General features: G+C 43.3%; 1 protein-coding gene across 3 annotated transcripts; it reads left to right on the top strand.

The window, feature by feature from the left end:
- The first annotated feature begins 17,360 nt into the window (after positions 1-17,360).
- On the top strand, positions 17,361-70,550 carry SEPHS1 (selenophosphate synthetase 1). Of its 3 annotated transcripts, none has more exons than XM_075599510.1 (9): positions 17,361-17,419; positions 25,932-26,201; positions 42,080-42,183; positions 43,884-43,991; positions 45,896-46,050; positions 54,194-54,284; positions 56,356-56,455; positions 68,082-68,294; positions 68,959-70,550. In XM_075599510.1, exons 2-9 carry the CDS (start codon positions 26,009-26,011, stop codon positions 69,171-69,173), a joined length of 1,179 nt encoding a protein of 392 aa, XP_075455625.1. In that variant the 5' UTR covers positions 17,361-17,419; positions 25,932-26,008; the 3' UTR covers positions 69,174-70,550. The 3 variants fall into 3 exon arrangements, with proteins under 3 accessions (XP_075455625.1, XP_075455624.1, XP_075455626.1); XM_075599509.1 differs by lacking the exon at positions 17,361-17,419 and adding an exon at positions 17,432-17,520; XM_075599511.1 differs by lacking the exon at positions 17,361-17,419 and adding an exon at positions 17,543-17,569.
- Positions 70,551-72,089: the final 1,539 nt, after the last annotated feature.

The raw sequence follows: 72,089 nt of genomic DNA, 5'->3' as shown, positions 1-72,089 counted from the left end.
GTGAACTGTTATTTTGTTTGTTCAGGTTTCATTTGACAATGGTACCGAAAATTTAGGACCCAAGCGGGGTCGTTGGGAATCCTCCAGAGGGAGAGTGTAGCAGGGTCTTCCCTGACTACTATTCTGCCCTAGGGCTGGCAGTAAACCCCAGTACTATCAGGTTGCCAGTAGTTGCTATGGGGTTTTCCCCCTCACCTTTGGTACTGCACTCAAGTGACAGCAGGGGGTGGTACATCCTGTTGTAGCTGGGACAACGGGGTGCCCACCTTCTGGCTGTACTTAAGGGCAGGACCGCCCTAAAGTTAGTTGTTCCTTCCCTCTGAGGAAGGCAGGTCACACAACTGGGAGCCTGAGATTGGGGCCTTCCCATGTGCTCTTCCCTCAGGAGGAGAGTGAGTGTGGACCATACCTCTGCCTCCACTAGGGAGGTGGGGGAAGAGGTAAGACAGCTGGGGTGCCCTTGGCCTGTAGTGACGGTCCAGGAACCATCTTCAGGGATAGCTGATCTGACACACTGCAGTTTTCTGCAGGATAGTGTAACTGTTACTGCTGAGTGTAGTAATAAACCCGTTCCTGTTTTGCAATATACCTCATGCCTGGTGCGTGAGCTTACTGGGGGGAGAGGTAATAAGTTCTACCGTGGGAGATCACCTTCTGTTCCTGGAGCCTACGACAGATGGAGGCGCTGCACTGCCAAGGAGAAATGTGGGGTATGAACCCCAGAAGCCTGTTCCTGTGTCCCCACTACCATCGGCGGATGACTCAGCCCTCCTGTTGCCAGCAGGTATATGCACCATACACCCTGTAATGGCCGCTATCTGCGATTGGGTGGGGGAAACACCGTTACACGTATAATATGTATTTTCATTATATAAGAATGTGTTGCCAGTCGGTTATCAAGCGGGGCCGTTGAGGTCTCCACCAGGGGGAGTATGTAGCAGGGTCCCCTCCTATAAGGGGAAAACTGCTCCGCTGCTAGGGAGGATCGGGTTGATGGTGCGGCGGCCATGTTGGGTTTGGCGATGCCGGAAGGGGAGGGCCTTAGGAGCAGGAGTTCCTCCGCAGACAAGGAGCCTGCGAGTCAGTCGTGACGGAGCCAGCAAAGAGGATGGACATGTCCAGGGAGCGAGTAAGCCCCTGGACTAGGCCCGATTTTGCCCTTAGGCCCCAGTTAGGCCCGATCCCTACTGAGACCAGTATTGTAGGGAAGGCCCTAGATAGGGACCCTCCCTAGTAGAGACCGACGACCCACACCACTGCACAGTCAACCCACACCACGACTCGCGGCCTTTGGATGAGGCCGCACATGGCAACCAGTAGTAAGGCATGAGGGAAGTTTTGCAGACCCCGCATCGTGGGACCACTGATGCAACTCTGCAAATGGACAATCCCTCTAATTCCCTGGTGTTACCCAGGAAGGTACCAACCGTGCACCACCACACTTCAGGGAGGGTAGCGCTACCTTCACACACTTTGGGATGGGGTTTGCTCCTGGGACAGGAGGAGGGACACTGGGTTACCACACTGGTACTATTGCTATTTTATGTTCATTGTTTTGGGGTTTATGAGCAGGGAACTGCTGGTAAAAGATATTGTTATTACTATTACTGTGTGTGTTGTGGTAATTGCTTTGTATTGGTGCCAATGAGGAGTCATCCCGTTCTGCTGGGATCCTCATAGGTGGAGGCGCTGCACTGCTAGATATAGTACCCCAGGGTCCCCAAAAGCGGTGGAGGTGGAGCCTCACTGGTCACAGCAGCTCGCGTAATCGCTCCCGCGGTTTCCTTTAGGCATACGGAAAGGGGGCTACATACAGAAAAAACCTTTCCAGTAAAATGAGCCACCACTCTATTAGTATATTTGTGTAACCGCGGCAGCACCGTGACAACGCTCTGACGTCACTGCTCTTTGATGCAATCTCTCCCACTGCACCTCTCAATCCAACGCTTCTAGTTTTTTTTTGTAAACAAACACTTGCGGGATGGGAACCTGTACATAACGAAGACATGTCGAAACCCGCATCCCATGCCCCATTCCCAGCTACCCTTGTTAAATGCCCAGCAGAATCATTTTGCATTAGTTCCTGATTGCCCTCCTTTTTGAAACCCCCCCACCCAATGACCTACCAAAAGATGGCGTCTTTTGCTCAAACATTAACAGTAACCTAAGATCCATATCTTTTCGATCCCAATTATTGAAGTGAAACTTCTTTGCTGGCACCTACCTAAATTCTCATAGCAATAAAACTCATTCATGGAGACAAAGATGTGTCACGATCAGGCGCGCCCCTGATTGCTCAAAATTCTCACAGCGCTAAAAGTCCTCGATGGAGACGAAAAAGCGATCAGGCGCGTGCACGAGCCCCCGCTGGCTCAAAATTCACTCAGCACTAAAAGTCGTTCATGCAGACAAAATGCGATCAGGCAAGCAAACCTGCCACAGTACAAGTACTTTTATAAGCAAACCTGCCACGGTACCAGTACTTTTATAAGCAAACCTGCCACAGTACTAGTACTTTTATAAGCAAACCTGCCACGGTACCAGTACTTTTATAAGCACGCCTGCACGGTACCAGTACTTTTATAAGCAAAGCTGCCACAGAACCAGTACTTTTATAAGCAAACCTGCCACGGTACCAGTACTTTTATAAGCAAACCTGCCATAGTACCAGTACTTTTATAAGCAAACCTGCCACTTTACCAGTACTTTTATAAGCAAACCTGCCACAGTACCAGTACTTTTATAAGCAGACCTGCCATAGTACCAGTACTTTTATAAGCAAACCTGCCATAGTACCAGTACTTTTATAAGCAAACCTGCCATAGTACCAGTACTTTTATAAGCAAACCTGCCATAGTACCAGTACTTTTATAAGCAAACCTGCCATAGTACCAGTACTTTTATAAGCAAACCTGCCACAGTACCAGTACTTTTATAAGCAAACCTGCCATAGTACCAGCACTTATATAAGCAAACCTGCCATAGTACCAGTACTTTTATAAGCAAACCTGCCATAGTACCAGTACTTTTATAAGCAAACCTGCCACGGTACCAGTACTTTTATAAGCAAACCTGCCACTTTACCAGCACTTATATAAGCAAACCTGCCACAGTACCAGTACTTTTATAAGCAAACCTGCCACAGTACCAGTACTTTTATAAGCAAACCTGCCACAGTACCAGTACTTTTATAAGCAAACCTGCCACAGCACCAGTACTTTTATAAGCAAACCTGCCACTTTACCAGTACTTTTATAAGCAAACCTGCCACAGTACCAGTACTTTTATAAGCAAACCTGCCACTTTACAAGTACTTTTATAAGCAAACCTGCCACAGTACCAGTACTTTTAGAAGCAAACCTGCCACTTTACCAGCACTTATATAAGCAAACCTGCCACAGTACCAGTACTTTTATATCCAAACCTGCCACAGTACCAGTACTTTTATAAGCAAACCTGCCACAGTACCAGTACTTTTATAAGCAAACCTGCCACTTTACCAGTACTTTTATAAGCAAACCTGCCACAGTACTAGTACTTTTATAAGCAAACCTGCCACGGTACCAGTACTTTTATAAGCACGCCTGCCACGGTACCAGTACTTTTATAAGCAAACCTGCCACGGTACCAGTACTTTTATAAGCAAACCTGCCATAGTACCAGTACTTTTATAAGCAAACCTGCCACTTTACCAGTACTTTTATAAGCAAACCTGCCACAGTACCAGTACTTTTATAAGCAGACCTGCCATAGTACCAGTACTTTTATAAGCAAACCTGCCATAGTACCAGTACTTTTATAAGCAAACCTGCCATAGTACCAGTACTTTTATAAGCAAACCTGCCATAGTACCAGTACTTTTATAAGCAAACCTGCCATAGTACCAGTACTTTTATAAGCAAACCTGCCACAGTACCAGTACTTTTATAAGCAAACCTGCCATAGTACCAGCACTTATATAAGCAAACCTGCCATAGTACCAGTACTTTTATAAGCAAACCTGCCATAGTACCAGTACTTTTATAAGCAAACCTGCCACAGTACCAGTACTTTTATAAGCAAACCTGCCACTTTACCAGTACTTTTATAAGCAAACCTGCCACAGTACCAGTACTTTTATAAGCAAACCTGCCACTTTACCAGTACTTTTATAAGCAAACCTGCCACAGTACCAGTACTTTTATAAGCAAACCTGCCACAGTACCAGTACTTTTATAAGCAAACCTGCCATAGTACCAGTACTTTTATAAGCAAACCTGCCACAGTACCAGTACTTTTATAAGCAAACCTGCCACAGTACCAGTACTTTTATAAGCAAACCTGCCACTTTACCAGTACTTTTATAAGCAAACCTGCCACAGTACCAGTACTTTTATAAGCAAACCTGCCACTTTACCAGCACTTATATAAGCAAACCTGCCACAGTACCAGTACTTTTATAAGCAAACCTGCCACAGTACCAGTACTTTTATAAGCAAACCTGCCACAGTACCAGTACTTTTATAAGCAAACCTGCCACAGCACCAGTACTTTTATAAGCAAACCTGCCACAGTACCAGTACTTTTATACGCAAACCTGCCACAGTACCAGTACTTTTATAAGCAAACCTGCCACAGCACCAGTACTTTTATAAGCAAACCTGCCACTTTACCAGTACTTTTATATCCAAACCTGCCACAGTACCAGTACTTTTATAAGCAAACCTGCCCAATATCAGTACTTTGATATCTAAACCTGCCACAGTACCAGTACTTTTATATCTTTTATGTTAGATTAAACAATAAGTACTATTAATGTATAGTGTGCTCCTAGAGTGTAATATGACTTCATGGGAAACTATAACTTGTACATTCAATTAAACCAGTCATAAGGCCACTCCTTTGTACAAACACTTTAGGGATAATTGTTTAATCATTAACGTACTGTTTTCATTTATATGCATCACTCTTAAGTCAGTTAAATAATATTTTAAATGAATTTAATATATTTTCTAGATTCATAGTGTGTCCAAATTCATAACCAGTGAGTTAAGTAGATCCAGTTTTTTAGCCCACCTCTGACAGTGGAAGGGAAATGTACATATTTATCTGAGTGTGTATTGCATTTAGATAGTATTTATGATTAACATCATATGCATTCACCAAGAGACAGAGTTGTTTAATTTGATGCCACCTATGGATTCCATGTTGATTTAACTATTTATATTTTAGATTAAAGGTGTAGTAATGTTATGTTTTAGAGTATTTTAGGTGATTTTAATATAAAGTGATGTTTGTTATAAGTGTATATATTGGCACATATATTATGGGGCAATCAGCTGATTATTTACATGTGGGGACTTTGAACCAGCTGAAAATACTTTTTTTGCGATCAAGAACAGTATTTTAAACCACAATGCATTACCTTGAGCCATATCCCTGACAAAGCAGTTGCGAAACGCGTTGGATTGGACCTTACGAGCCACCATAGCTCCTGCAACACGTGGATCTCCCATGACTGTGATTGCCAGCTGACCACCCTGTGGTTTCCCTGTTTGTGGCTGCAAGCGGGACCCGGAGACACCGCTTAGCGAAATCTCCTTGTAAGAGACGTGTTCAGATGTACGCAATGGAGACTGTTTTAAGGTGAAATTAAAATAAGGCTTTATTGCGCCTGTTGCTTTAAACACAGCAAACATGTAAATCAGCAAACAAAATCCGCTCCACTCTGGAGTATATATACACTTGTGATCCAGTTCTCTTTAACTGCGTGGGTAGCGCAGCGATTCACCAGCCCAAATCATAGAGACATTTATATACGTAGATAGACATAGATAATAGTCTTATAAGAAAAGTCTTATCTGTTATCTGGGTTGCTGTAGGGGAAGCTTCTCTGCTCTCTTGGATCCGCACCCTTGTGTGCTAAGGCAATGTCAGGCTCCAAGTTTAGAATCTTGTCCCCTTTGTCTTGTTCTCAGCTTGCCGCTCAAGACATCTGTCCTTCTTTGGTTCAGCCCAGTTGTGGACTAAGGAATCTCCCTTCCTGTCTCAGAGGCAGGCTATTTCTAACACCTGTAATCAGCCAGGTGGTGTTAGTTAATTACCTACCAGTTGTTAACCACCACACTGCTGGATTAGAGGCACATTTGTGAACAGGGATAAGTCCCCTGTTACACTCCTCTTAGGGGAGTTTGGACTCTGTGGAGCCTGGAGTGTGAGCCGGACCACCATCAGAAGCTGAGAGTCCACTACTATACACACTGGGAAGCTATCCAAAAACGCTGTTTTTACCAAGTGCTGGCGGTCAGAGCAATATTGCACTTACAAAGTCTCTTGTAATAAATTTACTGTGCCATGATCTTTTCTCTCTCTCTTACTTATATCATATATTGTGGATCCATTGAAGTTCTAGCCTGTCCTGATTAACCTCTGCAATTCTAAATGGAAATGAATGCATAGAACAAGAACTGCAAGTAATTTATAAGTGCATGAATTTACTAGAAGTATTTTAATAGGTTGAAAACCATTATTATTACATTGTTGTCTTTCTGCATTTATATATATCAATTATACTGGAGTCAAGCGCCGGACATCTTTTCTTCTTTAATCTGATATCCAAACCTGCCACAGTACCACTACTTTTATAAGCAAACCTACCACAACTGATACTATCGAAATTTCTGCAGAAAAATAAATTATACTCTCAAAAGTCTTTAATTCAATCAAAAACATCAACATACAATTTCAGTGACAAAACACAAAGAAGTTTCACTTAGAACGCGCATACTTGCATACACCCCATCTTTATAATTTCTTCTTACTGCCATCTTCTGACACATTGCTTTGTCATACCTTACAATTCCAAAGTAATGGGAAACAGCCTCAGGCGAGGAGAATCCGGCTTGTGCAGCCAACACAACATAGACAAACAATTTCTTCAAAGTGCAGGTCTCCTCTAAGATAGAAATACAAAGTACAGCTCTACTCCCTTGTTCATAATGAAGTTCTCCATTTAATGAAACATCCAAGAATAGTGGAAAAAAGCTGTGTGTGCTGTGCACGTGCATAGTAAGTGAAACTTCTTTGTCTTTTGTCACAGAAATTGTATTTGTGATGGTGATGTTTTTAATTAAAAATCAAAACTCAATTTCAGTTCCAAAACACAAAGAAGTTTGACCGCGTGTTTTAGCTATTTGCACGTCTATATTTATAGTAACTGAAATTCTTGGGTGTGTGTGTCAGTCGTGTGTGTGTGTTTCTCTCTCTGTGTGTGGTGTGTATGTCTCTTTCTGTGTCCTGCCCCCCTCTCTCCTGACTCCCTCCACCTCGGCGGAGCTGCGGACACGGGGGCTCTGTCTGAGTCTCCCCCCTGGCCGAGCTGCGGGCTGTCCCCTGTGGCAGCCAGCCCCCCTGCGGAGGTATGTGTGTCAGTGTATGTGTGTGTCAGTGTATGTGTGTGTCAGTCAGTGTGTGTGTGTGTGTATGTGTCAGTCAGTGTGTGTGTGTGTGTCAGTCAGTGTGTGTGTGTGTGTCAGTCAGTGTGTGTGTGTGTGTGTCAGTTAGTGTGTGTGTGTGTGTGTGTGTGTCAGTCAGTGTGTGTGTCAGTCAGTGTGTGTGTGTCAGTCAGTGTGTGTCAGTCAGTGTGTTTGTCTTTCTCTCTGTGTGTGGTATGTCTTTGTCTGTGTCCTCCCCCCCCCCCTCCCTCTCCTGACTCCCATCACCCCCGGTGGAGCTGCAGACATGGGGGGCTCTGTTTGAGTCTCCTGAGCAGCTCCCCCCTCCCCCCCAGCAGAGGTACATGACCGGAGCAGCCCCCACTCTCTTCCCCCTGGCGGAGCTGCGGACACAGCTGCATGTCCTGCTGCAGCCAGCCCCCCGGCAGAGGTACAGGGCCATGGGGATGGGGTGGGTTCTGAAGGGCACGGTAATGCACATGGGGCGCTCTGCCCTCTTCCGCCCCACCCTCTGGTGGTGCTGCGGGGGACACAGTCTCCACTGTGTCTCTCACACACAGACCACACTCACCGCCGTCACCAGCACGCAGTACTGGAAGGAGCTCTGGCTCACGCAGCGGGCAGCTCACCACGAACAGAGCCTTCGGCTGGTTGGCAGCGCCGGCCTCATGAGAACTCCTGTGGAGGGCCCCCGCGGAGAGCAGGTGGTGGGGAGGGGGAAAGCTGTCCTCCTCATTCACCCGGCAGCAGAGGGAGATCTCCGACCCATGGCATCCGTGAGCGTCGCAATGACTACCACGCATTCGCAGCATGTCAGCGGGCGGGGAACGGTGGCGGACATGTGAGTGGAATGGCTGGAATGGCGGCCATTAGGAGCAGCGCCGGCGGCGATATGTCATCGGCCGTGTGGGGGAAGCGGCGCCTGTTCGGAGCAGCAGCCGCATGTGATTTGCCAGAACACAGCCCGGCCTCAACAGCCAGCACTTTGACGTCACATCCGTTTCATTTTCTGTCTCCACAATCCATTTTTGTCCCATTACGAAAGGAGGTGCCACTAAAAAAGTTTCACTTCAAAAACAACGTTTTCGGGTCCCATATGGACCTTTCATACCTTAACCATGCTATGTTTTACCAAAGGTGCGATCCGTCGAATGAACCGCCCCTGGTGGAGTACACCTACAGGTGCAGCAAGACTTACTGTCTGGAGGCGCTGCGGTTGAAGCAAAATGAAGGTATATACGTGGTACACCAATGCTTCAAGATATAAATAATAAAAAGTTTTTTTCCCCCTTGGTGCTCACTCTGTTGACCCCGGCGTCTCAAGGCGGGATCCACGTTAATGTAGTAGAAACTGGAGATAGAGGTAGCACACACAGTTACAGTTATACAGCAGTATTGCACACTTATACACTAGTATTACAGTTATACAGCAGTATTGCACACTTATACACTAGTATTACAGTCACAGCAGTATTGCACAGTTATACACTAGTGTTACAGTTATACAGCAGTATTGCACAGTTATACACTAGTATTACAGTTATACAACAGTATTGCAGTTATACACTAGTATTACAGTTATACAGCAGTATTGCACACTTATACACTAGTATTACAGTTATACAGCAGTATTGCACACTTATACACTAGTATTACAGTTATACAGCAGTATTGCACAGTTATACACTAGTATTACAGTCACAGCAGTATTGCACAGTTATACACTAGTATTACATTTATACAGCAGTATTGCACACTTATACACTAGTATTACAGTCACAGCAGTATTGCACAGTTATACACTAGTATTACAGCCACAGCAGTATTGCACACTTATACACTAGTATTACAGTCACAGCAGTATTGCACAGTTATACACTAGTATTACAGCCACAGCAGTATTGCACAGTTTTACACTAGTATTACAGTTATACAGCAGTATTGCACAGTTTTACACTAGTATTACAGTTATACAGCAGTATTGCACAGTTTTACACTAGTATTGCAGTTATACACTAGTATTTCAGTTATACAGCAGTATTGCACAGTTATACACTAGTATTACAGTTATACAGCAGTATTGCACAGTTATACACTAGTATTGCAGTTATACACTAATATTACAGTTATACACTAGTATTACAGTTATACAGCAGTATTGCACAGTTATACACTAGTATTACAGTTATACAGCAGTATTGCACAGTTATACACTAGTATTACAGTTAGGGCTGTAATATGCAGCATGCGGCCGTGTGTTCCTATGCGAACGCGCGTGCACCGCATGCTTTTCCTGTATATAGTGCCGGGAGCTGCAGGTAATGTATATGTGTGTGCATGTGTATGTATGTGTGCAAAAATAAAGGAAAGGAGGAGCACACAGGAGACTTGATTTGAGTTTTGAAAAACTTCAATAAGGTGTTCACAGCATCAGAGCTTTAGTACAGATAACGTTTCAGGACTAATGTGTCCCTTCCTCAGACCCTGAAACGTTATCTGTACTAAAGCTCTGATGCTGTGAACACCTTATTGAAGTTTTTCAAAACTCAAATCAAGTCTCCTGTGTGCTCCTCCTTTCCTTCATTTTCGTATTCGTATTACAGTCACAGCAGTATTGCACAGTTATACACTAGTATTACAGTTATACAGCAGTATTGCACAGTTATACACTAGTACTGTATTTCAGTTATACAGCAGTATTGCACAGTTATACAGCAGTATTGCACAGTTATACACTAGTATTACAGTTATACAGCAGTATTGCAGTTATACAGCAGTATTGCACAGTTATACACTAGTATTACAGTTATACAGCAGTATTGCAGTTATACGCTAGTATTACAGCCACAGCAGTATTGCACAGTTATACATTAGTATTACGCAGTCACACCGCAGTATTACACAGTTATACACTAGTATTACAAAGTCACACAGGTATACACTAGTATTACAATCACACAGCAGTATTACAGTCATACAGCATTATTACGGTTATACACTATTATTAGTCATACAGCAGTGTAACACAGTTATACACTAGTATTACAAAGTCACACAGCAGTATTGCACTACTATTACACACTTATATATTAGTATCAGTCACACCGCAATATTACACAGTTATACACTAGTATTACAAAGTCACACAGCAGTATTACACTACTTTTATACACTTGTAGCAGGGTCATCTACTGACTACTATTCTGCCCAATGGGCTGGCAGTAATCCCTGGTACTATCAGGTTGCCTGTAGTTGTAAAGAACAGAAAAAAATGGGAAGCGCAAATAATTGGGATAAGGCAAAAAAGCCACTTTATGTGGACGCTATAACCTCTGAGGCTCCCACTTTCCTTTGGAACTACACCTCTGCACTATAATTTGGGCCCGAGTCTGTTTAGACAAACAGGGGACCTGAGTGTTCTACACATATGCACTGCTCACCACCTGTACACCAATCTGCAGAGACTTTTTATTATTAATTTTGATGTAACTGTATTTATTATTTGTTTTAAATTAACATAAAGTGGCTTTTTTGCCTTATCCCAATTATTTGCGCTTCCCATTTTTTTCTGTTCCTTACTTCTCATATCTCAGCAAGGACTTGGGTCCCTTGCATTGGAAGCTGCATATTTATTTGGGTTTTTGGCACTATAGGCCGTTTTTGTATTACATTTTTTCATCGGAGTTAGAGCCAGACCCTACAGGTTCCTGAATGGTTAATGTCACATCACCATTTATTGTTTTAAAGTGTTTATATGTATAAGGTTTAATTTATATACTTCTTTAATTGCACTTTCAATTTATTATTCAATTTATTTTTCAGTCAGTTGAGTGTTTCACGGACCAATCAATAGGCGCACGTATTTTCTTTTCTTTTTATTTTTGCCTGTAGTTGGTATGGGGTTTTCCCCCTGACTTTTGGTACTGCACTTGAGTGACAGCAGTGGGTGGTACAAACTGTTGTAGCTGGTACAACAGGGTGCCGCCTCCTGGCTGTACTTAAGGGCAGGACCGCCCTAAAGTTAGTTGTTCCTCCCCCCACTTGAGGAAGGCAGGTCACACAATTGGGAGCCTGAGATTGGGGCCTTCCCATGTGCTCTTCCCTCCGGGGGAGAGTGCATGTAGACCATACTTCTGCCTCTGCAAGGGAGGTGGGGAAGAGCTAGGACGGCTGCGGGTGCCCTTGGCCTGTAGTGACAGTCCAGGGACTATCTTCAGTGATAGCTGACCTGACAGACTGTATCCGGCAGAAGACTGCATGTAACTATTACTGCAGAGTGTAGTAATAAACCCGTTCCTGTTTTGCAATATACCTCCTGCCTGGTGCGTGACCTTACTGGGGGGAGAGGTAATAAGTTCTACCATGGGAGATCACCTTCAGTTCCTGGAGCCTATGGCAGATGGAGGTACTGCACTCCTAAGGAGATATGTGGGGTATGAACCCCAGAAGCCTGTTCCTGTGTCCCCACTACCATTGGTGGACAACTCAGCCCTCCTGTTGCCAGCAGGTATATGCACCACACACCCTGTAATGGCCCCTATCTGTGATTGGGTGGGGGAAACACTGTTACATTTGGAGGCGCTGCTGAGATCTGTAACAGGACAGGCTTTCAGCTAAACAAAGCTGGAAGTTTATAGATACGCTTCCAGAACAAGTATCACAGAAAGAGGGAGACTAGGTGTAGTCAGGGGGATGGTGTACCTCGTACCCTCATAACCTTGCACAGACAACCTAGACGGCCATATCGGGTGAATGGTCTGGAGACAAAGGCTATTGCTGTTCTAAGTTGCCCTAAGGCAGGTAGTCGAGATGCCTAGAAGGGGGTGTACCTGAAAGCCCCAGGAGCCACTGACGGAAAGGTCTGCGATACCGGCAGCCATCAGGGTGACACTCTGTACTGCATAGGGAAGAACCCAGAGTACTACTAACCAGTAGCCAGACTATGGAACCACAGATTTCTTGTAATGGACTACAATCGTGTACAGCGTATAGAGATGGAGCTTTGCTAGCCTGGGGTACAACCTACTCTTGGTAGACTGCTAATCTATGTGCTCAGTGAGGAACCACAAGGAACGGATTCCTGCCGGAATCGCGGTCACTGCATGGTCTGTGAAGGACATGTGCCCCAAATGGAGGTTCCCTTGCCTGGGAATCGTCATGTGAGTTGCACGATCTAAAAGACAGAACCCCACCCAAGCGATGTGACTGGCTCAGCCAGGAGTCAGTCACGCCCTGTCTACGTCACCGAGTGTCCCTCCACTAATCTCCACCAGAGGGAGGTGACACGGTGACATCCAATGCCTAAAGACTTTGGAGAATAAGTGAGGTACCGGATGCAGCGGACCGCATGCTCAGTTCTTCGGAGCCTGGCGAGTGAAAGGAGTGAGTTTCCCTTTGCTCTTGTGCCCTTGTGTTCAGCAACAACTGAGTATGTCAAACGACATGGAGTTTACCCACAACCGCCTACTGGGAGGATTCCTGGTGATAACTGTGGAAGGGAAGAGGTACCTGCGATGCCTCTTTCTCAAGTGCGACTTCCCAGGTGGCGACCTGGTATGTGGAGCCCAGTGTGCCCGCTGTGGAGCACACTTCCTGAGGCCCACGCTGTTGAGGCCTACGGAGTTCGCCCAGAAAGATGCGACTGACCCCAATACTTGGGCGGTTGATACAGCTGCTAACCCATTTACCTCAAGTATGGAGGCTTCGGAGGGCCCGTGCGCCCGATATGAGGCCCAAGGGGATCGGAGGGCCCCGAAGCTGATCGAGCCACAAGAGAACGTTACTCCAAAAAGAGGAGCCTGCGTGCCTCTAAGACTCATATTCCCTCTTCAGACTGGAAGGACTAGTCTTACGGGAATACCATGTTGACCGATTATAACAGTATTGCTGATGATGTATGCAGTGTAAATAGTGGATTCAGTAATTACGCTATGTCTGTTACATCTGATATTTCCACATCCACCAACACTACCTCACACACAGGGTCTGCTGTAACAGGGTCCCCTGGGTCTCACCCATGGTGGCACCCTAGGTTTGAGGGATATGTACCCTTTATGGACCGCACAAGGTTCTTACTCAAAACCAAGACCATAGTAGATGATTGGTGGGCGGGAGTGTTTAGTCCTGACGAGGCTGCATGAGAAATGAGGAGAAGAGAAGCAGACATTATAGCGGGTATTATACAGCCTATGGGTAATGTCTCTGAGAATTATGTGCCTCCGGTTCAAGAACCCTTGTACTGGGTTCAGCCAGGTAAGGCTGAAAATCGCCGGCTCACTAAGATAAGCCGCACTGAGCGGCATGTTGTACAAAAGTACCGGAGTTCTCATGGGTTAGAGTTCCCATATGTCCCCGAACCGTTAATGCGGGAAATTGACGCCAACCGGGAACAATGGTTAGTGAAAGCTGTAAAAGCTTATGTGCTTGAGCACAGTAGGAGTACCTTTCAAAACATACATGAGAGGATAGCGTATCTAGTGCAAGTCTGGAAGGTAGGGCGATCAGCGTATATGGACAGGGTTGAGTACATCTCAGAACGAAATCCTAAGAGGGTGTTCTCCATCACAGTCACTGATGAGTCAGGAACATTAGTGCGAAAGCCTGACCCTGAGCACTATTACTGATGAGAAGGTTCTCCATGTTGGAGGAACCTATGTTAATATTACAGCCATTTTGTATGTGTATATTCAAATACCCTGACGTGCTATTTTTCATATAGAACTGTATATTATGCATATTAATGTGATGATCATGTGAACTGTTATCTTGTTTTGTTCAGGTTTCATTTGACAATGGTACCTGAAAATTTAGGACCCAAGCGGGGTCGTTGGGAATCCACCAGAGGGAGAGTGTAGCAGGGTCATCCCTGACTACTAATATAGAAAATAAGCCGGTTGCTAGCTCAAGGAGCCGCGCTGCATGTGTGATAGTCAGTAGAAATATATTGATTTAGTTGCTCCGGTGACAGAAATGGGCATTATATGAGGGAGATTAAAGTAGCCTCCAGGGGGAAGTGCGTCAGTAGTATCATAGATAAAATACAGCTGAAATATAAGCACAAAAGTCCAATAAGAAGCTTGTATATGGCGTGGAGTGTACTATTTACTCACGATCAGTCGCCATGTCCCTTATCCTCGTGGCCACATATTTGCAGTGAAGCACAGCGTTTCTGTCGGCGTCTTTTCCAGTCCTGGGATAGCAGCAGAGTGAAGGAGGATCGGTATGACGTCCAGACCTGAACAAACAGTGGAACTCACCAGCCAAAAATTGAATAAAAAAACTTTATTAGGCTACATAAAAAATGTGAACATCCACATGGAGAACCTAGCTCCTCCTCCCACGCGTTTCACCCCGTCAGTGGCGCTTTCTCCAGGAGCATGACAAGGAGGAGGGGAAGTACTATTTAAATCCCTCCTCTCTGATTAAAACATTGCACACATCTGTGTGCTATACAAATGAACTATGTAATAGCAATTATATGGACTGAGCACGGACAGACATAATTAGAGGAAAAAACAGGTGCACCAAAGAAGAGAATCCTAAATAAATTAACCCCTGAAATATAACTTGTAATCAACAATTAGTAAAACATACATTTTAACATAAATTTTACTAATTGTTGATTACAAGTTATATTTCAGGGGTTAATTTATTTAGGATTCTCTTCTTTGGTGCATCTGTTTTTTCCTCTAATTATGTCTGTCCGTGCTCAGTCCATATAATTGCTATTACATAGCTCATTTGTATAGCTCATTTGTATAGCACACAGATGTGTGCAATGTTTTAATCAGAGAGGAGGGATTTAAATAGTACTTCCCCTCCTCTCTTGTCATGCTCCTTGAGAAAGCGCCACTGACGGCGTGAAACGTGTGGGAGGAGGAGCTAGGTTCTCCATGTGGATGTTCACATTTTTTATGTAGCCTAATAAAGCTTTTTTATTCAATTTTTGGCAGGCGAGTTCCATCGTTTGTTCAGGTCTGGACGTCATATCGATCCTCCTTCACTCTGCTGTCATCCTCGACTACTATTCTGCCCAATGGGCTGGCAGTAAACCCTGGTAGTATCAGGTTGCCAGTAGTTGGTATGGGGTTTTCCCCCTCACCTTTGGTACTGCACTTGAGTGACAGCAGAGGGGGGTACATCCTATTGTAGCTGGGACAACGGGGTGCCTGCCTCTTGGCTGTACTTAAGGGCAGGACCGCCCCCCGCCCCTTTCCTCACTTGAGGAAGGCAGGTCACACAATTGGGAGCCTGAGATTAGGGCCTTCCCATGTGCTCTTCCCTCCGGGGGAGAGTGTGTGTAGACCATACCTCTGCCTCTGCTAGGGAGGTGGGGAAGAGCTAGGACGGCTGTGGGTGCCCTTGGCTTGTAGTGACAGTCCAGGGACCATCTCCAGTGATAGCTGACCTGACAGACTGTATCCGGCAGAAGACTGCGTGTAACTATTACTGCAGAGTGTAGAAATAAACCCGTTCCTGTTTTGCAATATACCTCCTGCCTGGTGCGTGACCTTACTGGAGGGAGAGGTAATAGTTCTACGGTGGGAGATCACCTTCAGTTCCTGGAGTCCACTGCAGATGGAGGCGCTGCACTGCCAAGGAGATATGTGGGGTATGAACCCCAGAAGCCTGGTCCTGTGTCCCCACTATCATCGGCGGACAACTCAGCCCTGCTGTTACCAGCATGTATATGCACAATACACCCTGTAATGGCCCCTATCTGCGATTGGGTGGGGGAAACACTATTACACACTTATATATTAGTATCAGTCACACTGCAATATTACACAGTTATATACTAGTATTACACACAATCATGGGGGTGGGGGGGTTATACACAGTTATACACTAGTATTACAAAGTCACACAGCAGTATTACACTATTACACAGTTATACACTAGTATTACAAAGTCACACAGCAGTATTACACTATTACACAGTTATACACTAGTATTACAAAGTCACACAGCAGTATTACACTATTACACAGTTATACACTAGTATTACAAAGTCACAAAGCAGTATTACACTATTACACAGTTATACACTAGTATTACAAAGTCACACAGCAGTATTACACTATTACACAGTTATACACTAGTATTACAAAGTCACACAGCAGTATTACACTATTACACAGTTATACACTAGTATTACAAAGTCACACAGCAGTATTACACTATTACACAGTTATACACTAGTATTACAAAGTCACACAGCACTGCAGTATTACACTATTACACAGTTATACACTAGTATTACAAAGTCACACAGCAGTATTACACTATTACACAGTTATACACTAGTATTACAAAGTCACACAGCAGTATTACACTATTACACAGTTATACACTAGTATTACAAAGTCACAAAGCAGTATTACACAGTTATACACTAGTATTACAAAGTCACACAGCAGTATTACACTATTACACAGTTATACACTAGTATTACAAAGTCGCACAGCAGTATTACACTATTACACAGTTATACACTAGTATTACAAAGTCACACAGCAGTATTACACTATTACACAGTTATATACTAGTATTACAAAGTCACACAGCACTGCAGTATTACACTATTACACAGTTGTACACTAGTATTACAAAGTCACACAGCAGTATTACACTATTACACAGTTATACACTAGTATTACAAAGTCACACAGCAGTATTACACTATTACACAGTTATACACTAGTATTACAAAGTCACACAGCACTGCAGTATTACACTATTACACAGTTGTACACTAGTATTACAAAGTCACACAGCAGTATTACACTATTACACAGTTATACACTAGTATTTTACAGTGTGTGTGTGTGTGTGTGTGTGTGTGTGTGTGTGTGTGTGTGTGTGTGTGTGTGTGTGTGTGTGTGTGTGTGTGTGTGTGTGTGTGTGTGTGTGTGTGTTCCCGCGCGGTGCATTGTGGGGGTGTGTCCCGGCCTGCGGTGGGAGGGAGGGAGGCGGATGGAAAGCCGGTAAGTGAGAGGAGGGAGGGAGGAGGAGCGGAGGGATCACAGGGGGAGGGCACCCGCCGCCACCGCTTAAAGGGGAACCGTTAAATAAGAATATAGATCCGGTGAGTAACAGCCGCGTCACCGCCTCGCGCGGCCCGTGTGACCGGGGGGGTGAGCCGCCGGGAAGGGGTGTGCGGCGGAAGGGGTGTGCGGCGGAGGGGGGGGGATAGAAGGCCGGGGCACCGGCGGGGTTAATCCCTGCCAGTCGCCGCTGTCCTTTCCCAGGGGGTTAGGAGGGACCCAGGAGATACCTGTGCAGCGCCGGGCTGCTGCTGCTGCTGGGTCCCTGCGCCGGAGCAGTCCCAGGGCCTGGGGCCCAGTGCAGCAATAATACTCAGTCCTACTCTGCCACATATACCCCCCTGCCATATTACATACCCCCTTACTGCACTCATTCATAATATATCCCCACCTCATGTACCCCAACCACGGTCCCTGCCCTATTACATACCCCCTTACTGCACTCGTTCATTATATATCCCCAAACCCCACCTCATGTACCCCAAACTATGGTCCCAGCCCTATTACATTTCCCCTTTACTGCACTCATAATATATTCCCAAACCCCACCTCATGTACCCCCAACCATGCCCCCTGCCCTATTACATACCCCCTTACTGCACTCATTCATAATATATCCCCAAACCCCACCTCTTGTACCCCCAACCATGCTCTGCCCTATTACAAACCCCCTTACTGCACTCATTAATAATATATCCCCAAACCCCACCTCATGTACCCCAACCATGCCCCTGCCCTATTACATACCCCCTTACTGCACTCATTCATAATATATCCCCAAACCCCACCTCATGTACCCCAACCATGCCCCCTGCCCTATTACATACCCCATACTGCACTCATTCATAATATATCCCCAAACCCCACCTCATGTACCCCAACCATGCCCCCTGCCCTATTACATAATCCCTTACTGCACTCATTCATAATATATCCCCAAACCCCACCTCATGTACCCCAACCATGCCCCCATCCCTATTACATAATCCCTTACTGCACTCATTCATAATATATCCCCAAAAGCCACTTCATGTACCCCAACCATGCCCCCTGCCCTATTACATACCCCCTTACTGCACTCATTCATAATATATCCCCAACCTCTTGTATCCCCAACCATGCGCTGCCCTATTGCATACCCCTTTACTGCACTCATTCATAATATAATCCCCAACCATGCTCTGCCCTATTACATACCCCCCTGCCCTATTACATACCCCTTTACTGCACTCATTCATAATATAATCCCCAACCATGCTCTGCCCTATTACATACCCCCTACTCTATTACACCCCCTCCTGCCCTATTGCATACTCCCTTACTGCACTCATTCATAATATATATCCCCACACTCCACCTCATGTACCCCCAAACATGCCCCCTGCCCTATTACATACCCTCTTACTGCACTCATTAATAATATATTCCCAAACCCCACCTCATGTACCCCAACCATGCCCCCTGCCCTATTACACCCCCCCTTACGGCACTCATTCATAATAGATCTCTAAACCACACTCCCTGTCCTATTAAATACCCCGTTACTGCATTCATTCATAATATATCCCCACCTCATTTACCCCAAACCACAGTCCCTGTCCTATTAAATACCCCCTCACTACACTCATAATATATCTGTAAACCCCCACCTCCTGTACCCCTAACCATGTTCCTTGCCCTATTAAATACTGCCTTACTGCACTCATTCATAATATACTCCCAACCCCCACTTCATGTACCCAAGACCATACTTCCTATCCTAATAGACTCCCCTTATATACTGTACTCCCCTATTTTGCTATATACCACTTTTTCCAAAGCTTATACCCCCTGTCCCAGTCCCAATCTTAAAATACTTTACCCCTTTCTTAGCAATGTACCCTATTATCTTATATATATATATCACACACACACCTCTCGTGTCATCCTATTTTACTACACACACCTATATCTCAGCATAACCACCTTGTTTTACAGCATAACCTCGCAGCTGTTCATTATCATTCTTTGTCCAGTTTTTTTTTTCTTTATTTAATTTTTTTTCACCTGCCATTATTTGCCTTTCATCCTTGTCACTTTTCCAAAATGTACTCCTTCCCATGTACCTTTCATTTTATGTTTATGTCCATCCCTTTTTTATTTTCTCTTGCCTTTCTCTTTTCACTTAATTTTTTGGCACAGCAATTTACAATCTACCTCTCCTAGTTTGTCTGCTTTACTTGAACCATCTTGTCTATCACCAGTTGTTCTACTAAAGCTTTCCTTTTTGCTCATTTTATTCTTCACTTGACCTTTTTCCAACCTGTCTTTGTTTATACTCTGAATACGTTTGCTGCTTCCTACTTCTTTGGGTTTTGCACTTGGAATAGATGGGCGAACATTTTTCTCCTCTCCTTTTTCTATTCCAAGCACCTCTAATAACCACCATATTGCCCCCCCAAATACTACCGGATCCATCTCAAGACTTGTGTTGTTTGTGACATAGATGTCAGGGCCACAGTTCCCCCTCCCCCAAATATTCATGTCTGCCTTATTCTGATTTTTACTTTATTTCCTTCAGTTTTGGAGAATCTTTTGATTCACTGATCTCCCCTCCAGCACTGAAAAGATGGAGGCAATACAGAACTCAGGCTTTCAGATTTCATTTCATAATCTGATGTAGTCATAGTCGTCATTGCTATGAAGTCTTGAATGCCCAAATTTCCAGTAACTGTCATTAGAAGTGCCACAATGTGTTAACGGTTTGCTGCCACCCTTTTGCATTTCTCCTTCTGCGCTAGTATTGTTGTATATATTGTAATTCGTGTACAACTTGTGGTGGTTGCATGGACAGTTCGTTTTTATGAGTCTGCAGTGACCTCAGGTAACCTCACCATCCTGTGTGGGGTTGACACAAGGTCATCAATGACAAGAGAGAGGATGTTACACGCTACACCCAGCCCTGTCCCTACAAGTATTTTTGATTGGTGATCTCGGATGTAAAGTTTTGTCTCCATTGGTTTTAAAATCCAGTTGGTTATAAAAATAGCGTTGTGTTGTCATTACCCTTATGATCCATAAATTAATGGAGCTTCCACCAATTAATGGCTACAGTATGTGTGGTGATGTGCTTACTGTATGTATATTTTTGTTGTACACAGTAAATCAGTTTTTTGCACAGTTACTCATTTATACGTTATACAGTACCAACATATTTTGAGATACAATGTATTTTGTGGTGGAAGGTAGTTTGGTACAGTATATGTTGCATTAATGAAATATAGTAAATTGTCACATTAAACTCAAGAAGGTAAGAAATCTCTGCCCTGATGGCTGTTTTGTGTGCATCAAAAAAAGGAAATATTGGGGGAAGGACTTCACTACCCCTAAGAGCTGACAGTCTAACTATTATGTAGGTAGACTTGCAAAGAATGTAGATGTAAGTGTATTGTAAATACGGCAGGTCTTATTTTATATTTGTTTTCATCACCAGTTCTACCGCATGCATAATATCAACCTATTGTTGCAGTACCTGATACTGAATGATTTCATTGTTTTATTTTCCAAGGAATTGTACTGGGGCATATGTTGGCACCTTTATAAATGTCATACATGCAAAGCAGAACATTTTTGTCATAAATGTAAATTTCGGGCAGGATTAGGGCCACTGCTTTGCCATGTGATCTCTCGTCTCTTGCATTATTATTGTTGGTGTAATAGTTGTGGGTTGCAGTAGGCCCAGCTGTCTGTGCTGGTTACGGGAGCATTGCAGGTAACTACTGTCTCATGCTGCTTTACACAAAGAGAGAGACACACACACACACACACACACACACACACACAATGAAGGCCTGTCTATCTTCGGCTGCATTAAAGGCAGCGCCTGAAATTTAAGGTGTCCCTGATTCTGGCCAGGAGCAGTGTTCCTCACCTAACCAAGCTGCGTATGCTTTAAACGCTCCACTTTCCCTGGCTCTCCTTTTGAATTGCACATTTGCTTGGAATTCTTTTCTTTTTTTTCTTCTGTAAACATGTTTCTAATTGTTGAAGACGTTAGAATCGGAGCCTGCATCGCTTTCCTCTAAACCCTGAGACAGCAGGTTTTTTATTGTGGTTTTTTTTTTTTTTGCATAGATTTCACTTTCTTTAAAGGGAACTCTCATACAGCACAAACCTACACAAAAGTAATTTATTTGTATTTTTTTAATTTAATTTGAACAAAACAAATAATTATTCTGTTTGGGACATGCAATCACCTATGCTAAGGGAAATATGCCAAGTTTATATAAAGATAACAGAAGCGTTATCTCAGGGGAGTGCAAACTTTTGAAGCTGTGCCCCCCTGTCTCCCCTTCCCCGGCTCTCGCACCCCCACCTTGTATCCGCGTCAAATGACGCTGCAGGGTCATGTGACGCCACGCGGCATCATTTGCCGTGTGTGACATCACGTCACATGGCCCCTGATGCTGTGTTGCCATGGCGACGCATCACACAGCCGGCTGAATCCCAGTAAGTGGAGTGTTGCAGGGGCCTCACGCGATCCCCCGGCATTTAATTAAATGCCTTGGGGAAGAGCGCGGGGCTTATGCAACCACCCTTGTGCCCCCCCCCACCAGACAAATCTCCCGCGCCCCCCCAGTTTGTGCACCCCTGGATCTAATAAGTGATAATTGGGTTAAACCTTTTCCGTACCACTTGAATTGGTGTTTTATTTCGATATGCACACGTTGGAGAAGGCAGTGAGGTTGAGTGTGCTGAAATTTAAAAGTTGTTGCAGCTATTTTGTTTTCCAAATTTAAGCGATTTTAAATATCTATTGTCGTTAAGAGATGAAGTCTGACTTTGCCTGAAATACTTTTTTTTTTTTTTGATATACGTAACCCTGCTTCCTATCACTGGCAAGCTGTTACTCTGTGCTGTGTTACCTGCTAGCTCACAGGGCCCGAGCCTCTGCCACGGAGAGCCTGGGGTGCATACAATATATAGGTTCGGTGCAGCGCCTCCACCTGCGACAGATCCCGCCAAAGGGGGAGTTAGTCTTCGCAGGACGTAAACAGGGAATGTTTTGATGAGTAGAGATGTGCGAATTATTCGCAGATATTCTTCGCAATGTGGCCTTTCTTTGCAGGCAGGTATATTCGTGACTTGGTTTAAAAAAAAATACCCTCACTCTGGGATTGCATACATATATACATCTTCGCATTTGAATTTTTGTCTGAATGTTACAGCGAAGAACTCGCTAACTGATTTTTGAGATGTATACACCCATCTCTAATAATGAGCAGTAATGCTAAAGAAAACAGCATAAATGTATTTTGCAACGTGTTTATTTTGAACTGTGAGCCACAGAACTTATTATTCACATGAACTCGAAACTTAAAATAATTGTTACGGATGTAGCATGTTTTGATGTGAGCGGGATTGAAAACAATGGTTACGTGTGCCTTAACCCTTAACCATGCAATGTTTATTGCGTTATTTCTTGCTTTATTTTGCGGTCAGTGGGTTAATGCCGCCCGCTGCTTCTGTATCTTGGTAAAGTTGGTTAATGTTCTTGTTTACAAATTTAGATGGTCAACAAGTAATTTTGCTGTGGTACATTTGATATTTTAACTGTAAAGGGTTTTAAAGACCCTTGCAAAAGAGAAATACAAATATCAAATACTTTTTTATTTTGAATTTCTCCTTCTATAATAAAACACATGTGATTTAGTATATGCAAAACCATTGCTTTGTCAGAGTGAAAATGGCAGCCATTTTATTGACACAACTGGAAATTCAAGCAAATATCTACAGCTGCGCATCATAAAAAAGGAAAATGAAGATGTAGAAGGCTTTTTTTTTTTTTTAAGCCAGTAACATAGCGTTTGTTTGTTAGTGGTATGATGGTTTGCTAGGGTTGTCACTTGACTCTTGTTTACACAGAAGTATGAAATGGCATTTGCGACAAGTTATCACAAACAGACAAGTGTTGCAGTGTTCTCAGCAGCAGACGGAGTTGAAAGCTGTAAAAATAGACCATGTTACCCTTGGTAATATGGAGTATAAGGCTATATTGTAGCTGTTGCATTTCATTTAGCCCCAAGTGCAGGATCTTCACTGATCGATCACAGGAGAACAGATCGATCGGCAGCTTAGGTAATTAGTTTTAATTAAAGGTAATCAAATGCTGCATATATTAAAACAAAAAATGTTTTAAAAAAAGTGCAGCGAGGAATGCTTCTAAGGCCTCGGGCATGGTCAGCGCTTATGCGCTGACCCGTGCTGAGGCGCGCTCTCACCAGTGAGCCCCTGCAGCTGCAATGAGAGCGACTTTAGTAGGGGAAGCGTAGGTCTTATCCAAATTTTAGATTTCGCGCTCATGGGAGCTCCGTGACGTCACTGGCCCGCCCCCCCGACACGCCCCCAGACGGCGCGCTAACAAAGGCCAGGGAAAGCACCCGCTTTCCCTCAGAGCGCCTCCGCACGGGCTGAGTCACCATGGACCTGGCCTAACATGCTGCATGAAGCCTGCAATTCAAAACATCAGCTCTTCTGTATTTCTTATTTTTTTTTAAAAAGGGTGATTTTGTTGCATATACTAGCCACAAATGTTTATATAGCAGGGAAAGTATGTCCTAACAGTTGTTAAAGCTGCAGTTCAAACCCCCCCTTTTTTTTTTTTTTTTTCTTCAATAGTTTCATGTGGGCAATCTCTACTTACCTAAAGAACTGCATAGCTGACAGTCAATTCGTTCTCCGTCTATTGATCGGCGAAGTTTGGCGACATCTTTAGTTCTGGGGAATGTAAATGGTTGCTAAAGGAACAAACATGCTTGTTAAAATAGAATACAAGAAAATTGGTCTTTCAGAGTAGTTGTGTGTGTTTTTTTTTTTTTTTTTTTTTTTTTAAAACAGAAATTTTTACTACAGAACTGATTTATTAAAAAAAAAAAAAACACATGCAGGATATTGCTTGAACTGCAGCTTTAATGTGATTTTAATGTATATGTGTAGATCAGGCCCCTCACACTTCATGGGCCAGAAGGGGATCCCCATAGCTTAATCAGGGTATTTTCATCTTTGGGACCCCATGTGTCCTGAGATAAAGCACTGTAAATTTAGCACAGATACCGTCTCGACTAGGAGAAATAAAGGGTGGTTTAAATCTCCAGTGTCACCTGGGCCAATGGGAAGCCACAACAATATCCATTGTGGCTTCCTATTGGCCCACAAACACACCGGATTTAAATAAACGGTACTACTGATGCTACAGTACCTTTTTCATACCAGTAAGTAATGTTCTTGTACAGCAGGACCTGTCTTTTTGGCCTCATCTTGAGAGCTCTTCATTTAAAAAAAAATATTTTAAAAAATATTTAAACTCTGCTTTTTGGGGATTTAATTTGAAAAGGCTATTAAAAAATACTACATTGTGATGCTGTACTTAAAAATGGTGATGAGTGTCTTGCATGAGTGAGCGTGTTCACTTTTTGCTTTTGGGTTTTAGACTAGGGGCGGCCAACTCCTCCACTCCTCAGGGGACACCAACAGGCCAGGTATTAGGAATATCCTTGCTTTAGCACACTGCAATAAAAATAACCTCCAGGCTCCACCATGGGTATTTCTGTGGGACAGAAAACGCAAAAGCAATCGGGCAGCTTGCCCTTCTGAAGGCTTCTGGCTTTTGCAAGTTCAGCTTTCTTTTAAGATACAAAGTTGACATGAAAAGAACATTAAAACATTTTCAGTGTTTCAGTCTCGAGGGGGACAGGTTGCTTTTTAACGCATTGATGTCTCAAGGGCACTTGTATACAGTACATGCATAACTGATGTAAATAATGCATGTGTAACAGGCTCTATAGTCTCCCTGCTTGCGCACAGCTTCGGTACAGGTAGGGAGCCGGTATTGCTGTTCAGGACGTGCTGACAGGCGCATGCATGAGCTGCCGTTTGCCTACTGAGTGATATGTCCTTACTCGTGAGTGTCCTTAAACCGGGGTATGCCTGTATATTCTGTTGTGAGCTCCTCCATTTCTTTAATTTTTGTTTTCTTTTGAAGATTAATCTTTGCATATGCTGCTTGTACCTTTTTAACCCATTGTCCACCACATGGGACGAAGTGGTGCATATCAAGCATTGTCTGGCATCAGAGGGATTTTTAATGGGGTTCGTGGTACCTCCTGATGTAATGTTTGAGATTCATGAAACCTATAATCATGACGTTGCAGGCAAAAGAAAACCATCTAAAACCGTACATTTGTTTTAGTTATTTAAGCTGTTCTATACACAGAAAGGTACACACCAAACAGACCTTCAAATTGCAGTTGCCATCATCCAACATTGACACATCATAGATTCTCCTAACCACTAAAGAGCTCTGTGTCCACTTATCTCCTGGCCCCCCTATCTACAGGATTGTTCAACACCATGGTTATTTAGATTATTTTACATAGATAAAGCTAATAATTTATTTTGTACTTTTCCTGGCTAGGTTTATCCGAAAGGAAGCCGAGAGATTTGTTCATTAACAAACACAAGGGGGGGAAAAAAGCGTCCCTGCCGTGAATCATGTCTGTCCGGGAGTCCTTCAATCCAGAGAGCTACGAGCTCGACAAGAGCTTCCGCCTCACGCGTTTCGCAGAGCTGAAAGGCACCGGCTGCAAGGTCCCTCAAGATGTCTTGCAAAAACTGCTGGAGTCGTTGCAGGAGAATCACTTCCAGGAGGATGAACAGTTTCTGGGTGCAGTCATGCCAAGGCTGGGTGAGTGCTGCTATAGCCTGCTTTGACTGTGTGGCGAATTGGTAACCGTATAGCAGAACCATTTTTATTGTACCAAGCTCCTATTTAATGCACACTTTGTATCGTTTTCTTAAGGGGTTGTGTACAATAAAACAATTAGGCCATGTAGCCTTTCTGTAGTATCATTTCATTATAAAGCACCAACATATTCCACAGTGAGGTACAATGAGTGAATGACATGCATTGCTATACAAAATAAGATATAACCTATACAAAGAATGATATACAAAATAAGATGAATGCAGACTGATAGATTAGGTACTGAGGACCCTGTTCATAAGAGATTCTGCTCTCGCCTTTCAACAGTTTACCCAGAGCATTGTAAACTGGAGTGTTAAAAAAAACAACAAAAAAAACAAAAAAAAAAAAACGATATATTTGTAATATACACTGGGGGAAAAAAGGTGCGTTACTGATAAACCTCAAATTCAAAGGAATTAGATCTCTGTGACCCTTACAAAATAATTAGAGATGGGCAAACTTTTCGCTAATGTTCGAATCCGCTGCGAAAATTGCGTCTTTGCGCATGGGTGAACTTTTTGTCATAGTTTGGTTCACCTAATTTAAAAAAAAAAAAAAAAAGACATATTTTACTTTTCATTAACAGTCTGCTTTGACGAACTTTAGAAAAGACGTCTCTCTTGACAAACTATTTATAGAGTTCCAAGTGATAGATAGATATCTATCTATCACCCCAAACACACCATTAAACCACACCATGGAGAGAGGACCCGTGCGCAAAAAGGAGCACTCCTCAGATATATGCGAACTTTAGGTATGCTAATTATTCCAATTGGCCTATATTGCAGGTATCTCAAACGTGCTGCTTTTTGCGCACAGATGTCCCTCCACGTGTTGTACAAAGTTGTATTTGGGGTGGTATACGTATATAGCACTTGGTACTATAGTAAAGAAGAGTCTATACGTCCCAGCCATATTTTAGGTTCGTCAAAGTGAACTCTAGTGGCGAAATTGCATGCGTTCACACGCACTTTCTCAGATTTGCAGAGGAATAGAAGTTTGCCCATCTTTAAAAATAATGACCTAATAGAATATTTCTGAAGTATGAGTAATACTCTATTGAAGTGCTAAAATATTGATGTTCAGAATAAAGGAGAGTGACACTTGATCAAAATAAATAATTGGTTTAATTGGTGCCTAAAATGTTAGTGTTGGCCTGTCATAGTGACACTAATAATCGCTCCCTCTGTAATTATGTCTAATGTGCACATCTGGAAGGTGTAGGAATTTCGGCTGGCTTGTAATCTATCATTTTGTGCTAATGTGTCGGTTCTTCTTTAAACATCTCAGGATTCTTTAAAGCTGAAATACATCCTCAAAAGGAGTAAACCAATTTCTTCCTACATTGGAACAAATAAATGGATCCTGTGAAACTCGTATAGGCTTAATCGCCAAGCGCAAACACAGTTAATTGTAGATAATGACCGTTCTCTTTAATAGCTGTCAACAATTGCTAATGGATTTTTAAACTTTGAATAAACCTCAGAATTATTTTTGCGAAACGGCCTATGTTGGGGGTTTATTAACTTAACTAAAGTTTGTGATTGCCCTACTATTGATCCCTCACCAATAACCATGTAAAACTGAGCCTGTTTTTACCAGTTGTCCATACAATTCTCACCAAAACATTTTTATTAGGCTCTTTCCCATTTGGGAGTGAACAGTTAGAAGTGCCTTAAATGACATGAAAATGCTAATTTCTCTCTCCCCTTTCCCCCCTCCACCCAAAAAAAAAGATATAAAGGCATACCCCGCATTAACGTACGCAATGGGACCGGAGCATGTATGTAAAGCAAAAATGTACTTAAAGTGAAGCACTCCCTTTTTTCCACTTATCGATGCATGTACTGTACTGCAATCGTCATATACGTGCATAACTGATGTAAATAACACATTTGTAACAGGCTCTATAGTCTCCCCGCATGCGCACAGCTTCGGTACAGGTAGGGAGCCAGTATTGCTGTTCAGGGCGTGCTGGAAGACGCATGCGTGAACTGCCGTTTGCCTATTGGGCGACATGTACTTACTCGCGAGTGTACTTAAAGTGAGTGTCCTTAAAGCGGGGTATGCCTGTATAGAACTAATACAATGATCCTCTGTTACATTCTATTTATGCAATGGGACTCTCCATGAATCTACCTGGAAAAATGACAACGGTCTGCATCAATCAATGTAAAGGTGCAGTTCCACAGTCGGACAGTTTAATTTCTTAGTCACCTCTCAATGGGAACATTAAAAATAAGTGTGTGTGTGTGTGTGTGTGTGTGTGTGTGTGTGTGTGTGTGTGTGTGTTTTTGTGTTCCCTTATCCCACCTGATCATTCTCTTAGACCCAATAAAGTTAAATGAGGTGGAGATGGGGATCTGCACAAGCACTTATTCATCACACAGTGACACAACATAAAAGCCTAACTTCAAAAAGTAAACACAAACTTATTTTTATCCATATCTGAAACCTCTAAGTATCAGTCACCCAGATGAGACGCCTTAAACTTAAATGTCACTGAAATTAGTTCACTTTGGTGCTAAGGAGGAATTGCCCCTTTAAAAAGGCATTAAGCTGCATGCCGGTTATGAAAGTTCCTTTAATGATTGTTACGGAGACAATCACAGGGGAGAGCCATGTGTCTACGTAGGAACTTTGTGCTGACCAGGCCTCCTTTCTCTCAGGTATTTGCACAGTGATGCAAACAAAGTAAGGATTACCTGCAGAAGCAATCTGACAAAGAAACCGGATACATCACTTCAAGCGGTTGAAGCCGATTACAGATCCTGTTCCTCCTTACCTAGCCTTTTTGCTTACCCCAGCGCTAAGTAGCTATAGCTTTAAATCTACAAGATTTTCTGTTTTTAAGACTTTGAGATTTGGTAAATGGGCGGGAGAATAATTGATCTTTTTTTAACTTGAGCATCTGCTTAAAGCCGGTGATAATGCAAAGGGCCACCAACAGGTCTGGTTTTAAGACTCTCTGCTTCAGCACAGGTAGCTCAGTTGATGACGGAGTCAGTGGTTGAGTTGACCATCCCTGGCTTGCAAGACTCAGCAGTGAAAGAAGGCTTTCTGAAAATCATTCTCCTTTTAAGAAAGCCCACTCTGGAACCAAAGCGGTTAACATTTTACCCTTTGTGCCCTTAAGGTCAGAAGCGGTGGCGTGGGGTGTCCTGTGCGGTGGCGTGGGGTGTCCTGTGCGGTGGCGTGGGGTGCCCTGTGCGGTGGCGTGGGGTGCCCTGTGCGGTGGCGTGGGGTGCCCTGTGCGGTGGCGTGGGGTGTCCTGTGCGGTGGCGTGGGGTGTCCTGTGCGGTGGCGTGGGGTGCCCTGTGCGGTGGCGTGGGGTGTCCTGTGCGGTGGCGTGGGGTGCCCTGTGCGGTGGGGTGCCCTGTGCGGTGGCGTGGGGTGCCCTGTGCGGTGGCGTAGGGTGCCCTGTGCGGTGGCGTGGGGTGTCCTGTGCGGTGGCGTGGGGTACCCTGTGCGGTGGCGTGGGGTGCCCTGTGCGGTGGCGTGGGGTGCCCTGTGCGGTGGCGTGGGGTGCCCTGTGCGGTGGCGTGGGGTGTCCTGTGCGGTGGCGTGGGGTGTCCTGTCCATACTCCTGGTTTCTCAGCAAGCAATAAATACTGGAGATGGGACACTGGGCTTAAAGCAGCAGTCTAAGCTGCCATTTAGACAGGGTGTATAAGACGATGCACAAGCTTTGGGGGAAAAAGTAGTAGCTGGACTGCTCCAAACGGGTACAAAAAATCCTTTTTTGACTGCACATAAACGGCAAGGAGATGAGCCCCCCCTGACGCGTTCTCCTTGCTGTTTTTTTATGTGCCATCAATAAAGGACTTTTTTGTACCTGTTTGGAGCAGTCCAGCTACTACTTTTTTCCCAAAGCTTGTGCATCGTCTTATACACCCTGTCTACATGGATACCCTAAAAGACTGGCGCACGCCGACGGTTTAACGCAAAAATCTCAAACTGAGGAGTGAGTACATATTCATTCCAATTACTCACCAATGTCAAATTCTCTAACACTAGCTCACACAGTATAGTACAGGTTAACGTATTTGGTGCCTTCTGGAATAGGCCAGTTGAACCTGCGGGCTGAGTGTATACTTGGCGATAGAAACATGTCAAAAGGATTCGATTATTCGCAAGTGTTTCTGTGATTGGCATTCTTGTATAACTTACCGTCTGGGATTTATTCTTTCAAGAATACTATTTGTATTTGCCTCTGGATGGCATCGCTTGGGGGCGTTTCCCTCCTATTTCTCTCTTGCATAGACTGCCATTAAAAAAAAAAAATCCCCCCTTTTAATATGTGCATCAATACAATCCACACAATGCCGATCGATCCGTTCTCCTGTGATGGATCGGCGAAGATTTGGCTTGGGGGTTCACTACATGGCCGTCAGTGCAGCAGAAGAGGACCAAAGATGAAAAGTTCTGTGGGGGAGATGATGTGACCAGGCCGTCACTTGATACAATTTGGTGCACGGCCTGCGAGGTCAGGGCTCAAAAAGGGGTGTGCCAGAGCCTGTTACAGAAGAGAAAGGGGATGTGACTTTGTAAATGGTTGCTATAGAAACAAAAAAGCTTGTTGCTGTATAATACATTAAAAATGTAATTCAGAGTTGTTTTAAAAAAAATGATACAAGTGTTTTCTCATAGTACAGAACCGATTTATGTTAAAAAAAAAACCCCCTTAGGATATTGCTTGGTCTGCAGCTTTAACACATTTCTTAAGCTTGGTCCCCATTGGGGAAGTAGAATTGCTAAAGTGACATCTTAATGAAACTGGATGCATTTACAATTTTTATTTCATTCTCTTGTACTATAGTGATCGAGGTTGTTTGTTTTATGCTTTTTTCGAATGCATTTATTTGTTTGCTTAATTTGAAACCGCGTGTGCTTTGGAGCTGAATCGTGCTATTTTTCATGGGAACTCCCCAACTCGTGAGTTATTTAAACTTTTAAATGTTTCGGTAAAATCAGAGGACGGCCAGAGTTGTCCAATTGGGAGCTGCCTTATCATGCTCCAATGACATTGCAGCTTCCTATTGGCCCATGAGAGTCAGGTTTGGAGGGCAGACATATTGATTTTTCAAAAGGATCAGAAAGGGCAGCAACTAAAAATCCGGAACCGGGTGGTACCCGGAAATAAAAATAGCGATTGCCCCTACTGTTTGCAATGATATGCACTATTAGGCCAAGCTCACTGTGCCTACCTCACGATGTGGTGTCCGCGTTTGCGCGCCTCTTTCTGCTGGCCGATTTGTGCTCATACCCAGCAGACTGAATGACGCGACTTGTAGGTGGGAGCCAGACATGGGTAGGGTGTTTCTTGTGTTCACATTTCACTCATTGGCTGGCGAAATACACATGATGCTGCTGCCGCTGCATGAAATTACAACTTGAGTTGTCTCCCTCAAGTGCAGCAACGTTAACGCTGTACTTTGCCACCAGGAGTCTTTTCTAGTCTGAAAACTCTGATACAATAGCATTAAAGAGTGCCGAACGCACGTAAGCGCGCGCACGTCGCATAGCGGGCACAGTGAGCGGGGCCTTAGAATGGGGGGAAACATTATTTAGCAGTTTAGTTTCAGACATGCTGTACATTTTGCTGGTCTTTAACATGGATTGTGAGTAAAACCCATGACTTACTGGAATCGGTGCAGCATTATCTTGCCTTACTGTAGGAATGGTCTCCTAATGGGAAAAAAATGTACATTCTCCATTGCAAGCCATGTCTAGCCAAAGCACTTTATTTAATTTTTTTTAAATTGCATTTTTTTACATTTAGATTTGGACCATGATGGCAGAAAATCAATGGTTCTTCTAACTGGGAGGGAACCCCCAGGTCAGGTGCGCTTATTCCATTTTTACTTTGGCAGATGTTAACCAAATAGCTTTTTTGTTTATTTAACATCTCTTGAAACCGGGCGCAATATAATCACGTTTTTTAATTACACTTCAACAACTTGAAATTGGTCTATTGGTCTCGATAGAGATGTGCTAAATTTTCGTTGATGTTTGCGAACCAAGTGAAATTCACAGCAAATTTTTTTTTTTTTTTTTTTGCAATAATTCACCAAGCATTTCATGTCCATGTGCCATTGCATATCCGCCAGCATGTCTCTAATTTCTCCAGTTGGCCAAAATGATTGCAGTTGACATGCTACCCTTTTAGCTGTGATAGAGGGCAGGGGCTTTTGGGAAATTACTCACAGGCGCTGTGTCCCGTTAGAAAATGCTTATTAGAGCAAATTTTTCACAAACTCTGTTCCAAGAGGTTGTATAATTAGAGGGCCGGGCTCTTCATGCCTCGCACACTAAGGCTGAATTTATGCTCCGCGTGCTGAAAACAAATGGCTAATCCATAGTGTGCGCGCACCCCTGAGAATGATGCCGGAATCGAGTTTTGAAAAGACAAAACATGTCTATTTTCAAGCGTGGTCACGTGAGCGGGTTCAGCCAATGAGGACGAACCAGCTTTGTGAAGCGTCTGCCATGCCTCCCCAATCTCCTGCAGCCAAGTTCGCACGCAAAAGGGAACTGGATGTTGGATGATGGCAGTAGTGATGCGGCATTTTCAAAAGCAGGGGCCCATATCTGGCAACATGACGTTTCGGAAGCATGCTACCTTATGTATGCAGAGTTTTGATCAGAAGTGCCATAAAGTGGCTGATCTTGTTCAATGATTTGGTTATTGTGTAGTGGCTTTAGGACCTTTTAGGTTGGGCCAGTGGCAGGAGATAATGGAACCGAGCTGCTGGCAGCAGTACATCCGGGAAACCTATTCATGGTCCCTGTGTTTCCCATGTACTCAATTTGGTACTAAACTGTTTTTGAGCAGTATGAAGAAGGAAATATCGGCAGCTAGAAAATCTATGCCCACCTTAGCTGCTCCTTGTAATGCCCCCATCACTTGCAGGAGTATAACAACCTGCCACGCTACAAGCTCAAGACAGGTAACCACTTGTTAGAAATCAGCCCTGTATGTGCTCAAAGGGCTATGAGCAGCACAAAGCCGTGAATGACCACATCATGGAGAACTCCAAGCTCGTGGAGTGGTTAACCAGTGGCACCTGATGTGAACTCTGTAAGCTACTGCAGCTGTTTTAAGGAGGCTGCAAGTCTAGTCAGCTGTGACAATGTTGGCATCATCTGAATTGGTGTGGCTGGTGAATGCCATGCTTGATTTGTCTGAGAAATGATCCCGGTCTAGTATTCATTAACATTCATGATGAATAGCTTCTGGCCACTTTTGTAGACACTCGCTTCAAGGAGTGAATAAAAGATTGTATGCCTTGCGGGGGAGCTGAATAGTACTGTACCATGCAGTGACAAACTAGACAGCAAGTGTTGTTGGATGAGGAAAGGCAGAGAGAGGCGAGTGGAGGGCTATGGTCAGACTCCTCACAAATAAAGGTTGGGGGGAGGGCAGAGGAGGTTGACTGATTGAAGACACCAGTGACCACTAAAGGAGCATAAACATCACTGGGAAGTAGTAAGCATAGAGGTTCTTCAGATAGTAGCAAATGCAGTTATGCACCTACCTCAATTGGTAGTTAAACATGAAGCAGCGGCATGGGTAAATGGAGGGATGGTGATAGTATTGTTTCAAGTAGCCAATGTAGTTCGTAGCCAATGTACTCGTCTCACTGTTCATCAATGAGCTTCCTACAGCTTGTAAGGGAGCTTCAATACACGTATTCAGATGACACAATCATATATACGCACACAGCCCTAGCCTCTCCGACCTTGATCACGTACTTCAATCTGACTTTTTGAGACTTGAAAATGGGATTTCCCACAATAAACTGTTTTTAAACACTGACAAGACTGTAACAATAGTATTTGGGACAAGGCTAAATTTTTAAAGCTTCCAATGAATGAGCTCCAGATCAGAATTAACGCTAATTCCATCCTAGACCCTGTTACTAGTTTTAAATACTTGGGCATATGGTTTGACTCCCATTTAACATTTGGGATGCACATTGATACCCCGACATTCAAAACCTATGCCAAACTAGGTGTACTTTACAGGAACAAATCCTCCCTAAGTCTGCTGGTCAGAAAGCGTATCGCACAGCAGATGCTAATGCCAATTATCGACTACGAAGACATAGTGTATGGCACGGCACCCCAAACCCACCTTGGCAAACTTGATACCCTCTACAATTCAATATGCCGTTTTGTCATCGAATACAATTACAACACTAATCACTGCAAAATGCTCAAAGAACTAGATCGGTCATCACTTGAGTCTAGGCGCAAAGTTCATCTCTCCTGTCTTGCCTTCAAGTACTTTCTGGGCAAGCTACCCATCTATCTGAACAAGCTCCTCACCCCTACCACATGCAGCACTTATCATCTGAGATCTGACTCCAAAAGACTGTTCATGGTCCCAAGGTTCAACAAAGTATCCGGCCCCTCTCCCTCCTTTTACCATGCACCCCAAAACTGGAACAATCTACCGGAGACTCTCACTGCCACCACCAGTCTTTCAAAATTAAAGCTGTCTCACATTTTTTTTGTTTTTAACTTGTAATTTTTATTGAAGTAATGTACAGGTACAAATCATAACGTGGCATAACCCCACTCAAGGGAGGTACATATGACATAGTCTTTCAAATTAATACAGTGTATGTGGGATGACGACAGGACAACACAAGACGAGACTAACTTAGACAGCATTCCTCTTTCGGTGTCTTGATGCCGTCTCACATTTTAATCTGGTCTGTAACTGTTTAAATACGCCTATAACATATACTATCTTACTGTGCATGCAATGTCTTGTATATAATGTATAACCTTTCTCACTTAATCTAACTATGTATTTGTAACCATGTATCTGTCATCATAACTCTGTGCCCAGGACATACTTGAAAACGAGAGGTAACTCTCAATGTATTACTTCCTGGTAATAAATAGTTGGGACGTTATATGGTATGGTGAGTGTGAGGCCGGTGGAAGCAAAGGCAGCTATCATGGGTGTGGGGAAAAAAATAAATGAGGCCTGAAATGACATGCGTGGCATCACGATGCCTCTGCTGTCCACCAGCCAGCATACTGTATGAACGAGTGTTCAGCACTGTTGGATCCATTATAACAAATCATAAAATCGGTCTGTCTAGTAGCCCGGGGAGGGTGAGGGGGGTTTGGGGGTGGGTGGGGGTCAAAAATATTAACAACTTAGTAGCTAGCCTGAAGACTCTACGTGTGTGTCTGTGTTTGACAGTCGTGTGCCTGGTTTTGATTATTTGCTGGTGAATTCATGAGATTCCATCTTATTCTGGTTATATATTTGTAGCATATTCAGTGACATGCTGTTTCCTGCCTCTGCTTTGAGGCTAACTGAGGGGGAAATGCATTATTTTTTGTCAGAAGCTGGATTTGTGTTTTTTTATTAAGCTGGATCCAATCTTGCAAACCCATGTAAAAAATTATCTTTAATATTTCTGATGTACAGTGAGGAAAGCTTGGTATGTTATCTAGTACTGATATTTTGGGGCAATAACAAATCCTGTTTTTTTTTTTGTTTTTTTTAAATCTACTGAACCAGCTCTGAAATAATAGGGATATATAAAAATATGAATAGTTGTAATGTGTAGAAAGAGGGGGTATATAGGATTGTGCGCTCTACTAGCACAAGTGAAGGTGAAACACACTGTGTATAGGTGTGAACAAATACAGTGCAAGTGACTTATAAATAATTATTAAACAGTGACTGTGTTATCAGTGTTAAAAAAAAAATAAGCTGTGAGCCTCCACTCAACCTTCAAGAAAGACTGTTTCCACGTCTCTTCAAGTAATCGGTAGGAGCAAGTTTGGGGGAGCGGTTGGTATCACATCATACACGAAAGATAACAACCAATAGTGCAATATGCCTATAATAAATAAATAAATAAAGGGAGTGCTGAAGTCTTCAATGTGTGTGCTCACATTCTGGTGAGGATATAAATGCAGAATCCAATCAGTTGGTTTCGAGGCGACCGAAGTTTCCGGGCAACCGGAAGCTGTACCAACCGGCACCTCCGTGATCACCGTGGCAGTGCGGAGGCGGTGAGATCGCCGCCAAGTTTAATTACTGTTGTTTTATTGCCTTTACCAAGTGGCCTTCTTGTAAGTGCGCACTCTATGGGCCAGGGCCAATTGTAACGTTTAGATAAAGTTGTTTTGAATCTATGCTATGGTGTTCCTGTTTTCTCTTAGAGGTTAACCAACACGCACATTTAATCCTGCAAGCAGTGCCACTGATTGGATTCTGCATTTATATACTCACCAGAATGTGACTATACACACACAAGACTTCCAACACACCATTTATTTATTTATAATAGGCATATTGCACTATTGGTTGTTATGTTTTATCTTTCATGTAGTTGGAATGTGTGCCAGATCACCATCAGTGTTTTGGCAATTGGATATTAAATCCGGGAATGCGAGGTCACAGTACTTTGAGAAGGACATATTTTTTAGACCAAAATAGTGGTTTCTTTTCTGAGTCTGCTTCCATCCATAACTACTTGGCTGCCAAATAGGGACAGCAGAGGTGGAAAGGTTTATTCAACAAATATATTACTGAAAGGTAGGTAGTGGGTGAGGGATATTGTCCCAATAATCAGGGCTCAGCTGTCCTGGGAGTATATATGCGTACTCAGAGTAATGATAGTATGTAACCAAGGTACTAGAGCATGTAGAAGTGCTATAGGAGACTCAATGTAATGATATAAACATAGGAGTGTACTAGTTACGCTGGACGGCTAACACAGATCTCTATATATACCATAAAGGTCCTGTATAAACCCCCAGCAAACGAAGAGTACATACCGTATCAAACGATAATTGTGAGGAACTCCCTTGAAGCACAGCTCTGTCCTTGATGAGTGGGTGCGTCACGCCAAACGTGATTGAAGAGAAAGTAGTCCCGAAAGGTCCAATGGCGGAGCACTGCCGTGCAAACAATGGGGGCTGCAGACCAGTAGCGAATATAAAAAAAGTTTATTGAGTGGACAAAAGGAGTACATGGTAACTTTGACGCGTTTCGGGACCTGCGTTTGACAAAGGGACGCAGGTCCCGAAACGCGTCAAAGTTACCATGTACTCCTTTTGACCACTCAATAAACTTTTTTTATATTCGCTACTGGTCTGCAGCCCCCATTGTTTGCACTGCAGTGCTCCGCCATTGGACCCTTCGGGACTACTTTCTCTTACTGAAAGGTAGTACTGTAACCTGGACATTTTTAGCTCTGAAACAAATATTATAAATGACTCCCAAATAATAAGCATATGAATGTTGGATATATTGTAAAATGTGTGGGCCTAACACTGGGGTCACTTGAGGTCTTCAGTATTTTTAGGGGTTTCCGTAAACCTTTTCCTTGACGCTGCCATGTGCTCTGGAGCCAGCCATCTGCTTAAGCGTACTCTTTTCAGTGGCTTCCGTTCTGCGCTCCGATTACATGGTGCTTCATGGAATACGTGGCACCGCAGAGACATGTCACTTTCTGCACCGTTCTTGTGTCCACTAGAGCTGTCCCACTGAAACGCCTCTTTCATGCCACCTAGTTAATTCTCCACACACAAAACGGAAAATGGCCACGTGCAAATGTACGAAAAGTAAGGGATACTAAACCCACGCGTTATCAGATGTCTGCATAGGCTTTTTTTCCCTCATTTATTATTATTATTATTATTATTATTATTATTATTAGTCTCCCTTACTTTTGAAATATTACTCTGTTTTTTTTTTTTATTTATTTTTTATTTCCTGTTTTACTTGTGGCGTTTTTAACGAGGTGGGATGAATTGGTGACATGAGGACGATGCGGAGAGTGCCAGAAGCCCCTGCAGTATCACTTGTTCCACGCCTCGCCATGTGAGCGGAGTACACCCAAGCATATGATTCACTCCAGAGCACAAGGAGGATTTAATGTTAGGACTTGCGGACAGTCGAAATTGCACCCTGCAAAATGTAATGGATCGTATTATTGCGAGACGCGATGGTGACTGCCAGGTCCGTCATCACTGGATCTCAATTGCCAAGTTGAACAAAAGAAATCTAAGCACTGTAACTGATCTATATTTTCCCTTTCCCCTCCACCCTCCCCAACCCCCCAATGTCTGTAGTAGCAGTGTGGAAAGGCTTGCGTTTATTAAAGTGCGTGAACATTTTCTTTCCCAAGACTGCTTTGCTGTTCTCCATGTCACCAGCTTCTGCGGAGGATGCAGATTAAATCAGGTTGTTGTTGTTGTTGTTGACCAAGATGGTTCCAAATAACTTACAATTTACGGAGTGGGGTGCCTCCAATGCCAACCTGCCCATGGCATATCACCACTACCATCAGCACCCACTAATTTTCCACCATCGCGTTCACTGGCAGGTGGTATTATTTATAATAAAAAAAAATATATATATATATTCGTAAGTTTGTATATACATACACACCATTTGTGGGGGCCTAAACAAGCCAACACTACTACTACTACAGCATTGCTACTAGCCACAGACGTAACATCCATATTGGTGCTTGGCTTGATCATATCATCATCCTCCTTTTATTTTTTAAGTAGATACAGACCTCCACGTAAGGGGGCATCGCAATACGTTCTAGTCAGTTTGAAAACTATAATTAAATACAATTATTTTGTTACACAAGAGAAAGACGGGAAAAGCCAGAGTTACAATAATACATGGTTGCACTAAATAACCAACGGTTATACATTCAGTTTATATATATTTAAGGGACAGTCAGAGATATGATTATGGGAATAAGTAACATTTACAGACTGGATTAAAATTGTGTTAGAAGAGGTAGGATAGGCCTGCTATGTGTTAGGAGAGGCCCTGCCTCAAGGAGCTTACAATCTGTAAAGCAGGGTAAGTTGAAACATTGGGTACAGGAGATGTGAGGATTGGTGAATTTCAGAATGCAACAGAACATTACCGAACGGCTGCAAAGGGTGACACCCTTTGGCTACCGCTAAAGGCTAACGAATTTGGGGTGACTCGGGTGTTTGTCACAGGAATTATTTTGTAGAAATGACAGTTAACAATGTCACGTAATTTGTCCTCCTCATGACCGGGATAGTGACAGGGGCAAGAAAATCTAATTATCCTCATACAGAAAAGCAATTTGTAATTGTATTGTATGTCTTTATTTATATAGCGCCATTAATGTACATAGCGCTTCACAGTAGTAATACATGTGGTAATCAAATAAATAACAGATAATATAAATAACAGATCATGGGAATAAGTGCTTTAGACATAAAAGTAACTAAGGAAGAGGAGTCCCTGCCCCTACTGTCTCTGTACGTTCTCCCTACCGACCAATCTAATTGGTAGGTAGGGAGAACGTACAGAGACAGTAGGAGGGAGTTCTGGTAAGTGCGTCTGCAGGGAGCCATGCTATATGTATCATGTGTTCAGAATATCTACTTATGCTTCTTTATGCAAGTGTGTCTTAAGGTGGGTCTTAAAGGTGGATAGAGGGTGCTAGTCGGGTACTGAGGGGAAGGGCATTCCAGAGGTGCGGGGCAGTCAGTGAAAAAGGTTTAAGGCGGGAGAGGGCTTTAGATACAATGTGGGTAGAAAGAAGACATCCTTGAGCAGAACGCAAGAGTCAGGATGGTGCATAGCGAGAAATTAGGGCTGAGATGTAAGGAGGGGCAGAAGAGTGTAACGCTTTAAAAGTGAGGAGAAGAATGGAGTGTGAGATGCGGGATTTGATTGGAAGCCAGGAGAGGGATTTCATGAGGGGAGATGCTGAGACAGATCTAGGAAAGAGTAGAGTGATTCTGGCAGCAGCATTTAGGATAGATTGTAGGGGAGACAGATGAGAGGCAGGAAGGCCGGAAAGCAGGAGGTTACAGTAATCAAGACAGGAGAGAATGAGGGCCTGAGTCAGAGTTTTAGCAGTCGAGCAACAGAGGAAAGGGCGTATCTTTTTGTTATATTGCGGAGGAAAAAGCGACAGGTTTTAGAAATGTTTTGAATGTCAGGGGCGAATGTGAGAGAGGAGTCGAGTGTGACCCCTAGGCAGCGTGCTTGGGCTACTGGGTGAATGATCGTAGTTCCAACAGTAATGTGGAAGGAGGTAGTAGGGCCAGGTTTGGGAGGAAGTATGAGGAGCTCTGTTTTAGCCATGTTGAGTTTAAGGCGGCGGAGGGCCATCCAGGATGATATAGCAGAGAGACATTCAGAAACTTTGGTCTGTACAGCAGGTGTAAGGTTGGGTGTTGAAAAGTATATTTGTGTGTCGTCAGCATAGAGGTGATATTTAAACCCAAAAGATGTTATTAGGTCACCTAGAGAGAGTGTGTACAGAGAAAAGAGAAGAGGTCCCAGGACAGAGCCCTGGGGTACCCCCACAGAGAGATCAATAGAGGAGGAGGTGCTAGCAGAAGAGACACTGAAAGTACAATGGGAGAGGTAGGATGAGATCCAGGATAGAGCTTTGTTCCGAATACCAAGAGTATGGAGAATATGAAGGAGAAGAGGGTGGTCCACGGTGTCAAATGCTGCAGAGAGGTCGAGTAATATGAGCAGAGTGTAATGACCTCTGTCTTTGGCAGCATGGTGGAGGTCGTCAGTTATTTTAGTGAGGGCTGTTTACGTGGAGTGAGCAGTGCGGAAGCCAGATTGTAGAGGGTCTAGGAGAGAATAGGTGTTGAGAAAATGGAGCAAGCGAGAGAATACAAGACGTTCAAGGAGTTTAGAGGCAAAAGGCAGGAGGGAGACAGGTCGATAGTTAGAAAGACAGGTAGGGTCAAGCTTGCTGTTTTTGAGTAATGGTATGACTGTTGCATGTTTGAAGGAGGATGGAAAGGTTCCAGAGCAGAGGGAGGAGTTAAATATGTGTGTAAGCGTAGGGATTATAGTAGGAGCAAGAGATTTTAGGAGATGGGAGGGAATGGGGTCGAGAGGGCAAGTGGTAGAGGGAGAAGAGGTGATCAACAGCGACACATCCTCCTGAGACAGTGGAAAAAGAGTCAAGGAAGGCAGGAGGAGAGTTAGGAAGAGGTGTAGGATGGGAGGAAGAAACAGAGGGGTTGTTCTGCCGTATGGATTCCACCTTTTCCTGTAATGGCTAAAATGAGTGCTCTCTGTTTTTAGCATGTTTAAGGATGCCAACTAGACTTAAACTATTTACAAAAAGCTGTTTTCTGGCTGGCTACATGGAATGGCACCTTAAGTTGGGTTGCTTAAAACTGGATCTGGTGGCCTTTCCTTTCCCCGTACTCGGTCATAAAGACAAACGGTTTAACAATTGAGCCATAATTAATGAAAAGTCGCCCAAGTACTTGCAGTCCCTATTGGCAAGTGGTTACTCTTTGAGAGGTCTCTATTAGCTACACATAAGAGGAAAGCTAACTCATAATGCCTAGATTTATTTATTTTTCTACTTTTTCAGAGATTTCATGTCTCCAGTTTGATGTTCTGATGTAGTCATTTCGATCTGGTTAAACATATGTGGGGCTTGACGCATCACTGTGCGTGTAACTACTTTTGTATAACATTTCTAGAAGATTAAAAACACAAATTGGTGACCGTGGGCACCTTTGCATGTCATTACCCAGAAGCCCTGGCTGCAGTCGAAGCACCGTATGCTAAGCGATAATGGCGAAAGGCCGGGTTGCAGACCTGCCTGAGACCTATGAATGGGCTCAAGTGGTATTTTTTATTTTTTTGTAAAAAAATAAATTGAATGGACAGGTTACTTTTTATTTATGAAAATCGACTAGAATGTTGAAGGTATGTCAATTGTTTGAATCCTAATAAGCAAATTAAGCCCCCTCTCAAATCCTATTTCTGCTCCCTTTCCTTTTAGGAATTGGTATGGACACCTGCGTCATTCCATTAAGACATGGTGGCCTTTCTTTGGTTCAGACCACAGACTACATTTATCCCATCGTAGATGACCCTTATATGATGGTAGGTAAAGGCACATCTCCATTGCCGTATTCTTCAATTGTTTTGTTGAGCGAATTCCATGATTCAACTTCAAAACCGCTTGAGCCAAAGGTGTGTTAGGAAGAATTCACTGTTGCACAATTTGCTTTCACAAACCTGTTGCTGTATTGCGATGTTTTCCTGCAGCTAAACTATCCTTAAGGACTATTAATAAACTGCTTAATTGTGTGAATTAAATCGCGAAAAAAATTAAAATACGGCTGAACACAAGTTTAAATTGTGTCGTAGCCGTGAGTAATGTCACCCACAGGCTCGGTGGGTTATTAGGCTTATTATGTGGGTTGTATCGGCAGTTATTAATATAGAAAACATGTCGCCTGGGAAGCATTCTTTCTTCAGTGTAGTTGAGCTAAAAATCCCCAGCATATTAACTTAAACACAGCAATCTGTAGTGATCGAATGCACTGAGTCTTACTTGCTAAGAGCCGTATTCTTGCCCTTTTTTTTATTTTTTTTCAAAACTGCTTTAGGTCTGATGCTTCGCTCAGGAGATATCAGTGTTTGAAATATTAAGTGTCCAGGAAGATAAAATGGAACTTTTCCTCAGAACCCAGTGCAGTCTAAATGTTTCCATGGTAACATCAAAAGCAAGAGATTTTTTTAATACTAAAATTTAAAAATAAACGTTACTTTCTTGACCCCTGAGAACATGCATCACAAAACCTTTCAGGGCATGTTGAGGGGGGCTAAATACGAACATTATAGGAGTAAAACGCATAGGCTTCTGGTGGGGATTGCTGCTTTAAATTTTAGAATAAATAATTAGGATCTTCCATGCATACTTGTTCTCATGTTCCTCCCATATAGTGTTATCCTGTGATGAGAAGTTAGTTCTGCTCTGTAACTGTACAGTAGCTTTGCATAGGCATGGTCTTTATTTTTGCATTTCGGAATAAATCCTTCGTTAGCCTCCAGACTTTTCAAACTGGTAATGTTACATTCATGTACACATTATGCACACGCAAATAACTTTGAACTAACTGCAGCGTGGTTAAAAGAAAAAAATGGTGAAGTTAGATAAGGTCCTTTTTGGAGGTGTACTAGCATCCTGTAATTGCTCCACCCTTTGTGGTTAAATAAGAGGTAAAGCTACCTTACAGCAGGAGTGGCCAACACCAGTCCTCAAGTACCACCAATGGGTCAGGTTTTAGGGATATCCCTGGTTCAGAACTGGTGGCTGTCATTCTGATTGAGCTACCTGTGCTGAAGCAGGGATATCCTTAAAACCTGAGCTGTTGGTTGCCCTTGAGGACTGGAGTTGGCCGCCCCTGCATTTCAGCGATTTAGCTAGAGAGGGACAACTTCATTTGTTGCGGATGTCTGCAGATGGAACACCGTATAATTGCGACAGCCAAGGGGTTAACTAGGTGACGCAGTCGCTTTTCAGCTAGAAACGATATACTGGCGTCCATGCGCAGAAGAGCTCACATTTCCAAGTTCATTAAGATCAATGTTAACCCCTTTTGTGTCCAGAGAGCGGAGCTGTATTACATGCCCATTTGGCAGCTACTAGGGAAACGGTGTTCTACCGCATATATTTATTAATCATGAGACGTGGACAGTACGAGTTGTCCAGCATGGCAGCGGAGGGTAGGAATGGATGTCCTAGTGTTGGTGTGTCTGAATTCTATTGCAATTTATTTGGCTCTCTCTCTTCCTAGGGGCGGATAGCCTGCGCGAACGTCCTAAGTGACCTGTATGCAATGGGGGTTACGGAATGTGACAACATGCTGATGCTTCTTGGTGTCAGCAATAAACTGACTGATCGGGCAAGTGTTTTCTTTTTTCAAGACAAATACATCTTTTTATCCCCAGACTGCAGAAACCAGATAAAGCCTGTACTAGGCAGACTAACCACAACAATTTAGTGCGTTAATAAAAGAAGCTGTATTTAGCAATAAATAGTGATGTCTCACTTGCTGCCAAGCAAAGTGAGGCTCGTGCTGTCTGATCGGCAGCTGAGCTGTACAGGCCCGTCATGCAGGGGAAGGATTGAAACCATAGCGGGTTTTTTTTTTTTAAAATAAGGCTTGAAAATTGCAGTTCCGCCTACTGGCTTTGTCTGTTTACATCCTAATCATGGCAGAACATGAATGTGAAAGCATTAGTGAGGCTGTCTAAACTAAACTAGCAGCTAGAGATGCTGTTTCCGCTTCTAATTAGGTGGTGTACACATACATTAGTGTAAGAATTGCTGACATTACATCACTGTGGCTCTCTGTAGCTCCAACTGCTATTGCATTTAAAATTAAAGGTACAGGGTGCTAGACCATATAAACCCTCATCAAACATTGGCATTGTGCAGTTCCTGCAAAACAGTATCTCCATTTACTTGGCCGCTATCAGTTATCTGGATTACATACAACATTTAGCAGACAAACAGCCTGCACTGTTCACCCTTTAATGGGAGCCCTTTCCAGCGCCTCCTTTCACTAATGAAGATTGGTAGTAAGTGAGAGGCTGCATTGTCTACAGAATATTACTTTTGGTATTTTAACCCTTGAACTAGATTCAAAGGTCCCTAATCCCAGTCGAAATTGCTGTACTCTTAACTATAAAGGTTGTTGGTGATCATGACATGCAAATGAGGTGTTATCATAATATTAGTGGCCATGCAAAGTCTGTTCAGGTTAACGCAGGGACTTGGCAATAGGATTTACATTATACCTAAAACATGGTGTTGGAATCCAGACACTGAAATCGGGCATTTGATCTGTGTGTGTGTGGGTGTAACGTCACACAGTTAGACATAATTTAACTCTTGGAGTGTCCCACTGTCATGGGGTCTGGCACTCCAGGGTACCTCACGACCTAGTGGCTATCACCGGCATAGCCAACTCCATTCCTCGAGCTACCAACATGTCAGGTTTTCAGGATATCCCTGCATCAGCATAGGTGCTGAAGTCTTTAATCGAGCCACCTGTGCTGCAGCAGGGATATCCTGAAAACCTGACTTGTTGGTAGCTCTTGAGGACTAGAGTCGGCCGCCACTGGGCTTCGTAGTGGTCAAGGAAAGGGGTTTTTCAGCTTAAATTGTGTCCTGCGTTCCCATGGAGCGCTAAGGGAAATGGAAAAGGTCCCCTTTCCGTTTCCTGGTTCAGGGCTGCCTCTGCCACGTTGCACGCAAAGGGTAAAGTAACAATTTTATTTCCTGGGGTTATTTCCCTCCCCACCTCCGCACAAACCCTATTTTGGGGGGTCGATAGGAATGCCGCCAAGACATAACATCCCGTTTTTGGAAGTTGGCGCAAGATTGTGCTATTATAGCATTTAGTCTACCCGACTGAGATGTACTTTGGATCTTTTTGCGTATAATTAGCAGTGAGGATACCATACTCTGCACATGACATCTGTTCCTCCTTTAGGTAATGTCTCATTATAGGCCCTGATTTTAACTGAGTTTTGAGCATCTGGCCCTTTGTGTATAGTAGTAGTAGTCGGGAGTTCCGGCTAGTAAAATTCTTCATTCATAAAGTGTGTGCTTTTTTTAAATTTTATTTTCTATATTAAGATATAGCGTTAAGATTGCGAGAGAAAGTGCTCAGCATATTATACAAGGGGTTAGGTAGTTCCACGGGTAGGTTAAATTAGTATAGCGTCTTGAAATATGCCCCCCAAAAAGCTACATACGAGACTTTATTTTAACAATGAATTTCATCTTTGTGTGCAACAGGAACGAGACAAGGTGATTCCTCTTATTATCCAGGGTTTCAAAGATGCTGCAGAAGAAGCGGGAACATCGGTTACGGGAGGACAAACCGTACTGAATCCTTGGGTAGTTCTAGGAGGCGTTGCTACAACCGTATGTCAGCCTAATGAATTCATCATGTAAGTTTCATTCCGTTCCCCGTAGACACAAGTAAGTGTTGTGGCCTTTTTGCAGAGGTGAAGTCGCCAAAGATTACCTGTGATGAGTCTATTCAGCCAATTAAATTGGAATCTCTTTTTTTTCAAAAGGGGATGAAAATGGGTGATCTATAAAAAAAAAAAAAAATTTGCCTGCAAATACAGATTCTCCAAGTTTTATTTCTAGGGCAGGGGTGGGCACCTCCAGTCCTCAAGGGCCACCAACAGGTGAGGTTTTAAGGATATCCCAACTTCAGCAGAGGTGGCTCAATCAATCCCTTCTTCAGCACAGGTGGCTCAACCTGACCTGTTGGGGGCCCTTGAGGACTTGCCTTGCCCACCCCTGGTCTAGAGAAAATACAAAATGTGTGCATGCTGCATAGGTCACAAATCTTAAATTCTGCTTGGGCCTAATTCTACTATTCATTGTGTTTCATTATTTCTGTGATTTGGTGTGTGACGGTAGGGGTAGATTTAGCTGCTTTTTAAATAAAGATGTTGCACGCCATTTCCCCATCCTGTCGATGATATTGTTATTTATGTATGTACAGTTTGTTTGTACCAGTCCTATATATGTTCCTCCTTTTTTAAAGGATGTAAACCAATGATGCACATCTCTGTTCAAGAGTGTGGACATGTAGGGGTTAACTCTCTTGGGAAAGGAGCTGTAATCACATCAGAGTTTGGTATGGAAGGCCTGGACACTGTGATGGAATTATGCCCATTGTTGAGGATAGAAGTCAACCACCTGCTGAGTGGACTTGCTCTGCAAGAAAGCTATAAGCCCTGGGGCTGTATCTGTATTGTTTGCCTGTGCAAGGGCATTGTACTGTGCCTGCCTGCGGGCTGTGTGCTGACTGGGAACCTGCAGAGCCCCTGTCAAGGAAGACCTGACGGAGTCAGCAGAAGGGAACTGAGTAGATCCAGTGCTTGTAGTGTTGGCTGAAGCTGTTAGGTGTGAAGAAACAGCTGGGAATTTAAAACTGCTAGTGGAGAGCAAGGCAGTGCTTCCCATACTACCGAGGTCAGCGACGCAAGTTGGAAACGCGTATCAGGGTAAACTTCTGAATGGAGGTCTCTGCACCTAGGATTTTAGCATTTTTTTTTCTCGTTACCCCGGGTGTTTGTGTGTTTTATGTACTGGAAGTTTGTGGAAACTTTTTCCAATGAATTTGCTTTTGTTTAGCTCCGTTCTGTATAGTGTACTGATCCCAGGTGTAAATGGTCATGGTCTCCCGTGACAAACTTAAAAAAAATAAATAAATTCTGGTGACAGCGGCAGAATCGCTAGGCTCGGCACGATATTATTCCAGGAACTCGGCGTTACAAACGTTCCAGTGCTTGGACACACACCCCTTACCATTCTCTGTAGTTTAGTTGACGTGCGGTTGAGACTACAAGGTTGAAGGCAAGTATCAGTCCTGGACCAAGGACCGTAGCGCACTCCGATGTGAAGCGTGTGGAATAACCAACCAGGACCACGACAAAAAACAGTTGGTCGCCTAGCTGGTGGCCTAGCCAGGCGTTCAGTGGTTGGAAAATACAAAAAAACACAGCGCACAACGCTCATAGTGCATTAAAAATTATATTCATAACCAAACAAGTGAGGTAAGTATTAAGCGTACATTAAAACAGATTAATCAGGCATTTCAAGGGTTAATGTTACCCATGCACCAATCAGGACGCCAGTGAAGATGTCATCGGTTAAGGCACACGTAGCTCTCCTTGTCACGATCGCTCGATCTCAGGATAAGGCCTGAATGGTCTCCGGCAAGGTGGTATGCAGTTCAGCCAGCTCGTGATACAGACGAGTAGTGTCCGCAGGTTAAGCAGTCTCTGCGGCAGCGGGACACACGCTGTTCAACTCTCTGGTCCGGCGCTTCCGGGTTCGTGACGTCACTCGGCGGCGACAGCACGTTGCGATCTTTCTAAACACCGAGTTGACTCGCAAAGGAGGGGTGCAAAGTCCAGGGTTCACAGAGTGATTAGTTCCAACGCCTGGGGCACTTCCTCAATCGAGGTTCCGATCGTCCTCTGGAAGTTGGGGGTCCCGGGCCAGTCTAGCATCCCGATTCACCTATGACAGATCCTGGGAGGATGTGAAGGACTACCCATTTGTAAAGGAGGTTCTCTTGGCCAGATATACCATTACACCAGAGATCTGCCAGGCTCAATTCAGAACTTTAAACAAAGGGACACAGGACACACACCTCGAATTTATGTCCTGGCTGGAATACCAGTCTAAACGGTGGATCGCTGGGTGTGAGGTGACAACCTTTTAAGACCCTTCATGACTTGATGGTCAAGGAACAGTTGATGTTAAAATGCTTACCTAAGGTGCGGGTGTGGATCACCTTCTGCAAGCCGTCCAGTGCGAGGCAAGTGGCCACCGTGGCAGACTACTTTGACCGGATGATAATGAAGACGGCTCCTGGTGCCCCTTACCCCAGCAGTGCTTTTCTGCCCCTGACAGCCCGATTCCGCCAGACCCAGCTCCTGGCAGTCAGCCACAGTGCCTATCGGCACCCGGCCTGTGCCCACAGAGTTCGCCCCATGAACGGCAGTGTTTTGAGTGTAACGAGATGGGTCACATGAAGTGCAACAGCCCAAATCCTCCCCAGCCCCATGGTGCCTGGGTAGGCAGCCCGGACGACCCAGCACCCTCTCGTTTGTTCCCGATGCCAGTCACAGAGACCAAGGCAACGAATCCCTTTCTCCCAGCCAGAGCATCACCCCAAGTCGCTGCGGTCGGTCTTAATCCCAATAAATGTCAGGATCAAGCACCTCCAACCGGTGACTATTGAGAACTGAATGACTGCCAGTATGCTCAGCTTCGGCGCTGTTGTTCCTCTGGTTTGGCCTGATATGGTTGGGCCAGAGCACCTTCTACCCGGAGAGGTGATAAGGTTAACCCTAACGGACGTGGGCAGAAAATCCCTACAGATGGCCCGCGTTTTCCTGGGCTGGGGTGTGGGCCACGGCATCTGCGATGTCTGCATTTTGCCCGGCTTAGTGTTGTTGGTCAACGACCTGGGTCGGCTCTGATGCAGCTACGAGGACGATGCCGTAGCTGTATTTGCGGTGACTCGGAGCCAGAGTGGCCTGAATCTGGATCCAGCATCAGGTTTCGTTCAGGCTCCAGCTCTGAACCCATCGCTCCCTGGATTTTGAAGCCTATGGCCATGGATGTCCTGGAGGAGGTTGACCAGGTAAGTAGAGCGGAGCCTGACTTTACTGTGGCTGATATCCTAGATTGTATGACTGGGGCCAGCCGTGCCGGGATTTAGGACCCTTTAGGGTTCCTAGGAATCCTGGTTGAAAAACACTGCCCTAGTGAGATCCTGACTGACCAGGGAACACAGTTTGAGTATGCTGCTCCAAAGTCTGGGCTGCGTACTGGGTAACCCCTGTTCACATGGCCTCCTACCATCCTCAAACCAACAGACTGTGTGAGTGGTTTAATGGCACCCTGAAACAAATGCTGTTGGCACTTGCTGAGGGGGAGACTGGGAAGCACACCTGCAGCACCTACTGTTCACATACGGTGCTGCAGGAGTCTACCGGCTTCTCACCCTTCGAGCTTCTATACGGGAGCCGGGTCCATGAACCGCTCAACCTATTCCGCGAGGGGGAGACTACTGCAACGGATGTGACAGTGCTCCAGTATGTGATGGAGCTCAGGGATAGGTTGGCTGATTGATGGCGTTGGTGAAGGCTAATCTCAAGGAACCTCAGACCAGGCAGAAGCGCTGGTATGATAGACATACCTGTAGTAGAGTTCATCCCAGGGTAGCAGATGCTTATTCTAAAGCAGATTCGCTAGAATAAGCTCCTGGCTGCCTGGTCCAGCCTGCACCAGGTAATCCGGCGGGTGAGTCAAATTATGTGGAGCTCTGGATCAGGAGTTGGGTAAGCACTGGAGCTACAACATAAACATGCTGAAGGAGTACCATGCGAGTGGGCCAGTGGTTTTGGCGGTGTGTTGCTCACCATTGGGAGACATGGCTAGCAGAGCTCTGCACGATCTTCTAGGGGAGGCTAGGCAGGGAGGACATGGAGATCGGGCCCAGCTCGCGGCTACCCAATGGGAGCAGGCGTGAGAGTTGTAAGGAAGGTATAGGGGTCTATTCATGGACAAGCCTGGACGGACTCGCCTCACTGATCATCTGGCCAACACCGGTGATCAGTCCGCGTACGGGATGTCTGTGTAGATAAGGAGCCTGGAGATGGGGGTGATCTCCAGGTCACAGTGTCCCTGGACTTTGCCGCTAGTCCTTGTCCCCAAAAAGGGCAGAACCACCCATTTCTGCGTGGACTATCTGCAGTTAAATGCCCAGACCATGTTGGATGCCTATCTCATGCCCCAGATGGATGTGCTGTTAGATGAGCTCGCCGGTGCAAGGTATCTGACAACCATGGATCTGAGCCAGGGGTATTGGCAGATCTCATTGATCCAGGAGGCGTGGGAAATGTCTGCTTACATCACCCTGAGTGACCTGTACTAATTTTTGGTCATGCCATTCCGGATGAAGAATGCACCGGCTACCCTCCAGCACCTGGTAAATCGCCTGCTGAAGGGGATGCAGGGGTATGCTCAGGCGTACTTGGATGACCTGGCGGTCTTTAGTAACACTTGGTCTGATCACCTTACCCATGTAGCGTGGTCCTAGCCCTCAACCAGGAGGCCGGGCTTAAGCTAAAGCCAGCTAAGTGTCAAATTGGGACAGGGGTATAAATACTCCTTCACCCCAGCCTCAGAGAGTCATTCTGGAGTGGATATTCTTTGTGAAGGCCGTGTGCTGACAGGGGACTGGCAGAGCCCCTGTAAAGGAAGAGCTGACAGGGTGTCCTCAGAAGGGAACTGAGGAGACCTGGTGCATGGGTCTGGAGCATCCAGTGGAGCTGCCATCTGTGTGCGCAGCGTTGCCGGGAGCCGTTTGGAGTGAAGCAACGGCAGGGAATTTAAAACTGCTAGCTAGCCGAGAGCAAGGCAGTGCTGCCCATATTACCGAGGAAAGCGGCGCAAGTTGGGAATACTAATCACTGGTGTAATTGTCCTGGTCTCTTGTGACATGGTGCTTTCCTGTTTTATTTATTTCTGGTGAAAGGGGAATTAACGCAAGTTTTGCTGCTATGAAGTTTTTAAAGAACCTCTTATACCAAGTCTCTAATGTTGTATTCTTCGAAGCGAGTTTAGTTTTTTGGTACTGAGCTGTTTGGGTTTCACATAAGAGTTTGGTAATGATGTTGCAGGGGTTCATCAGCAATAAGAAAATGACTTCTAAGATCAGGTTGCAATCTGTTGTACACTATGCAATAACCCCTAAACTATGTTTAGAAGTTCAGTGGTGAAGGTAATGCTTGTGAGAGCCAAGTGATGGAAGAGTCTCAGAAATGATAGGGGGATTTCATACCCCATCTAATTGTTTGATCGCTAAAATGTCTCCTCTTTCAATGGAGTACTGAAAAAAACTTGAGCTTATATATGATGCCTAGTTTTATCTTGGCAGCCCAAGACCGTCTCAAGTTCAAGGCAATATGTTGTTTCCATGGAAGACCCCCTTTTATCATAGAGCAGCTAGTGTACACTTCCACACTGTTCTTGACAGAGTGGGACCTTGAACCAATGGCAAAGAGACCAAGACTATTGGAGGCCTCCTTCTGCTGCTACCGTTGTCTTTCTTTTTGCAACCATTGAGATCCTGACCTCTTTTGCATGCTCGTATATGGAGGACTTGTGAATCCATAGTTTGAGGGGGTGGGCAGGCATAGTGGTGACCTGTATTTTCCATGTCACAAAACCATCACAATATGTGGCTTTTCAGGAGGGAAAGCATTACCATCTGCAATTCCCACCACATCCTTATGGTGCTGATGCTGATTTAATCCTGGATTACTTATTCACTTATTTTTATAGCCAGCCTTCACTGAAGGTCGTTCCACTATCTGCCACCTGTGGAAGTTGTGGGTAGCAGTAGAACTCTGCCCCAGAATGGACCTACCTGCAAAAATTTGTGGATAGTCTTCAGAAATATTAAAAAGACAGGCTTCTTGACTTGTTCTACTGTCTCAATTGCATCAGCCTTGTCACTCCGTCCAACCTGAGAATTGTATTTGGTCGTTAGTAGTGGCAGAAGTCTCTTCTACAAAATCCAGATAATCCAGCAGTGCATGCTTTCCTATAACCAAAATGCCTGTAGATTTTTCTTTGAAACACCCTTTGTTATACAATGAAAGACAAATGCGGAAATGAAACAGTTAGAAATAAACAATGTACAATACAACCGTTATGGGCAAATGTAGCTCCTTGGAAACGGACTATCCCAAATCCCGCAAACAAATGCCAGGGAAAAAAACCACCAGAGTGCAAATTATCCTGAGTACATATACATTAAACAGATAGAGCATATAGTGCAGATCTGTGTGATAATATCGTGATGTAGGTGTTTTAGGGAGCGCAGAATCGTATGTGGAAATATAAAAAGAAAAACACTGTGCAGGATTTTCCCAAATCCAATCTTCTCTTATATTAGAGTGTAAGGTGAATGGAGCTATAATTACCTTACAAAGCCATTAAAACTGTTTTCCAAGATCTATTCAACATTTTGCTATAAGGTGTTTTTTTTTGTTTTGTTTTTTTTGTTACTGGCAATAAAGAAGCGTAAAAGAAAATGAGATTCTCGTTTGAAGAATGTCTTTAACCTGTTAAAGACAAGTAATGTGTTAGCCCTTACTATAGAATGAAGAAATCTGTGGAATGTATTCCCTACCTTCAGGAAACTCCTCAAACTACTATAGGGAGCTAAATACGTAGGTCTGTACCCAGTACTGTATATCAGAGACCTTCCAGGAGAGGGCAGACTCGGCGCTATTTTAGGAATCTAACAACTGCCAAAAGAAAAAAGTTTGTGGACGAAGGAATGGAAGGTTTCCTTTTTTTTTTTTTTTGGTTGCAGTTTTTCTAGAAATAACACATCACGTGTTACATGCTTTGGGTTTTAGTGAAGGCAGGAATTAGTGCGAACTTCATCATATTGTTGGCAATGGCAACAAAAGACAGAGCCCCAATGCTACGTCTAATATGACCAATGATGTAGTTAAATACTTGCCTGTCTTCTCATAAGGGTCATTTAGTGAAATTCTTTGGCCAAAGCATTTTTATGCCTGTAACCACGCCACTGTATATACCATGTTTACAGGTCCAAAACTATCTGTACACGTTCTCTTGACCTCTCTGATAGAGGAAGAAGGCTTTATAGATGGTCATTCAAACGTGCATCACAAGACCTGCTATTGAAAAGTGGGCTGGGTGAGCGTAACACCACGGAGGAGGGGGGTGACAACCCTCCAAACTTTTATTTACCAATTTAAATGTACAAACACACAACACTGCAAGCTCAGAACGTGTGTGTGTGTGTGTCCAGATTATATCTTCAAAATAACATTGTATAGATTTTGACATTCACGTACATTTGGTGGTCACAAAGTTGATTTCTGTACAGCAGGGGATTTGAAATCTGCCGCCCCTAGGCACTTGCATGTGTCGCTGCCGCCCTCTTATCTCCTTTGGAATCCCAGCGTCAATGATGCCGTGGACATAATCAACATGACAGTGCATGCAGTCATGTTGCCATGGTAACGCACCGGCATTTGACGTTGCGATGTCCCATTGCCATGGCAACGAGACGTCGTGTGCCGTCACTTTCGCGCATCCACTGCGTCATTTGATGCTGGGATTCCAAAGGAGATGAAGGGCGGCAGCAAGGAGGCGTTTGACACATGAAAGGGTGTTCCCATTATGTCTAATAGGCCCGAGAGTGCTGCAAATGTATATGGGGGCGGACATTTTTACCGCCCCCAAATCTTGACGCCCTAGACCCAGGCCTAATGGAGAAATCCGCCACTGGTTCTGTACCAACGTTTTATATTTGTTTTGTGTGACCAAAGAATGAAATAAAAGCATTTAATATTGTGAGTTCATATTGTATATTTTCGTGTTATACGATTGGAACAGAATCATTCGTTTAATTGCTTTGGAAACGTCACTATGTAAAGCAGGAATTTCAAACTGTTACCAGGTTACACGTTGAACCTTTCATATACTCTGCCTTTTGTGTTTGTGCAGGCCAGACAATGCTGTGCCCGGAGATGTTCTTGTGTTGACAAAGCCTTTGGGAACCCAAGTGGCAGTAGCTGTCCATCAGTGGCTAGATATTGTAAGTACACTGCGAAAGAGTGGTCATTTCTGATTCTTCTTGTACATTGTATTGTATGTCTTTATATAGCGCCATAAATGTACATAGCGCTTCACAGTAGTAATACATATCATATAAATAACAAATAATATAAATAACAGGTTATGGGAATAAGTGCTTCGGACATAAAAGTAACATTAAGTAAGAGGAGTCCCTGCTCCGAGGAGCTTACAATACATTGTTCTTCAACATGAAAAGTGCCTGACAGGTTACATCCTGGAACATTGTTTTTGAGTATTACCACTGGTGATGGGGTTCTATCCATATGACATCAATCTTGGATTTTTGTTTGCCTGTTAAACTACTGCATGCATCAGTGTTTTTTTATTTTTTATTTATTTTTTGTTTTTTTACCTTGCAGTCTGTGTTTTAGAATTTTAAGCGTTTTGGCTTCCCCAAGACAAGCTCAAGTGCTTGCTGGGATTCTGTGTTTATTGACTTTTTCCAGCTGGTCTCAGCTGTTTGGAGATTAGGCCCCCCCCCCCCCCAGGGTTTAAGCTCGCCCCTCCCCACTTTCCAAGTTAGCAGGCCTTTTTCATGTTGCTGGGTTTGGACAGATAATGTGATCATTCTCCCTCCTAATATAGAGGTAAATGAGAATTTTAACCAGGTAGTGTTAGGACCTGCAAATTTGGTCATGCCTTGATGCGGCTTGCAGGCTTATAATGCTTTGGCCAAAGGGTTTAACTAAATGACCCTTTTTCAAGAGAATATATAGGTATTTCACTGTGTTTTTGTCATTGGATGTAGCTTTGGACTTCTCTGTCTTTTGTTTAAAAACGCCTTCAGGGCAGAACGCAATCTGCACTGCAGGGAAAGGGAAGAGGTAGACTCCTCTTCTGTTCCTGAGTTAAGGGATAACTTGACCACTCTGAGGAGCGGTCACGTGATTGTGGTTTGCTGGAGGGGAGTGCTACAGCCCAAAACACTACCAAAGATTAAGGGGCTGATTCGATATATGTAACTACCTGATTGGCTGCTTCGGCACAGACCATATAGAATCGGTCTCTAAGATTTGTTGTAGGCTGTGACGAAATCTGACTTTTCGAAAGCTTTGTACACATACACACAGAATATGGCACTAGAGAGATGTAGATATGAGATGGAAGACAGGGCACACTGATTTGAAAATAACAAAATGAATTGATTAAGCTAACACAACGTTTCGACCACGATGGTCTTTATCAAGTGCAAGTTGCTTAATGAACAAATCCCAAATGGTCCCTAATATAATAATCCTATGTCCACAATGTCATGTGATCCGGATCCCCCAATGTCATCATCCATCTCGGGTGATGGAACGCATCCTCGTCCTCTCCTGGAACACATCCTCTTTGCGCTGCGTGCCACGATTGGATGTGTTCCAGGAGAGGACGAGGATGCGTTCCATCACCCGAGATGGATGATGACATTGGGGGATCCGGATCACATGACATTGTGGACATAGGATTATTATTGGATGTTCTAGATGACATTATGTAAATGAGATAGGAGAGGCTTTCCTCACGTCAGATGAGGAGGAGACAGCACTACACACGTGTTGTATTGAGGTTGATTGAACAGTGAGCATTTTGGGTATTGTGGGTGTTATATAAGCGGCCATTTGGGATTTGGTCATTAAGCCACTTGCACTTGATAAAGACCATCGTGGTCGAAACGTTGTGTTGGCTTAATAAATTCATTTTGTTATTTTCAAATCCGTGTGCCCTGTCTTCCATCTCATATCTTGTACCCTAGGATTGGATGCAGCCTTTCGTTCATTGATGGGAGCACCGGTAATTGTATCATAACCTTTTTTGCTTTATTTGGTGTGCAGCGCTTATCCGTTTTCGTATTTACTAGAGAGATGTAGTAATGTGCTCCAGTTTTAACTTAAAAGATGCCATTGGTAAGGTGCCTCATTAAACTATCAAATATTGGTGTGCATTTGCTGTAGGGATCTAGAATATACATGGCACCTTCCCGTGACTGCTCTATCATTTTGTTCTGTTTCCCTGTGCCCTTTCCTTATATCAATCTCGTCCCACACCAGCCAGAAAAATGGAATAAAATCAAATTGGTGGTAACCCAGGAAGATGTGGAGTTGGCATACCAGGAGGCAATGATGAACATGGCACGACTAAACCGAACAGGTACTAACAGCCAAAAAAATATATACTACAGTATTTGACTGAAGACAGTTAACAGTCAGAAGGGGAAGTGGCAGGCCAGTTCTGAGCTGACCGGTCCCAATAGATTTGCCGTATTGAGTGAAGGTATTGGGGGCGCCAGGGCAGGAATGGAAAGTCTGGCTGAGACCGATTCCTCTAGTAGCCAGGGGAATATTTCCTCCAGCGCAAAGGGGCTCAGGATACTCTAATTGGGAAAGGTTGTGGTGGTATGGGACTCCATTTTTAGGAGGGTGAAGAGTGCAATCTGTTGCCGTGACTGCATGACCCGAACAATTTGTTCTCTTTGGGGTTTTGGGTTTTTGCACATTGCGAATCAGGTACACAGCTTGGTTGGGAGGGTCTGGGACTGACCCAGCAGTCTTGGCACCAATAACAGAGTTAGAGAAAGATGGAGAGTCCTCCAAATTATTTCAGGGATCTTGGCCACAAGCTTAAATCAAGGATCTCCAAGGTATTATTTTTAGATACCAGTGCTGTGCGCTACTCCACGGAGGCAGCTAGAGCTTAGGGAGGTTAATGCATGGCTAAGAAAGTAGTATAGGAAGGAGGGTTTGTGGTTTTTAGAGCACTGAGAGGTGCTATCTTTATAGTAGGATGTTAAAAAGGTTGGAAGAGATTTTAAACTAGAGAGGAGGGACAATCAAGTGTTTGTTTAATGGATTAAACCGAATAGATTCAATGGGGAAATAGCTAGGGATCTTGGGGGAAGGGGGGGTGTAGATGTTTGGCAATCAGAGAGACACCCATATTAAATACAGATTATGATGGTAAACTTCCAAATACTAAATCCAATTGAAGTAGAAAGACATGAGCAGATATGATAGCACATACTGGAGAAAAAAAAACCTTAAATGCATGCTTGCTAATGCAAGAAGCCTGACAGATAAAATGGGGGTGCTTGAATGAATAGCTACAAGGGTATGATATCATAAGCATTACTGAAACATGGTGGGATGAAACTCATGACTGGGCTGTTAACTTACAGGGTTATTCCCTTTTTCGGAGCGATCAAGCAAATAGAAGTGTATTTTATATGTTAAACCGGATTAAAATCCTTTTATAAGGAAAGATTTTTTTGAAGGGATTTATGAAAATGTAGACTGTACTTTTACCTCCACTACCAATTTATATTCACAAAGAAAATGTTTGTAGGGATATGCTATAAACCACCAAATATCTGTGAGACTGAGGAAGTCAAAATACTTTTGCAAATGGATAAGGCAGTAAAACCAAGGTCATGTTTTCGTAATGGGTGATTTTAAATTATCCGGACATAGACTGGAACAATGAGATTAGCATTACAACTAAATGAAACAGGTTTTTTGGGTGCTAAAAGACCATTACATGACCCAAACTATTGAGGAACCAACCAGGAGAGGGGCAATACTGGATTTGGTCATATCAGTAAAAGTAATAACAAAAATACAAGTTGAGGAAAATTTGAGAAACCTTGATCATTTGTCTCATTATCAAAAAAAACCCATTATATGGGTTCAACAAAGACTTTTAATTTTAGAAAGTTAGATTTTACTGGAATAATCTACAAACAATTAATTGGGCTGACAATTTTGCAGGAAAAAAATATAGATAGATGGGCAGTCGTTTAAAACCTTGTTAGATAAATACATTTATATCCTTGGGTAATAAATATAAAATAAACCAGTCTAAACTAATGTGACTAAATGAACAGGTAGGGGATAAAAGGGAAAGGAAGAGGCAAGCGTTTAGATTCTTAAAGTCCGAAGGGACGGAAGCTTCATATCAGAATTATAAGGAATGTAACAAAAGTTCAAAACGGCAATGAAATTAGGAAAAATTGAAAATGAAGAAAGGATTGCAATAGAAAGTAAGATCAACCCTAAAAATTCAAGCACCTTTAATAACAAAAAAATTAGAAATGCTAATATAAGACCCTTTCGATGTGAGATGAGCGGGCACATTATTGGAGATGAGAAAAAGGCCAATGTATGAAATAAATTATTTGCCTCAGTATTTACCAGGGAGCAGTCAATTGCAAAAATATTGCAACAGGAGGAAGCCATAACCTCCTATAGACACAAAACAATGCTCCCAGCACGCATAGAAGACCAATTGAAAAAGGAGTAAGCCAAATAATTTCATGGAGAAAAAAAGCACATATCCACATTGGTGTGTGCTTTTTTTTCTCCGTTAAATTATTTGGCTTACTCCTTTTTCAATTTGTCTTTTATGAGTTCTGGGAACATTTTGTGTCTTTTAATAGTTTGGAGGAAATAGGGTTCCACGTTGCACCATCTAATCTACGGTAGTTTATTATTGAGTGCTGTCTATTGTTTGTTCTGCCTCAACCTCCTATGTTAACGAGCAATTGGTTAACTGAAGTGCATAGGGACCTTGTTGAGATTAAAGTAAAGCACCAGGCCTCGTTGGCATACACCCAAGGATTCTTAAGGAGCGACATTTAGTAATAGCCAGACCATTACATTTAATATTCAGGCCTCCATTTCCACAGGCTCAATACTACAATATTGGCGTAAATGGTACCTATATTTAAAGTCGACTAGATCACAACCAGGGAATTACAGACCTGTAAGCCTGACATCAATTGTGGGGATCTACTTGAAGGTTTAGTATGGAACAATATTCAGGAATGGATAACAAAATTATTAATAATCTGCATGTATTTATGAAGGATAGGTCATGCCAAACTAACCTTATTAGTTTATTTTGAGGAGGCATTTTAGACCAGGGTAATGCAGTTGATGTGGTCTACTTGGATTTTGCAAAGTCTTTTGATACGGTTTCCCATGAGGTTAGTGTACAAAATATAGAAACATGTATCTTGGTAAAATATTTGCACCTAGATTGAAAACTGGTTGAAGGCTAGACAACAGAGATTTGTCATAAATGTAACCTTTTCAGGTTGGGCTTAAATTGCAAGTGGAGTGCCTCAAGGATCAGTACTTGGATCCCTGCTTTGTAACTTGTTTATGCTAACCTCAAGGTCATTAATAGAGAGCAAAATCTCCATCCTTGCTGTTGACACTAAATTGTGTAAGCTAGTTAAATCAGAGCAGGGTGTAATTTCTCTCCAGAAGGATTTGAATAGACTGCAAACTTGGTCAAGTAAATGGTAGATTAGGTTTAATACAGATAAATGTAAGGTTATTTGTTTGGGAAACAAGAATTAAGCAGACGACTTACAAATTAAATGGGGCAAAATTAGGTTAATCCTTGATGGAGAAGGATTTAGGAGTGCTTGTAGACGGCAGGTTTTGAACTAGTGCCCAATGTCAGGCAGCAGCTGCAAACACAAATAAGAGCTGATCTTGCATTAAACGGGTATAGATGGAAGGGAAGTAAACCTAATTATGCCACTGTATAAAGCATTAGTAAGACCACATTTTATATATGGAGTAAAGTTTTGGGCACCACTCCATAAAAAAAGAGACACGGAACTAGAAGTGCAGAGAAGAGACACCAAATTAATACATGGGCTGGAAAATCTGATTTATGAAGAGAGGCTAGCTAAATTAGATCTGTTTACATTAGAAAAGAGGCATCTAAGAGGGGATATGATGACCATATACAAATATATTCTGGGTCAATACAGGGAGCTTTCAAAAGAACTATTCATCCCAAGGGCAGTACAAACGACATGGGGTCATCCCTTAAGGTTGGAGGAAAGGTGATTTCACAGCAACAAGGGAAATGGTTCTTTATAGTAAGGGCAGTTCAAATGTGGTACTCACTACCCATGGAGACTGTGATGGCAGATACAATAGGTATCTTTAAAAAAAAAAAAGTTTGGCCATCTTTTTAGAAAGGAAAGGTATACAGGGATATACTAAATAAGTAAACATGGGAAGTCTATTGATCCAAGGAGAAATCTGATTTTTAATATTTGGAGTCAGGAAGGAGTTTGTTTTCCCCTTATGAGATTTCATTGGATAAGGTATCACTGGGGTTTTTTGTTTGCCTTCCTGTGGATGAAAATACTGTAAATACAAATATAGGATAAATATCTGTTGTCTAAATTTAACATAGGTTGAATGGACATGTCTTTTTCAACCTCCTCTACTGTGTATCTATGTATACATTGAGCTAAACCATCGTGCATGAGCAGCTGTCAGAGGAAAAATGGGATATATTAAAAAAAGATATTCTGTGAAGTTCTAGTAGCCGTTCCAAAAAAAAAAAAAATCATGCTCTTCTGTAGTATTTGCTAAACTTATTACTGTATGTATTTGCATGTGTAGCCGGGATCCCCTTTTTCCACCCTTTTGTTGTTATGGGTTGGAATGTTGCAGTTAGGGAACACTCCAATAACGGAGGTTCTGCGCAAGGGAGCCGCCATGTTGTGGTTGGCGCCAGCACAGACTTAGCCTAGCAGAGGTTGCGCATGCGCAGAGCGAGGGTGAGAGCCCGCGAAGGAGGTAGAGCACGACGAGTCCCAGCAGCCCCCGCGGGTCCCCGTGATGCGCCTGGGCCAATGAGGTGCAAGACCAGGAGGAAAAGGAAGTGTTTGCGCGCACGAGAGGTCAGAGTTGGTTGGAGAGGAGAGGCGAAGGAGCTTCGGTGTGGGGAGGCAGACCGCCCCCCTATGTAGGCCGCATGCCCCAGGCCCAGTTAGGCCCTGAGTCCCCGTAGAGACAAACAGAGCTAGGGACTGGCCATAGTTCGGTTCCGGTTCCCTTATTGCCACATTATTACCGCTGGGACAGTTCTAAGTTGACGCTATCGAGCCGCAGCGTGTCTGGGTGGGATCGCCCTAGACACCTAAGGGTGACGTCATCTACACCTCGCTGATCCTTTGTGAAGATTGTAGCCACACTGGGTACTGGAGTGCCCGGCAGGTAATTCTAAAGTGCACCAACGGTACCATCCTTCATTCGGGACACAGTGGCTGCGCAGTCACACACATTCATTGACTCACTTGAGGGAGGGAGAACTATTCCCAATGGGAACTGGACACGGGGTGGGATCACCCGCTGAAGGGAGGGCGAGCGTTCAACGAGACGCCGAGTATAGTGTCTCCTCTAGGGAGGGACACCTTTTGGTATAATCCATATGGTACATGCAAGTAAAGTTAATTGGTTAAGGGATATTGCTGTGTGTGTGTGTGTTGTATATAAGTCCTGCGAAGACCCACTTCCCCTCGGGCGGAAGCTGTCGCAGGTGGAGGCGCTGCACCAAGTTCTAGATATTGTGTGTACCCCAGGCTCTCCGTGGCAGAGGCTCAGACCCTGTGAGCCTACAGGTAATACAGCATATGGTAGTGGCCTGTGTTCGCTAGGAAGCAGGGCTTCACATGCATGGGCTTTTAAAACACTCCTATCTACTTGAGACCTATTGCAGCTTAAAAAATAACTCCATTCCTAAAAATGTCTGTAATATTCGCAGTGTGTGTGTGTGTGTGTGTGTGTGTGTGTGTGTGTGTGTGTGTGTGTGTGTGTGTGTGTGTGTGTGTGTGTGTGTGTGTGTGTGTGTGTGTGTGTGTGTGTGTGTGTGTGTGTGTGTGTGTGTGTGTGTGTGTGTGTGTGTGTGTGTGTGTGTGTGTTAATATAATTAATATAATATAATTTTTTTTTTTAATCTCCTGTAAAAACTCAAACCCCATTGAATCCTTTGGGGGTTTTTTTGTATGTATGTAACAGGTGTCCCCCACCCTCTGGGAGATTTCACTGTTACCTGTACTCTCGCTGTGTTGTACCCGTGAGGCTTGCAGGATTGCTGAGTGTCCGCCGATGGTAGTGGGGAAGTCGGAACAGGCTTTCAGGATATTCTCCGCTCTTTCTGGGTGCAGCACCTCCATTCCCAGCAGGCCCCAGCAGAGCTGGGTGCAGTTCCTGCAGGAAAACCATCTTGCACTCCCCCTGATAAACTGCAGTCACAGGCAGGAGTATAAAATCAGCAACTGGTCTTTATTCTTGTACATCCGTATACAGCATACAACAGGCACTTTCTTCATAGGGTCCCTGGACTCAACCCCCACGGCTTGATGCCCCAAAGGTCTATCCTCTGCTCCTCTACTCCCTGGTGGACTAAGGGGTAGTATTCCACTCCCTTGCAGGAGGGGAGGGGAAGGACGCTGACCAGAACCCTGGCTCCACCAACAACTACTAAATTTGGATCTGCAGGCCCTTTTGTACCCATGGGGAGGGTCCTAGGTCTGAGCCCCTGATAGGGCAGTACACAGGCCTTAGGCCAACCCCCTCTCCCCCCTGCCACTCAAGGGAGTTGTTTACTGCAGTGGAACCCAGATTAACCCTAACACTGCCTGCACTGATACTAGGGCTTGTGTGTTAGGCAGGGCAGATTAGTTGCCAAGAGGGATACATGGCTACATATATTTAGGATAGACTCATCTCCGTGAAGAAATACTTCCTCACATTTCCAATGAGCCTGTAGTTTTGTTTTAAACCCTTTATGTATTTGAACGTTTGCCTCATACCCCCTCTTCATTCTAATATCCAAGCTGTACATATTAAGGCCCTTTAGTCTTTACTGATGAGTCTCATCCTGTATATCAGTGGTGCTCAACTCCAGTCCTCAACCCCCCATCCCCCCCAAACAGTTCAGGTTTTCAGGGATACCCCTGCTTCAGCACAGGTGGCTTAGTCAAAGGCTGAGCCACCTGTGCTGAAGCAGGGACTGATTGAGCCATCTGTGCTTAAGCAGGGATATCCTGAAAACCTGACCTGTGGGGGGGGGGGGGCTTGGGGACTGGAGTTAAGCACCCCTGCTGTAGATCATGCACCATTTTTTATTTTCCCTTCTTTGCATGATCTCCAATTTAAGTATGTCCTTCTGGAGATCTGGTCTCAAGTACTGAATACAGTACTCTAGATGAGGCCTTCTCAATACCTCTCTGTGCAACCTACAATTTACCATATTGGATCATATATATTCAAGCTTAGGACCATGGTAAACTAGCTAAATGAGGTGTTGGTAAATTTTTCAGCTGATACTCATGATTTTAAGCGTGCACATCCCCTTATAAAAAGTACAAGCTAGAACTTAAATGTACTTTTACAGTAGCAGGTTGAATGAACACCTGCAAAATTTCTTACAAGTGAATCAAGACTAAAAATATACACCGCTTTCCTGACCATTAATAATTCAAGATGTTGGGGTCTAAATCCTGGAATTTAATAAATCACGATGCAACGCAATCCAATCTGGCGTTTACTGCCATTTAAGTCTCATGCTGTAGATCATGCACCATTTTACTTCATCAATGGCAGTTAAAGGTGGATCGGGTACAATAACCCGGCATTGTGACTTGGTGAATCCCAACCTTAGAGCTTTAAATAATTTAAACAGAGTTCACTCTGACCCTATGTGGGTCTTTACTTTTAAGTCTGACAGCAAGTTAAAGGAGCAGTAGGAGTTTTGGGCGTTCTTCCGTAGCCATCAATATGCATATTGCAATTGGGACTTAGTAGTACAAATACAAATTGTGTATGGCCGAACCCATAGAATCTGTATCATTCTGTAAGTTAAGTAACTTTGGGTTTCTGGTTCCCATAATAGTTTGTTTCCTAAATAATTTTAAATGTTAAATGTCTTTTGAAAGACTTGGAGTAGCTATGGAAGGAAGATGATTTTGATCAGGTTGACTTTACAAACGATGGCTAGTGACAGTGACGAAGCTGTAATTTTTTTGTTTAAAATAGTACAGTATGGACTGAAGATTTGAGGTAAGTACTTCACCCGGATCTGTAGATCTAGAAATACCCAAATATTTCAATCTGTTTACCCATACCAATGGAAGATCAATAACGTTTCATCTAGTGTGTGAATCTAAATGAAATAAGTTTTTTACAATTATTTTTAGGCCAGAGAATTCAGTTACAGTAGATGAAGCATTCAAATCTGCCAGATAAGGAAGCATATCTTCTGCATATATACACATATATATTTTTCATCGCCAATTTTAGATCCATAATTATTAGGATTGGTTCTTATTAATTTAGTCAATTGTTCTATAGCCCCTGCAAATGAAGGACATGTATACATATAAAGAGGGTAGACGCACACAAAGTGCAATGGTCTATTTGTGTATCACATGGTGCACAGCATTTCGCCTGTCAAACATCCCTTCCTCAGATGCAGACCACTGCAAATAAAGCAGTGAGCTCACACCCCTGACCAGTAACTCTACACAGAGGGAATGCATGAATACAAAATTACTTTATCCCTGGCGCTTTGATAAAGAAATACCACTTATCAGTCCAAATGTCACTTGGCTGTCCAAAAGCAATGTCCCAGCAATGTGACTTAACCCAGCAAAGTCCAAAATGGTAGGGTTCCTTGGGAGATTTCAGCAGCAATTATCGTAAACTCACAAGTATTTATACAGCACATTATCACATTTGTTGTTTAGTTAGGTCACAGCGCTTTTATTTGTGTATTGGTTTTAAATGTTGTTGTCACATTTTTGCTACCCAGAGAGAAGCTTTCTAATATCAAAAGGTTTGTTCTGACCCGAGCCAATGGGTGAGAATGTAGAATCTATACGCACTTAATAATTTAAGGACCAAAATTAAACAAGAACATTGCTGCCCTTAAAAACATTGAACAGAATCTAATGCTTTAGCAGCATCTAACGATGTTCTAACTCTCGCCTCTTTATTATCATACTGAAGTTGAATATTGGTAAACAGTCTCTGTAAATTGGTAGTGGAATATCTATTGGGTATATAAGTCTGATCATGGTACATAATAATTAGAATGACTTGATTTAGGTGACATGCCACAATTGTAATGCCAATCGTAAATAAAGAAATAGAATGGTATGAATCTGAAATGGTAAAATCCTTTCTTTGTTTGGGAATCGCCACCATTAACGCTTCCTTTGTTGACTCTGGCAAGGAGTGGAGATCAAGAGGTCTTCTACATTTCTAGAAGTTTATGGGAAAATCCACCTAACCCTGGAGATTTCCAGTTGGGAAGGAGGACATTTTGGCTTATTAAAATAAGCATTTAAAGATGCAGGTGCCGTTTCTAAACTTTGTCCAAGGAGGTGTAGTCTTCCGTGGAAGAAAACAGTCATGTTAACAACTGGCGAACGCGTACACGTTTCCAGGCAGGTTTTCTAGAACAGTGCTGTTCAACTCCAGCCCTTGAGCCCCCCTCCACCTGTGCTGAAGCTGGGATATCTGGAAAACCTGACTTGTTGGAGGGGGGATGGGAGGGTGGCTTCAGGACTGGAGTTGAGCAACCCTTTTCTAGAGTATGGCCAAAAAAAAAGTTAAGCAAATAATTACTGTAGAAAGCATGGAATACATTTTTTTGTTTTTGTTTTTCTAATTTGTTTTATTATGAAACCATTATTTATTGTACAAAAGGTTTTGCATAAACTGAGTACATCTAGTTAGTCTAACACAACTGCCAACTGTGGGATTTTGGTATGTTGGGATTTGGGATATTATTTACATTTAAGTATTCTGTATACATGTTTTATTTCCCACTGTGCTAAACACATTTTATGGTTTGTACTTTGTCTGATGACTGTGAAGGGGGGACAAAAAGCACGTCGCTTGTGGGGAATTGGTGCTGTTGTAAGTCCTTGGTACTGTATTACTTTCTGCATGACACTTTACCTTGGGTCTAATTGTATGGCACCATAATCGTTTTAAATGGTCTCTTTATCTTATCAGTGCACCAAGCAAAGGGCACACAGGCTATGTATGATTCAATCGATTTTAAAGACACAATCCCACCAGAAACCTATGTGCGTTTAACTAATATAATACTGGCATCTTGCCCCCTGAGCATGTTCTGCTGTTTTTTAGTGTTAAAAATCACGATTTTCTTAATCTCTAGCTTCTGAGGTTACCACGGTAGCCTTTAGACTGCACTTTGTTCTGTGAAGCACGTCATTTTTAACCTTCCAGACACTTCCTATTCCAAATGTTTATACCAGATTTAAAAAAAAAAAAATTGCTGTTGGAAAGGGTAAGAAGAGATCATAACTTGGACTGCTGCTTTAATCCTTTTAGTGCCCCCCAAGGAGTACCCTGCACATCCCAAGGGCTGGTACTTTTGAAGGGGCCTTATAACGTACAGGCAACGTCATGCTAGAAATGCTTGTTTTCTAGGGGGAGACCATGTTCAACGCTCCACCTTCCGTTCATGTCCTGGGTGGCCTGCCCACGGCCACGTGATCGCTCCACAAAGCAGTCACGTGGTTGAGTCCCAGAAGGCTGGTGGCACTAAGGTGTTGCTGTTTTTTTGGCATTCAAAGGCTTGAGCTTTTATTCAGCAAGTACAAAAAAATGTTTTCAATCGCCAGCACTGTGTACTACGCAAGAGGTTCAAGGAAAATATATTGTGGTAGCATACGTTTTAAAAAGAAACAAAGGAAAAAGTGAATATATTCTTGCAGGTGTTAACTTGAATTGTAATTTCTGCACAATTTAGTCTTATTTACATCGGTTGATGATTGATCGGCAAACTCCTTGGTTTTACCTAATGAGAAGATTACGTGTGTACACAAATAAATAACAGAAACCGGGTTACAGTGTACGGAAACACAATGAAGGGCACTGAATAAGGGAGGTGAAGGGAATCCATGATGGGGGAGACTGATCAGAGCACCCCGCCTGATGCCCACCAGGAGGCAGACTCTGAAACCGTCCCATTGGACGCGACGTGGGAGTACTTTGCCCGAATACCGGAGCGGACAAGTGCCCGGAACATCTTCCAAACACTGCTTTCTTATCTTCTATAATCTATATAACTAGCTTAACCAATGCCAGGAGCAGGTTGGTTAGGAGATCCCCAGGCTTATTGTTTCAGGGTTCTGGGCACCCTAAAATAACAAGAGGAGAAAAGTGCAGCCAGAACTGCAGGAGAAGGGCGCTCACTGTTGATAAGAGGAGCTGAAGCCTGGTGCGGCTAAAATAAGCACGATACACCCATTGTCAAAACCATGTTGTGCCAGATTTGCTGTTGGGCCTAGCAACTGAATTAACAGCACCAAACTAAAGCAAATGTTAATAACATTGTAAATGTTTGCAGATTTCAGGTAAATATTAAATATTGCTTCAAGATTCCTAGAGAAGATACCTCCACCCCTCTCCGTACTTGATTAATTATCCTGCCCGTAGAGTAATAATGCTCAACCTCCTGTTTCTGATTTTTTTTTTAAATCAGAGGATTGTTTATTCAAAAAAGATGATCAAAGTCCGTGTATTTGTGGTTTCCAGTGCTTAAAGGTGCAGTTCTTCCAGCCCAATGTGACCGGTTTTGAAAGTGAGCTCCATGCAATGCCCTTTAACACACATTACAAATCTTATTTGTATTTGTTATCTAGCAGTTCTTTATTTTATTGTAACTTTTCTTTATCTTAATCTTCTCAGATAAGGTTTTGTAAGGCCTATTAATGTCAATAAGTGAGTGTGTCTTAGCAGCCATATTTATTTAGGTTTTGGGATCATTTTGAGGAATAAAATATATTTTTTTTTTTGTTACTTAATTGGCGCCAGGGAAAGAGGTGTGAACACACACACACTATTGTGAATACATCTTTAAAACGTTAGAAATACACATGCAGGAGGAACTGCTCCTTTTAACGCTAGTCTTCTTTCTCTCCTTCCAGCTGCTGGCCTCATGCACACATTTAATGCACACGCTGCCACAGATATAACAGGCTTTGGAATTCTAGGGCACGCGCAGAACTTGGCCAAACAGCAACGGAACGAGGTTTCTTTCGTCATCCATAACCTGCCGGTATTGGCCAAGATGGCGGCTGTCAGCAAGGCGTGTGGGAATATGTTTGGTCTCATGCACGGATCCTGTCCTGAGACGTCAGGTGAGGAACACTGCATCCTGCAGAAAGGAAGAGGAAATGTCACTGTTCCTAAAAGACGCTTTGTTATGCAACTGCTCCAGTATAATTGATTCAAAATGAGTATTTTTATATAATTGATTCAAAATGAGTATTTTTTTTTGTGCAGTTAAGATAAAGGTCTGAATGCGTAAACCCTGAACAGCAGCACTGTGATCAAATATCCAAATATATATTTAAGGGAGAAAAAGTAATTTTAAAAAATGGCACCAGTTCCTACATGAGGGTGAAGTTAGAAAGTGACTCTGGGGAATATCTCCAATGGTGACAATCCTAGAACAAGTCCACAAATATTATTTACTTAATTTGTAATTTTAAATACAAACGTAATGTAGATGGAGACGTTTTTGAGAGGGGTGTGTGTGTGTGTGTGTGTGTGTGTGTGTGTGTGTGTGTGTGTGTGTGTGTGTGTGTGTGTGTGTGTGTGTGTGTGTGTGTGTGTGTGTGTGTGTGTGTGTGTGTGTGTGTGTGTGTGTGTGTGTGTGTGTGTGTACTATACATACACGCACTTCACGTGATCCAAGTTAATCGGAACTGATCTTGCTGCTTTATTAGGGTGTGTAAATGGGGGCATACCCAGTAGTGTGTGTGTATGTATGAATGATCTCTCCTTCCTCTCCCCTAACAGGAGGACTTCTCATCTGTTTGCCGCGAGAGCAGGCCGCGCGTTTCTGTGCCGAGATCAAATCTCCCAAGTACGGCGAGGGGCATCAAGCATGGATCATCGGCATCGTAGAAAAGGGCAACCGCACCGCCAGAATCATAGACAAGCCACGAATCATTGAGGTGGCCCCTCAAGTGGCCACCCAAAATGTAAACCCCACGCCCGGTGCCACCTCTTAATCTAGGCTTACCTAGCTTTTTTTTGTTTTTGTTTTTAAATAGACCCTATTCCTTACCATCATACAATTTAAATAATTGTAAAAGAAAAAAAATATTATATATATATATAAATATATATCATTGTGTCTGCCCCTCCGTGACCTTGGGTCCGTTTTACGAGTGGGTACGATTTAATAAGTAAAAAAAAATCCATTGCCTTTTTTTTTCTTCTCCTGTTACATTAACTGAAGATGCACCAAATCTCGAGGCCGCGTCTAAGTTGAAGAATGATATTGTTATCCGATACAGTTGATTCATTTTGAATCTATAGACACTTATCTCTTTGCCGCGTAGGCTCTTTTTTAAAGGTGCTTTCACTCAGCACAGACATTGCCAGTAGTAGTGTCAAATAAGCAGTTAGTGTCTTCATTTATATATGTGTATTTATCATTATTCGTCTGACCATGTTGGATGCCTTTTTGGACGTTTTATTAAGGCAATAAATCGGCTGTGGGTTCCGTCTGGAGGGTGCATGATTCCTTTTAAGTCTTTGATTTGTTTAGTTTAGTCTTGGGCTCTTGAAGCCTGCACTACTCTTCACATTGCTGAGTAATGCACTCTTAACCCTGTCAATGCTGGACATGCCATCAACTCGGCAATGAAGGGTTTTGGGAGTGCTAACTTTGCATGAAAAGCACTTCTGTTTAAGAAGCTTTTTTTTTTGTTTTGTTTTGTTTTTTCTCTCTAGCTCAGACAATATTTACCGTATTGACAATTTGTTTTCCTATTGGTAGGACTCCACAATCTCCTCTGGAACATGGTTCAGCAGGGGTGCTCCACCCCAGTCTCCAAGCCCCCCACCAAACAAGTCAGGTTTTCAGCATATCCCAGATTCAGCACAGATGGCTGAATCGGCGGCTCTGTCAATGACTTAGACGCTGATTGAGCAACCTGTGCTGAAGCAGGGACTGATTGAGCCACCTGTGCTGAAGCAGGGATATCCTGAAAGCCTGTCCTGTTGGGGGGGTGCTTGAGGACTAGAGTTGAGCCCCCCTTGTTACAGGACAACCTAATTGCAAAATCATTCTAAATGTACGCACACGTAATTACAAAAACACTTTTTAAGTATAATCAATAACCTTTCTGTTCTGTGGTTGATAGTGTTTCATACATTTTTATATTTTGTATAGTGATTACATGCCTTTATATTTGTTTTTTTGTTTTTCTTTATAAATCCGCAGCTAAGTAGTCGGTAGCTCTCTCCTCCTTTTCCTATTTTGGTGCATGAGTTTGTGATCTAATAAAAAAAGAAAATTTACATTTTTGCCAACATTGCAACTTAAACTCCAAACTTGTTATTCAAATAAATATTTAATTTTTTTTATTGCTCTTGTACAAGTGGGCGCTGTTTCATTTCTTGTGTCTGGCAGTAAGTTGTAGAATACCGACAATATATGGTGGGGAGGGGGAGAAAGGTTTCCTAGCGCAATGAAGAATAAATGTCTCTCTTAACTTGGCTGCAATATAGTGTTTTAAAATGGTTAATTCCCATAAACCCCTTAAACAAAGATGGCTTAAATTAAATGAATCTGCAGCATAGTTAAAGCCTATTGTAGAGAGTGCTTAATTATATAAAACAATGACTGCAATGTGTATAAGATGGTCCATCTTAGCACTTTTTAACAGATTTATGCAACCTGTTATTTTGAACAAGCAATTCTTAGCGTAGTGTGCAAGGACTATAGAGTTAAAAAAATAAATAGGTTTTGCTCTGTCAGCTTTGCATAAACACATGGAACAGTCCCTCCTAGGAGCAAAGTGTACTAATGGCAGTGATATTTAAAGCAGCAGTTCAAGCTGCTGTTTCCCCCTTCCTAAAGGCCCCCCTCCCCCCCTTAGTATGTGCATCAATACAATCAATATTAAGTAATTAGCTAAGCTGCCGATCGATCCGTTCCCCTGTTATCGATCGACGAAGATTCGGCCGGGGGTTCACTAAATGGCTGCTGAGGAGTAGCCTGCAGTCACTGGATGCATTTGCATATTAATGACAGTTCTGTGGGGAAGATCATGTGACCCGGCAGTAACTAGATACAATTGGTGCACTGCTAGAGAAGACAGGGCTCAAATGGGGGTGTACCAGAGCCTGTTTCAGAAGAGGAAGTGACTTTGTAAATGGTTGCTATAGAAACAAAAAATGCTTGTTACATTATAATGCATTCAAAATGTAAATTAGTGTCGTTTTTAAAAGAAAAAAAATGCTACACGTATTTTCTCATACTTTGAAACTGACTTATTTAAAAAAAAACATTTAGGATATTGCTTGGTTTGCAGCTTTAAGTGGTTCTATCTGGCAGATTATATGCTTTTTTTTACCAAAATCTGACCCGTATAAGTATTTTGAAATAATTTTGTAAAAGCTGGGGAGTTGACATACAGTAGCAGCGGTTTGACTTGCTCAAGTTACTACCATATGTGGGATATCACTGTGCTAAATAGCGTGTCTCTTCATCCCCTACACACACCCTCGGTGGGAACTTCTATTCGGTGGTTCTCAAGAGTATCACCTTTCTCTCAATCTGCATTGTGAGATGACCCAACGGTTTTCTCTCTTGGATAAATATTGATTTCATAATGTCTTAGCAATGATAATTAAAGATGGGTGCCTTTGGGATTTTTCTAAACGGCTCTACCTATGCCCATAACCATTACACAGATTATGATCCATGTTTTAGTCACAGAGTTGTCCTAGTTAGAACCTGTTAAATACAATGTGCATTGGTTTGCAGAGAGTATTCTGTGGCTACGTGCTTCCTCTTCCTTGCATCTCCAACATACAGCTGTAGGGAGGACTCCTCTGGAGCTGTGGCTTAAAAAATCAAAAATGGACACAAGTCCTGCTATATCTGTATTGTATGGTGCTTAGTAGGGGCTCTA

The sequence above is a fragment of the Ascaphus truei genome, chromosome 5, assembly GCF_040206685.1.
Source record: "Ascaphus truei isolate aAscTru1 chromosome 5, aAscTru1.hap1, whole genome shotgun sequence".
NCBI lineage: Eukaryota > Metazoa > Chordata > Amphibia > Anura > Ascaphidae > Ascaphus > Ascaphus truei.
Note: the sequence above shows the minus strand (reverse complement) of the source record. Positions and strands in the feature narration are given on the sequence as shown.

Bases quoted from the DNA above. Each gene is read 5' to 3' on its own strand.
- SEPHS1 (XM_075599510.1), top strand. From the start codon at position 26,009: ATGTCTGTCCGGGAGTCCTTCAATCCAGAGAGCTACGAGCTCGACAAG. The intron at 43,992-45,895 runs GCAAGTGTTTTC...TGTGTGCAACAG, and splicing joins GCAATAAACTGACTGATCGG to GAACGAGACAAGGTGATTCC. The intron at 46,051-54,193 runs GTAAGTTTCATT...GTGTTTGTGCAG, and splicing joins CAGCCTAATGAATTCATCAT to GCCAGACAATGCTGTGCCCG.